The sequence below is a fragment of the Oncorhynchus mykiss genome, chromosome 28 (assembly GCF_013265735.2).
Source record: "Oncorhynchus mykiss isolate Arlee chromosome 28, USDA_OmykA_1.1, whole genome shotgun sequence".
NCBI lineage: Eukaryota > Metazoa > Chordata > Actinopteri > Salmoniformes > Salmonidae > Oncorhynchus > Oncorhynchus mykiss.
Window position 1 is genome coordinate 21,838,383 of NC_048592.1, and position 72,089 is coordinate 21,910,471.

The window sequence follows — 72,089 nt, forward strand, 5'->3', positions numbered from 1 at the left end:
GCGGCACTGGCGGCTCCTGGCAGACGGGCGGCGCTGGCGGCGCTGGGCAGACGGGCGGCGCTGGCGGCGCTGGGCAGACGGGCGGCGCTGGCGGCGCTGGGCAGACGGGCGGCACTGGCGGCGCTGGGCAGACGGGCGGCACTGGCGGCGCTGGGCAGACGGGCGGCACTGGCGGCGCTGGGCAGACGGGCGGCACTGTCGGCGCTGGGCAGACGGGCGGCACTGGCGGCGTTGGGCAGACGGGAAGCTCCGATGGCGCCGGGCAGACGGGAAGCTCCGGCAGAGGCGCCGGGCAGACGGGAAGCTCCGGCAGAGGCGCCGGACAGGCGGGAGGCTCCGGCAGAGGCGCCGGACAGGCGGGAGGCTCCGGCAGAGGCGCCGGACAGGCGGGAGGCTCCGGCAGAGGCGCCGGACAGGCGGGAGGCTCCGGCAGAGGCGCCGGACAGGCGGGAGGCTCCGGCAGAGGCGCCGGACAGGCGGGAGGCTCCGGCAGCGCTGGAGAGGAGGAAGGCTCTGGACGGATGGGCCGGAGAGACAGCCTGGTACGGGGAGCTGCCACCGGAGGGCTGGGGTGTGGAGGTGGTGACGGATAGACCGGGCCGTGCAGGCGCACTGGAGCTCTTGAGCACCGAGCCTGCCCAACCTTACCCGGTTGAATGGTCCCGGTCGCCCTGCCAGTGCGGCGAGGTGGAATAGCCCGCACTGGGCTATGCAGGCGAACCGGGGACACCGTGCGCAAGGCTGGTGCCATGTAAGCCGGCCCAAGGAGACGCACTGGAGACCAGATGCGTAGAGCCGGCTTCATGGCACTTGGCTCGATGCCCACTCTAGCCCGGCCGATACGCGGAGCTGGAATGTACCGCACCGGGCTGTGCACCCGCACTGGGGACACCGTGCGCTCCACAGCATAACACGGTGCCTGCCCGGTCTCTCTAGCCCCCCGGTAACCACAGGAAGTTGGCTCAGGTCTCCTACCTGGCGTAGCCATACTCCCTGTTAGCCCCCCCCCAAGAAATTTTTGGGGCTGACTCCCGGGCTTCCATCCACGACGCCGCGCTGCCTCCTCGTACCAGCGCCTCTCCGCTTTCGCCGCCTCCCGTTCTTCCTTGGGACGGCGATATTCTCCTGGCTGAGCCCAAGGTCCTTTACCGTCTAATTCGTCCTCCCATGACGCTCTCTCCCACTGCGGCTGCTGCTGCTCCTGCTGCCTCTGTTCCTTCTTCGGCTGCACCTTGGTGCGGCTATACTCCCCTGGTTTAGCCCAGGGTCCTCTCCCGTCGAGGATTTCCTCCCATGTCCAGAAATCCTTACAACGTAACTCCTCTTTTTGCTGCTGCTGCTGCCTGTTGACACGCCGCTTGGTCCGTTGGTGGTGGGTGATTCTGTAACGGTCTTCTAGGTGTGAAGGAGAGTCGGACCAAAATGCGGCGTGTAGATTGCGATCCATGTTTATTGTGACTATAACAACATGAATCCAAATACAAACAGTGCAAAATAATAAACGTAATGAAAACCGAAACAGCCTAAACTGGTGCAAACTAACACTAAGGACAATCACCCACAAACACACAGTGAAACCCAGGCTACCTAAATATGGTTCCCAATCAGAGGCAGGTGTTAGTCATTGTCTCTGATTGGGAACCATATTTAGGTAGCCTGGGTTTCACTGTGTGTTTGTGGGTGATTGTCCTTAGTGTTAGTTTGCACCAGTTTAGGCTGTTTCGGTTTTCATTACGTTTATTATTTTGCACTGTTTGTATTTGGATTCATGTTGTTATAGTCACAATAAACATGGATCGCAATCTACACGCCGCATTTTGGTCCGACTCTCCTTCACACCTAGAAGACCGTTACAAACAATGGCTTTTTATGACTTTGCAAATGCTATGCAGGCCTAAATAGCATCATTGATGATATATGAGGGATAAAGTATGGTCACATTTAATTTAATCTGTTAAACCTACCCTTTGAAATTACTTCGATAACCAACAGTGAATGTGTTTAGCTAGGCAGGGATTGGTTTAAACCCTGAATGGGAGACTAAAGGGTAGCTCAAATCAAATCAAATCAAAGTTTATTTGTCTTGTGCTCTCGATGTTGCAGCTGTAGAACCTTTTGAGGGTCTCAGGACCCATGCCAAATCATTTTAGTTTCCTGAGGGGGAATAGGCTTTGTCGTACCCTCTTCACTACTGTCTTGGTGTGTTTGGACCATTCTAGTTTGTTGTTGATGTGGACACCAAGGAACTTGAAGCTCTCAAACTGCTCCAATACAGCCCCCTCGATGAGAATGGGGGTGTGCTCTGTCCTCCTTTTCCTGTAGTCCACAATCATCTCCTTAGTCTTGGTTACGTTGAGGGATAGGTTGTTATTCTGGCACCACCCGTCCAGGTCTCTGACTTCCTCCCTATAGGTTGTCTCTTCGTTGTCGGTGATGAGGCCTACCACTGTTGTGTCATCTACAAACTTAATGATGGTGTTGGAGTTGTTCCTGGCCATGCAGTCGTGGGTGAACAGGGAGTACAGGAGGGGACTGAGCACGCACCCCTGGGGATCTCCAGTGTTGAGGATCAGTGTGGCAGATGTGTTGCTACCTACCCTCACCACCTGGTGGCAGCCTGTCAGGATCCAGTTGCAGAGGGAGGTGTTTAGTCCCAGGATCCTTAGCTTAGTGATGAGCTTTGAGGGTACTATGGTGTAAAAAGACACTGAGCTGTGGTCAATGGATAGCATTCTCACATAAGTATTCCTTTTGTCCAGGTGGGAAAGGGCAGTGTGGAGTGCAATAGAGATTGTGTCATCTGTGGATCTGTTTGGGCGGTATGCAAATTGGAGTGGGTCTAGGGTTTCTGGGATAATGGTGTTGATGTGAGCCATTACCAACCTTTTAAAGCACTTCATGGCTACGGACGTGAGTGCTACAGGTCTGTAGTCATTTAGGCAGGTTTCCTTTGTGTTCTTGGGCACAGGGACTACGGTGGTCTGCTTGAAAACAGACTTAATCAGGGACATGTTGAAAATGTCAGTGAAGACACCTGCCAGTTGGTCAGCACATGCCCAGAGCACTTTTTTATAGACAGTCACAGGTGCTTCCTGCTTAAATTATTGCTTGTAAGCAGGAATCAGGAGGATAGAGTTGCGGTCGGATTTACCAAATGGAGGGCGAGGGAGAGCTTTGTACGCGTCTCTGTGTGTGGAGTACAGGTGATCTAGATTTTTTTCCCTCTGGTTGCACATTTAACATGTTGATGGAAATTTGGTAGAACTGATTTAAGTTTCCCTGCATTAAAGTCTCCGGCCACTAGGAGCGCCGTCTCCGGGTGAGTGGTTTCCTGTTTGCTTATTTCCTTATACAGCTGACTGAGTGCGGTCTTAGTGCCAGCATCTGTCTGTGGTGGTAAATAAACAGCCACGAAAAGTATAGCTGAAAACTCTCTAGGCAAGTAGTGTGGCCTGCAATTTATCACAATATACTCCACTTCAGGCGAGCAAAATCTAGAGACTTCCTTAGATTTCGTTACCCCCCCTTGTCTTACCGGAGTGTGCTGTTCTATCTGTAGATAGATCAATTCTCCAGTAGGAGGTGCTGCCCAGCCTATATATTTTTTCTGGTTGTGGATATAATGTTGAAGATCTGATGTTGTTTTAAAGGTACAAATTCAACATATTTTATACAAAGTTTGTCTATGTTGAAATTTGATTACCATGATGACATAATTCTGGGGTTGAAATTTCACCCTCAAAAGGACTTTTTTCAAATCCAATGTATTTTCCTTGTTGATTCCATATCACAAAATACGTTAAAAAAATACGTTGAAACAGCATTAATTCAAACAGTTTGTGCCCAGGAGGATATTTGTTTATCAGGGAGAACACCACTTTGAATTATTTTCTCCCTGATGAGAGAGACAATAAGACTTTCTGAAACAGTGTGTCCACACCCTTGAATAATGTGGAGACACCTTGTCTGACATACTGATCTAATCCCCTAATGTCTTTGGCAAATGCTGCTGCTGACACATCAAAATACACAGACAAAAAATAGAGGGGTAGAGTTTAAACCGTGCCTTGAATGCTCTACACACCATGAAGACGAGAATGGATAATGCAGATAGTCAGTCAAAGCAAGGGATTATTTGTATTTGTATTTATTATGGATCCCCATTAGCTGCTGCCAAGGCAGCAGCTACTCTTCCTGGGGTCCAGCAAAATTAAGGCAGTTAATACAATTTTAAAAACATTACAATACATTCACAGATTCACAACACACTGTGTGCCCTCAGGCCCCTACTCCACCCCTACCACATATCTAAAGTACTAAATCCATGTGTATGTATTATGTGCGTGTGTGTGTGTGTGTGTGTGTGTGTGTGTGTGTGTGTGTGTGTGTGTGTGTGTGTGTGTGTGTGTGTGTGTGTGTGTGTGTGTGTGTGTGTGTGTGTGTGTGTGTGTGTGTGTGTGTGTGTTGCTTCACAGTCCCCGCTGTTCCACAAGGTGTTTTTTCATCTGTTTTTTAAATCTAATTTTACTGCTTGCGTCAGTTACTTGATGTGGAATAGAGTTCCATGTAGTCCCGGCTCTATGTACAGAAGTACTGTGTGCCTCCCATAGTCTGTTCTGGACTTGGGGACTGTGAAGAGACCTCTTGTGGCATGTCTTGTGGGGCATGCATGAGTGTCCGAGCTGTGTGCCAGTAGTTTAGACAGACAGCTCGGTGCATTCAACATGTCAATACCTCTCATAAATAAAAGTAGTGATGAAGTCAATCTCTCCTCCACTTTCAGCCAGGAGAGATTGACATGCATATTATTAACATTAGCTCTCTGTGTACATCCAAGGACCAGCCGTGCTGCCCTGTTTTGAGCCAATTCAATTTTCGTGGCACCTGACCACACGACTGAACAGTCGTCAAGGTGCGACAAAACTAGGGCCTCTAGGACCTGCCTTGTTGATAGTGTTGTTAAGAAGGCAGAACATCGCTTTATTATAGACAGACTTCTCCCCATCTAAGCTACTACTGCGTTAATATGTTTTGACCATGACAGTATACAATCTAGGATTACTCCAAGCAGTTTAGTCATCTCAACTTGCTCAATTTCCACATTATTTATTACAATTTTTAGTTGAGGTTTAGGGTTTAGTGAGTGTTTTGTTCCAAATACAATGCTTTTAGTTTTAGAAATATTTAGGACTCCTTGCCTCCCACTCTAAAACTAACTGCAGCGCTTTGTTGAGTGTTGCACTCATTTCATTCGCTGTAGTAGCTGATGTGTATAATGTTGAGTCATTCACATACAGTGCCTTGCGAAAGTATTCGGCCCCCTTGAACTTTGCGACCTTTTGCCACATTTCAGGCTTCAAACATAAAGATATAAAACTGTATTTTTTTGTGAAGAATCAACAACAAGTGGGACACAATCATGAAGTGGAACGACATTTATTGGATATTTCAAACTTTTTTAACAAATCAAAAACTGAAAAATTGGGCATGCAAAATTATTCAGCCCCCTTAAGTTAATACTTTGTAGCGCCACCTTTTGCTGCGATTACAGCTGTAAGTCGCTTGGGGTATGTCTCTATCAGTTTTGCACATCGAGAGACTGAAATTTTTTCCCATTCCTCCTTGCAAAACAGCTCGAGCTCAGTGAGGTTGGATGGAGAGCATTTGTGAACAGCAGTTTTCAGTTCTTTCCACAGATTCTCAATTGGATTCAGGTCTGGACTTTGACTTGGCCATTCTAACACCTGGATATGTTTATTTTTTAACCATTCCATTGTAGATTTTGCTTTATGTTTTGGATCATTGTCTTGTTGGAAGACAAATCTCCGTCCCAGTCTCAGGTCTTTTGCAGACTCCATCAGGTTTTCTTCCAGAATGGTCCTGTATTTGGCTCCATCCATCTTCCCATCAATTTTAACCATCTTCCCTGTCCCTGCTGAAGAAAAGCAGGCCCAAACCATGATGCTGCCACCACCATGTTTGACAGTGGGGATGGTGTGTTCAGCTGTGTTGCTTTTACGCCAAACATAACGTTTTGCATTGTTGCCAAAAAGTTCAATTTTGGTTTCATCTGACCAGAGCACCTTCTTCCACATGTTTGGTGTGTCTCCCAGGTGGCTTGTGGCAAACTTTAAACAACACTTTTTATGGATATGGCTTTCTTCTTGCCACTCTTCCATAAAGGCCAGATTTGTGCAATATACGACTGATTGTTGTCCTATGGACAGAGTCTTCCACCTCAGCTGTAGATCTCTGCAGTTCATCCAGAGTGATCATGGGCCTCTTGGCTGCATCTCTGATCAGTCTTCTCCTTGTATGAGCTGAAAGTTTAGAGGGACGGCCAGGTCTTGGTAGATTTGCAGTGGTCTGATACTCCTTCCATTTCAATATTATCGCTTGCACAGTGCTCCTTGGGATGTTTAAAGTTTGGGAAATCTTTTTGTATCCAAATCCGGCTTTAAACTTCTTCACAATAGTATCTCGGACCTGCCTGGTGTGTTCCTTGTTCTTCATGATCTCAGTGCAGGTACATTTATACGGAGACTTGATTACACACAGGTGGATTGTATTTATCATCATTAGTCATTTAGGTCAACATTGGATCATTCAGAGATCCTCACTGAACTTCTGGAGAGAGTTTGCTGCACTGAAAGTAAAGGGGCTGAATAATTTTGCACGCCCAATTTTTCAGTTTTTGATTTGTTAAAAAAGTTTGAAATATCCAATAAATGTCGTTCCACTTCATGATTGTGTCCCACTTGTTGTTGATTCTTCACAAAAAAATACAGTTTTATATCTTTATGTTTGAAGCCTGAAATGTGGCAAAAGGTCGCAAAGTTCAAGGGGGCCGAATACTTTCGCAAGGCACTGTACATAGATAGACACTCTGGCTTTACTCAAAGTCAGTGGCATGTCGTTAGTAAAAATTGAAAAAAGCAAGGGGCCTAACATGTGACAATAACGTGAATGTGGTCAATTTCACCCCGACCATCTTGAGTGAGGTCTTTGAGAGTAGACAGCTCACTAGACCAGAAATGGGTTGCGTGCCAAATGGCACCCTATTCCCAACATAGGTCCTGGTCAAAAGTAGTGCACGATATAGGGAATATGGTGCCATTTGGGACACACACACAGACTAGAGTTTCTCTGCTGACTCGTATGATAAATGAATGAGGTCATGCATTACCATTTCCCACCCTTACATGATGAACTCCATGCCTCCAGAAGAAATACACTATGTCGTTAAAAAAACATGGCCTCTATTAGTCTGCTGTGAGGAGAAAATGGCATTCCAAATCTTCCACTCTGACCTTCATCACAATGGTGCTTATCAGCCTGCCCAACAGCAGCAGCACCTCTGTTCAGAGGAAGCTAGAGTCAGTCAGTCCCCCACCGCCCATCCACCCACTCAGTCAGTCAGTTCACTCAGACCACCTCCCAGCCACCCACACAAGCCCTGCCTTCATAAGGAAATCACCCACCGCCAACACCTCAATAGACCCTGATCTGGCTGCCTCTCCCAGAGCTGCCATGTGGCCGGGAAAACACAAGTTAATAATTAGGAACATTCTCCGACCCACAGACCTGAATTTCTGAATGTCTTTTTCCAGATGTTTCACTTCCTGGTGAGGTGGTTTTCATAGTCAGTGGTGTAAAAAGTACCTAAATGTCATTCTTGAGTAAAAGTAAAGATACCGTCATGGAAAATGTTTCAAGTAAAAGTGACAGTCACCCAGTAAAATGCTATTTGAGTAAAAGTCTAAAAGTATATGGTTTTAAATATACATAAGTATCAAAAGTTAAAGTAAATGCTATAAATAATATTAAAACACAAGTTTCTTGTTTTTTTTAGATTTACGGATAGCCATGGGCACAGGCCAACACTCAGATATTACTTAAAAATTAAGCATTTGTGTTTAGTTGAGTCCGCCATATCATAGGCAGTAGGTATGACCACATGTTGGACCCCTGGACCATTTTACTCTCCTGCTAAGCATTCAAAATGTAACAATGACTTTTGGCTGTCAGGGAAAATATATGGTGGTAAAAGTATGTTATTATTACAATTACAGTAGAATTACAGTAGAAGTGAAAGTTGTCAAAAAAGAAATAGTAAATTACAGATACACGCACAAAATCATTTATGTAGTACTTTAAAGTATTTTTACTTAGTTACTTTAGACCATTGTTCATAGCCTTCCATTCTGTGGCTGCTGTCATACTAGGAAGCCATGCTAATCACTAGACAGGACTGAATAGTGATATGAACAGAAGTAGAATAGTCCAATCAGAGGAGAAATAGAACATTCTAAAGAGTCACAGGTACAGGATCAGAGGAGACACTATCATCAGAGAGTAAAATTGTCGGTAACTTTTAATACTTTACATAAACACAAACCTCACTACTCTCTGTAACTTCTTGTAAGTCACTCTGGATGGTAGCGTTTGGTAAATGACTAAAAAGTAGAAATGTAAATGGGAGTGGGGTGCTAGGATTTACTCTGTTTTTCTGATGAGTAACAGAGGGAAGGATGTAAGGAAGGAAAGGCAGAGCACATCCTGCTGTGGGCTTCCAGAGTGACGTTACTCTCCCTGTGTGATTCAGTCCTCGTGGGCCACTAGAGTCGTTAATGGTACATCTATGACATCAGTCAGTCAATCCCAGGTCGATTTAGAACAAATTGATTGCAGGCACTTGAGCTGAGCAGGGTTCACATAAAGGGAAACATGGAAATTACTAGGATGTGAGACAGTGAAGTGAAGTGAAAACAGTTCTATTAACAACAAAATAGCAATTTAATCCCTGCTCAAGAGCATTTCATTATAATGGTAAATTAGCACTAAATCAAACACCACTGATATAAATACAAGGGAGGGCACAAATGTCATGTGAAAAATGATGTGTTTTCACATATAAATCAGCTGGCATACTGACCAAAATTTCAACCAACATTTCCCTAAACAAAATCAAATGTATAGGCTCAGTCTCTGAAACAAATAAAAATGCTAAATCAAGTCTCTGTTTTAATAGGGAAACAGTGTATTTTCCCTCCAATGAAAGTAAATGTTTAATCCAGTTAGAAATCACTAAAAATGTGCAAAAATCATAACAAATTAAATAAGGATTAATATTACCAGTTCAGTTGCCCTGTTCAGTATTTGAGAGCGTCTCACTTGTAGCACATGAGGAAAACTAGGCCTTTAAATAATCAACTGGGTGTGTTCAGTTTGCTTCAACGCTTGCTACATTATGTGGCGGTTTGTACCTAAACGATTTGCACCGTACTTCAACAGAGGTATGTTTGCTCCCGTTTGGTAGGTGTGGCTAGATCAATATGGGTGTGACCATCTGAAATCGCAAAACTCGTGCAGGACACCATATGGTAACTAGCTTCTAGGCTAATATAATCACACCGTTTTTGAACTGGTCGTTCAGTACAGTTACTCTCAGTTACTCTTTCTGTCTCTTAAAATGTTGCTTAACCCAGAACTAAAATCTCATGTAATTTGGTCAGATGATTGATACCATTTATGGTTGCATAGTCTTCCCACGAGAGAATAGTTTCTAATAAACGTTCAGAGTCCAACGGTTCTTCTATTTAACCTTTATCTGACCAGGTTGGTCAGTTCTGAACTATGTCGTTGTCAGTTGACTACATCTCTTCTACAAAGTTAGACATTTTGGGACACATGCAAATACATCCATGGAAATCACATTTAGAATAATGCATTTAGCATTCAAATGATCCTCCCTGAACATGCAATAAGTAGCATGCCATGATTATACAAAAGCATATTGGCACATACTGGTACTGTATGAAAGGAATGATGAGAAGTTGGAACATCAAGCTTTGAAACAGCTTTGAAAAAGATGCTGTGTTCTCCTTAGGGAAATATTTGAGTGTTTATTTATTTATTTTTTTTACCAGAAAGAGACTCTCCGCCAAAACTGAGTGGCACTCCAAAGAAATCCGTCAGCTTACTGCAGAAAGGTCAAAACCGAGACAAGGATTTACAATCACTGATAACAAAGTGTGCCCCTAGCTCTCTGTTTTGTCTCTCCATGGCTTACTGTGCATGAATCACCAACATGATGTGATTATGTTTTAAACACAGAGAGCATTGGATAAAGGGATGTATGTCTTTTCAGTTACAAAATACAGGATGCAAACATCCAATCACTGTGGGTTGTCAACACATTTTAATGGTGCCTATTGTATACTTTAGAGGTCACACAGAAGCCATGATTAAATTAGATGAAATATGCATCATCTTGACTCAATATTAATAATTCAAGGCAACAGAATCCTTGAGTTTGATAATGGATAAAAACAGTAAATAGACAACATTACAGTTGTTCTTCAACCTCAGTTCTGAAGAGTCGCAAGGGTCTAATGATCACCTATTGTTACTAAAACTGTGGACTGGCTGGTATTTCTATGCCATGTCAGGTTTTAGCATCCTTTGGCCAATAGGCCATAGAAATGATAGAAATGAATAGAAGGCATTCCTGAAGTGGTTGGAGTCAATACATTTTCCCTCCCACTCCCATCACATAGATCAAATAAAAAATATATATTTTTAATCTAGACAAAAGCAAATAAAACCCGACCTTGCAAGGTCTTCAAAGTCTGACAGAAAAGTTCCCTTAGCTATAGTATATAAACATATTTTCCATTCAAAGGAGAAGTCAAGTCATCAACCTCTCTCCTCTCCTCTTTGTTGTTCAACATCAAAGTTATTGATCCCTATCAGCTTCAACAGAACAGACATGAAAGTGAGCAGAAACCCTCCGTTTCCATCTGAAGATGATACTGCAAGACCTTGGAAATCCCTGAGTCATCCCTTCAGAAGCCCTCAGAACTATTCTGCAGCCCTGAAAATAGGGAGGTACATTATATGCCTGGTACAGTACAGTACATGCGACCGTGAGGAGATAACATTGTTAATTAGCCAAGTTAATTATATGGTCCTCTGCTCATCAGTGCTTCTGCCCTTCTTCTCTTCCTCTGATGTCACAATGTTAAATGCCTAGAAACTGAACAGACGGAATTCAGTCAGAATTATTCTCATGGATGCTTTGGGGGTATTTTTGGTTAGAGTAAAACAATACCCTCCTTAAAAACTAAGAGGGATTCTCATTTGTACTAATGCATTACTCTGAATGCCCTGAAATTAAAAGCAAAAGTGACATTGCAATTAAGCATTTGGAATAGCACATTTAGCTTGAGTAAGGCAGGCGTAAACCCACTCTCTCTCCCAATGGGTGGCAGATGCCTTTTGATGACCACCCGCTGGTGCCCCAGTTCCGCTGCTGGATGTTGCGAGTGTGCCGAGTGGCACAGAGGTCTAAGGCTCTCAGTGCAAGAAGTGTCACTACAGTCCTGGATTCGATTCCAGGGTGTATCCCATCCGGCGTAATTGGGAGTCCCATAGGACGGTGCACAATTGGCCCAGCGTCGTCTGGGTTTGGCCATTCTGTTTTTAATGCAATCAAGTGAGAGATACTCTGGAGTTAGCTAGATCCCCAGTCCACATCATACACACTCTCTTCCATGGGTTTCTGTGGCTGCGTTTACACAGGCATCCCAATTCAGATTTTTTTTCCCCCACTAATTAGTTTTTTGACCAATCACATCAGATCTTTTCACAACAGTTCTTTTTCAGAGCTAATCTGATTGGTCAAAATACTAATTAGTGGAAAAAAAAGTGTAAATGCAGCCTGTTACTCAGATGTATAACCTGGCCATTCTTGCCTACCCAAATGATCTTAGGCTACATTTACACAGGCAGCACAATTCTGATCTTTATTTCACATTTAAAAAATTCAGAGGTGGTGATGCAGTTCAGAGGTATAGTGGTTCCTGGGAGCATGGGGGTAATGGAGTCTTATGAGTGAAGATGTGGGAAAGAAAATGGTATGTTTTAAATTGTGAATGTGAATGTGATTTGTGAATGTGTTCCTAGGCCAGAGTGAAAGGCCACCCTGAAAAGGTGACCCTGCGAAACCATTCTTTAGTTTATTAAATCTTTGATAAATGCCTTTGTTGTCTGCCTCTACTTCACCCTGGTTGTTTAACCCATATCCTAAAGAACCTGTCAATTTTTCACCTCATGACACATTTCGGCTGTGTTTACACATTGCAGACCAATCCTGATCTTTTGCCAGATTTTTGGCAAAAGAGCTGATCTGATTGGTCAAGACCAATTAGTGGGAAAATATCCAAATTGGACTGCCTGTGTGAACCCAGATTTTTGTGCTTTATAAATACAAAGCCATCGTACGATAGGGAAGGTCATCTGTTAATCATGCATGAATCTCAAAACTAAATAGTCCAATGTAATGCTATATCTCCAACACCAATGCTATAGAAACTCAGCAATGAAATACCCTCATGATGGATCCTGTTCACTATTCCAGTTATTGACAATGTCATATTCATCCATTCGTATAGGTAATTCTTAATCGAATGATTCCAAAGGCAGCAAACACAGACAACACCATTGATTCAGAGGGTCACTCCTTTTAGGTTAAATAAAATGATTTGCCATGACAGCAGCAGAGGACGTGGAAGTAAGTCACCCACTGGGCAAAAACCAGTTGCTTACGTGTCATGGGTTAAGCAACCAGGGTGAACAATGTATCTATGTGATGACTTTGAATCAACGCGGAAACCTGATTGGATTTGCAGAAGACATCAAGGTAAGGGGATTTCGTATTTTTTTCACCAGATTTCTACCGAAATTCAATGACAAGGTGAAATGTTTTGTTGCTTTTACGAGTTTATCATAGTCTCTCGGGTGGATTTAAAAGGTAAAGTCACATTAATATTACTGTCGTTATTGGTTGTAGCGGGCTAGTGACAGTAAGTCCATTTGTTGTTTTTAGGGTGGGTGTGGTATATATGCCACCAGCTACATGGTTGACTCATTTGAAGAGAAGTGGAGGGTAGTAGCTACTGCACAGAATGATTGTATATAGTGACACACATGCAACATAACTTGTTTTTCCAAGTGAACATATTTCCCTGTCATGTTTTGTTTAAAAAGCGAATTCTCACCTGCTACTGTATGCATGTTCTTACATACTGTACGTAGCTTTAAAGAGGCTATTTAAAGCTACTGTTGAATAGGAGAAATTGGACTGAATGATGGCATTTTACACATCATGCTGATAGGAATTCATGGCGGTTTTAGCCAATGGGATGAAACTAGCAGAGTTAAAGTAATCCAAACTACTTTGGTGTGGATTATGGAAATTGAGAAAGAACTCGTGACAAGGTTTATGTCCGATTTACATTTTATCTAAAGACCATTTTCAAGCTCCACGTGGGAGACTTTAATACCATAGACAAGTGAAATCAATAGTTCAAGACAGATTGATTCCTCTGGCACAGAATAGTGATGAATTGAATGCACCAGCATCTTTGTACAGTACAGCTCCCTTGACTTTCAGGTCTGGCTTGATATAACTCAGCAGCCCCCGGCCCAGTTTAACCAGCAAGCCACAGAACCACGGGGGTCCGGGAGCGCCACCCACAACACCCCCGGCTCTATTCCTGAGGGGCTTCCCCGGGGCCTGTCCCCCTATACTTATGCTCTTTTGCACACCAATGTTCCTACTTGCACATCTATCGCTCATGTTAATTTGCGCAACTAATTACGTCGCTACTATGGCCTATTTATTGCCCTCACACTGTATATACATTTTGTTGACTGTACGCTTGTTTATTCCATGTGTAACTGTCACACTGCTTTGCGTCATCTTGGCCAGGTCGCAGTTGTAAATTAACTTGTTCAACTGACCTACCAGGTGAAAAATTAAAAAATAATCCTCATCCAGGAGCCAGCAACCGCAACTACCCTTTCATGCAGGGACTCGATCATCCTGACAAACACTTTGGCGGTTGGCTTCAGGGCAGTCTGGCCAGCTTCTTGGTAGCCTGTCCAGGAGATCCAGCTAGAGAACACCTAGAAGACCAGGGAAGGGCCATCTTTTTAAAGCCAGTAAGGTCCAGAAGCTTGTGCAAGCCATGCTGGATAGTTAACTGGACAGACTCCGGCAGCCATCTTGTCAGACAGTGAAAAGTCAACGATAGCATGTACCGTGCAAGACTGGTGCATCAGGTCGTGGGGCAGAACAGGAGACCGGACCCATGGGTGGCCAGTTGCCATCTGTGGGACTCGCAGCCTGATGACTTTGCAGTTGCCATGTTCCAAAAACCCTCATTTGTTCCTTGGTCCAATAGGTTTCTTGTGTGAGTAGTAGGCACTGAGTGACAACCATTCTAGTTCACCTGGAAAAATGCTGGTAATTTCCTAGTTCCTAGGGCCAGAAAATCAATTCTAATGTTTGGCCAACACTTGTTTGTGGATGAATTTGTTTTTGCGATTTGCATTTCACCAACACCATTGTCAAATGTTGAGCTCTTGAATAGACATTTTGCTCATGGGGAAAAAAAGCAACCATTCAGTTGTAGTTCCAGATTAAAGTCAAGCAAATTGTCAAATAATTCAAAAAGGCCAATGTGATTTCCATAAACTTTATTTTACGCCAATATAGCACAAAAGTGATCATATTGAACATTTCCCATGTGTCAAGACCATACAATTACACAATAAATAAATGTTTAAATTAAATAAATACAGGACATTGTGCACAAAAATAAAGATTCTGAAGCAGATGCTTTCAAAACATTGGATTTGACAAGACATTACCTGGAAGTTGTATAATACTTGCACTCATGAATCACAGTTTAAGGATCCAACTCTGGGTAGAGACGGCAATGTAAACCAAAGGATGGTACAGTATGATAAACACAATACTTATATATATATTATTTTTTACATACTGATATTACAGGGTTATATACCATTTTATCAAAAGCTTATACCAGGTAGTGACACTAGTGCTATTCAGACATTTGAAGTTAACCAATTCCAAGTAAAAAGTCCTTGCCTCCGTAGACCATCTCATGCCACCACATCCACATTCAAAAAGGGCTGTTATTGCACAATACAGGCAGACATCCCTCAAAGGCACTTTATCCCCTTCGCCAAACAATGCAATGTAGCGCAGCCTTTTTCAACTGAACACTAAAAATCTATATTACCCAGTTATGGTTAAAAAAAATAACCTTCTGGTATCTATAGCTAAAAACTAGTGGTAAAATTACTGCGAATCCAAAGAAAGTGAAAGTTGTCACACCCATTGCCCTCCATATGCTGTTGTGTACCAATTAGTGAAGTGTAATTATCATAAAAAAGGCAAGCGATGTCAAAGCATAAAAAAAGCGAAGACGAACTTCACAGTTTTGACATGGGGGGGGGGGTCACTTGGCAGCTTGTGATCCCACTGCCATTTCAGAATCAGGTCTGAGCATGAGCTGAGAGAACAGGGTCAGGTTTGTGTACATGAAGTGAATCAAGCCAGTAGTGTGATACTGTAGTCAGAATATAGGTTCATTCAAAAACAAACAAGGGCACCATAGTCCAAAGAGGCCAGACACTAGCCTAAGATTGGGGAGGATTCCCTGAATGAACAGAGCCTCCTGGTCATTTGCTCCCAGTGGGAGCAGAAAGCAGCAGGTTGGTTGAGACTTGGATGGCGCCCAGAGTCATGGCCCTGGGGGGTGAAGTTTTCCCTAGGTACAGAGCCATGATCAGCATCCCCTCCCCCAATCCTAACCATTAGTGGGGAGAAAAATTTGGCGTCTCGGGGCAACATCACCTTCCTTGAGCTGTGGAACCATTATGAATCTCCGTGATGTTGGAGCAGCTGGACCACGTAGCGCATGCGGTGCCTCAGCTCAGCAGAACAGCCCATTTCTGACAGCATGCTCAGGAGGTATGTGTAGGAGACGCGTTCGCGGCTGATGTAGGTCAGTAGGTAAGAGTCGGAGGACTTGCACAGGATGATCTTGGTGTGGTCGGTGTAGAAATTCACCTGGGGAGGAGGAAGTTAAATAAAGTCACGGGGCATAATTACAGTGCTAAGCTACCACAAGAGGGTTTTGGAACTGACAGTGTGGCTGTAAGGCCTTACCTGCAGGGTACCGTTGTTGAAGAGCATCACCAGAGCATGGTCGGTCTTCACCCACTGTAGAAGGAGTGGCGGCTGGGAGGGAGGCTGGTCTTCACAGTGGAGGTCGCCACCCTGGAAGAGACAAGAAACTTGTTACATTACAACCCCATTTAGATCATAAAACTACAGTGGCTTGGGAAAGAACTCACCCCATGGCATGCATCCTATTTTGCTGCTTTACAACCTGGATTTAAAGTAGATTTTTGGGAGTTTGTAACATTTGATTTACACATGCCTACCAGTTTGAAGGTGCAAAACATTTACATTGTTCAAGAAAAAACTGCTCCAGCTCCTTCAAGTTGGATGGGTTCTGCTGGTGTACAGCTCTTTAAGTCATACCACAGATTCTCAATTGGATTGAGGTTTGGACTTTGACAAGGCCATTCCAAGACATATTTCCCCTTAAATAACTTATTGCTTTAACAGTATGCTTAGGGTCATTGTCCTGATGGAAGGTGACCCTCCATCCCAGTCTCACATGTCTGGAAGACTGAAACAGGTATCCCTCAAGAATTTCCCTGTATTTAGCGCCATCCATCATTCCTTCAATTATGACCAGTTTCCTAGTCCCTGCCAATGAAAAACGTCCCCACAGCATGATGCTGCCACCACCATTCTTCACAGTTGTGATGGTGTTCTTGAGGTGTTGGGTTTGCACCAGACATGCCAAAAGCTACATTTTAGTCTTGTCTGACAAGAGTACCTTCTTCCATATGTTTGGGGAGTGTCCCACATACCTTTTGGCGAACAAAACGTGTTCCTTTTGTCTTTCAATGCATTTTTTTCTAGGCACTCTTCTGTAAAGCCCAGCTCTGTGGAGTGTACGGCTCAGTGGTCCTATGGACAGATACTCCAATCTCTGCTGTGGAGCTTTGCAGCTCCTTCGGGGTTATCTTTGGTCTCATGATTAATGCCCTCCTTGCCTGGTCCATGAGTTTGTGGGCAGTCCTCTTGGCAGGTTTGTTGTGGTGCCATATTCATTCAATTTTTTTTATACTGATTTAGTCGTGCTCTGTGGTATTTTCAAAGTTGGGTTATAAAAAAATAACCCAACCCTTATCTGAACTTGTCCACAACTTTGTCCCTGACCTGTTGAGAGCTCCTTGGTCTTCATGGTGTCGCTTGCTTTGTGGTGCCCCTTGCAGAATCTGGGGCCTTTCAGAACAGGTGTATATATACACTGAGATCATGTGACAGAGCATGTGACCCTTAAATCAAGTCCACCTGTGTGCAAACTAATTATGCAATTTCTGAAGGTAATTGTTTGCACCAGATCTTATTAGGGGGTGAATACATATGCACACCACTTCTGTTTTTATTTTAAACAAGTTCATTTTCTAATTTCACTTGACCGATTTGGACTATTTTGTATATGTCCGTTAAATGAAATCCAAATAAAAATCTATTTTATAGACTGGTTGTAATGCAACAAAATAGGAAAAGCAGAGGGGGTGAATACTTTGTCAAGGCACTGTACACCCTGATCAGTCATGCCCTGATAAGGTGGTTAATAGAGAACCTTCAATGCCTCACCTCCATGAGGTTCTGTTCCATGTAGTTGGCCATCAGCTCCACGATCTGCTTCTGACTACAGAGCTGCTCTGGTAAAGCACTGGCCTGGAAGGTGAAGTGTTTGTTGTTGGTCAGGCAGTAGTGCACAGTCCTGTGGGGAAGACAATGGCGATGCATTAAACGAGACGAGGGTTTGAGACATTGAAAAGGCTACAATAAACCAGCAGAATACAGGTTGGCAAATCAATAAACTAAGGCTAATAACTGCTTGAATATAATTTATCAAGTTGAAAAGGACTTACTTGCGTTGATCACACAGACTCAAGTGTGTCCCCTCATTGAAAAGCACACCAATGTTTTGATTGGAGAGCTGGTAGCCAAAGCCATATTTGTTGGAATAATCAACCCACTTTGTGACCCAGATAAAGGATTTGGGCCTGGAAAGACATGGTGGGTTTCTTGTAGCTAGAGAGGAAGACACTCATTTAGAAATGTCTCAGTAATAGAATATTTCTGTATAATCAACTTGTTTAAATGCCATTTGAAGTATTGTACTAGAATAGTTTGTGGAGAGGCTTAAAGCTCACCTGCAGGCATGGCAGACAAACAGCTGTTGAGGACCTTCATGGCCGACTCCGCTATAGACGCAGGGGTAAGGCCATCTTCACACGCTTGAGAGAGGGGAGGGTGAAGTTTAGTTGAAATCCCCACCAACAGTGTGACAGTCTGGCAAACTGATTCAACTACTTATGCCACTTAAATATAATCCATGTAGATTAAAAGCTGTCTCGGCTATACATATGGAAGAGATCTGTTAGTGGTCCATTATTGGCACATCACCACATTTAAAGCATCACGTTCAGCAATTGAGGTTCATCAAACTGAAGCCGAGTAGTGACTTACGTTCTGTACTGCTGGCCACCGTGCCTTTAAAGGAGCGTGATGCTGCAGACTTCCTGGACTCCTCCTCAGCTGGTGTATCCAGCAGACCAGAGCTGACTTGCTGGCCTACCGTGGGAGGGGGAGCCTGAAAGAGGAAACAGCGGTCATGAGCAGTTGTCCTTCCTTACAAAGAATGGCACATGAGCCAAATGCAGTTTGTTGTATTGAATGACCGCTACAGATGCCAGGAGGCTGGGAGAACTATGATTTACAGAGTGCATATGCAATTGCATTTCGTTCCACAGGCCTGATTCACAAACCTTTTAAAAGATGGATCAAGCCATCACCCAGAATCTCCCCATAGATTGTCTGGCTGAAATGGGATTCTGCTAAGTACAGTACAACACTATTCTAAGACATCCACTACTATGGCTGCCCTCTGACAGTCCCTTGATGGTCTAGGTCTCTTGCTTCATCTCAGCTAACAAGCAACACTGCTGAATTGTTTGAAAGTAATTAACCTTAAGTCTAGCCTGCACTATAGAAAAGTTTAGCTTATGCTAAAAATAATCCATCCTTCAAAATACATACCTCATCGGTGCAAACTGTTTTGTAACTCATCTGGCGACTGATGGAGCATTTGACGATGCCTGACACAAGCTTGGAGATGCTCTCTCGCTCTTCACAATGGTTCTTCTCCACTATAAAACCAAACGTGTTAAATTATACCCTGATTCAATAGTTAATCCTTGGGTTAAACTGCAGCCTTTTGAAGGTCAGTCATGACTTGCCACAAAGCTTACCTTTGGATTTTCTCTTGCCAAAGAGACTCTTGGCCATCTTTGTGAAAAACCTCTTGGCAGGGCTGGGCGGGTTGAGCTCTGGCACTGTCACACAGCTGCTGGGAGGCAGTTTATCCGGGGTGAAAGCCTGAAAAAAAAAAAAGTTTAGATCGGGGAAACTGCAAGGTCAGCAATTCAAGCAACCACTTAGCGCAATTAATACTGCCATTCTCTCAAGTCACTCTAGTCAATGGGCACGTGCTGTTATTCCTAGTGTGGCTCTAGAAAGTACACTTCATATCCAAGGCTCAGCCCTCCAATTGTACACAAATTGCATCTAAAGATGAAGCATAATGCAATTGGAATGTCATTCAAAATACAAGTACAAATCAAGGCATTGGAGGGGGCTAAAAATATAATCCAATAAGTAGAAAGCTTTGGGAATTGGTGCTGTAAAGTCACGCCTAATTCCAGGGCATGGGCCACATACCTTGGTGAAGAATTGGTGGTTCAGGATTTGGTCTAGTGTAAGGCGGTCACTGGGGTCCTTCTGCAAAATGCCAGAGATGAGCTTCTGAGCCGCAGGAGACAGGGTCGAGGGCAGGTTGTATTTCACCTCCTTGATACACTTGTATGTCTCCTTCAGGTCAAGGGTTTCAAAGGGAGGGTTCCCGCACATCAGTGTGTACCTGGTTGAAGCAAATCAAAATATTAAGTCGCCGCACAGCCAGTTGATTTAAACTGTTGACACATTCCTCTATTTGAGGAATGTTATAAAACCTAAACACGCTTACCCATGGTCTACCTCATCACCCTTAAACTAGAGGTCGACCGATTAAGATTTTTCAATGCGAATACAGATTATTGGCAGACCAAAAAAAGCCGATAATGATTCATCGGCCAATTTTTTAATAATGACAATTACAATACTGAATGAACACTTATTTTAACTTATTAATAAAATCAATTAAGCCTCAAATAAATGAAACATGTTCAATTTGGTTTAAATAACGCAGAAACAAAGTTGAAGTGAAAGTGCAATATGTGCCATGTAAGAAAGCTAACTTTTAAGTTTCTTGCTCAGAACATGAGAACATATGAAAGCTGGTGGTTCCTTTTAACATGAGTCTTCAATACTCCCAAGTAAGAAGTTTTAGGTTGTAGTTATTATAGGACTCTATACCATTTGTATTTCATATACCTTTGACTATTGGATGTTCTTATAGACACTATAGTATTGCCAGTGTAACAGTATAGCTTCTGTCCCTCTCCTCGCTCCTATCTGGGCTCAAACCAGGAACACAACGACAACAGCCACCCTCGAAGCAGCGTTACCCATGCAGAGCAAAGGGAACAACTACTCCAAGTCTCAGAGTGACGTTTGAAACGCTATTAGCGCGCACCCCGCTAACTGGCTAGGCATTTCACATCAGTTACACCAGCCTAATCTCAGGAGTTGATAGGCTTGAAGTCATAAACAGAGCAATGCTTGACGCAAAACGAAGAGCTGTTGGCAAACCGCACGAAAGTGCTGTTTGAATGAATGCTTACGAGCCTGCTGCTGCCTACCATCGCTCAGACTGCTCTAACAAATCATAGACTTAGTTATAACACAGAAATATGAGCCCTTTTGGTCATTAATATGGTCGAATCCGGAAACTCTCGAAAACAAGAAGTTAATTATTTCAGTGAAATACGGAACCGTTACGTATTTTATCTAAGGGGTGGCATCCATTCGTCTAAATATTCCTGTTACACTGCACAAGCTTCAATGTTGTCATAATTACGTAAAATTCTGGCAAATTAGGCGGCCCAAACTGTTGCATATACACTGACTGCGTGCAATGAATGCAAGAGAAGTGACACAATTTCACCTGGTTAATGTTGCCTGCTAACCTGGATTTCTTTTAGCTAAATATGCAGGTTTAAAAATATATACTTCTGTGTATTAATTTTAAGAAAGGCATTGGTGTTCATGATTAGGTACACATTGGAGCAACGATACGCACCGCATCAATTATATGCAACGCAGGACACACTAGAAAAACTAGTAATATCAACCACGTGTAGTTAACTAGAGATTATGATTGATTGTTTTTTAAAAGATAACTTTAATTCTAGCTAGCAACTTACCTTGGCTTACTGCATTCGCGTAAAAGGCAGGCTCCTCGTGGAGTGCAATGAGAGGCATGTGGTTAGAGCGTTGGACTAGTTAACTGTAAGGTTGCAAGATTGAATCCCAAGCTGACAAGGTGAAAATCTGTCGTTCTGCCCCTGAACGAGGCAGTTAACCCACCGCTCCTAGGCCATCATTGACAATAAGAATGTGTTCTTAACTGATTTGCCTAGTTAAATAAAGATTAAATAAGTGTTAAGGGGGAGGCCAAATCCGTGTCCAAAAATACAGATTTCCTATTGTTTTGAAAACTTGAAATCGGCCCTAATTAAAATCGGCTATTCCAATTATTCGGTCGACCTCTAACTTAAACCATTTGAATAAACTCAATTGTGTATATAATTTACATTCAAGGCCTAAGTAGGAGCTGTAGCACCATAGAGCGAAATGTGACAAGTACGCACTTAGTCAAATACGATGGACACCAAAGGACAACCATTCCAAGTATACTTACATTACACAACCTAGTGACCAGACGTCAGACTCGGTTCCATGGCCCTGCCTGTTCAACACCTCGGGGGCAAGGTAGTTTGGCGTTCCACAGATTGTTCTGAGGAGAAACCATTTGCATTAGAGTCGTTGTTCACCTCGGATTGGCTTTGAAGGAAACCTGAATATTCAAAGGAATGGGACACATGCCACCAGATGACTTACTTCTTCCTCTGCTCGACTGTTTCTAACTTCGCAGCAAGCCCAAAGTCTCCCAAACGCAACTCCATGTTCTCATTCACAAAGAAATTGCCTGCAAGGGCAACATTTGTCAAGTCAGTTTTCCCAGGCCTCACACGAGGAATAGTTTGAAGTGCTTTGATATAAAAGTACAACCAAATAATGACAAATTCAAAACATGCCATTGAGATTTTCAAACTGAACTGAATGAGAGTTCAGAGAGCACCACCATTGTGGTAAAATAATCCAACGATACATCCTATTCCACAAATCACCCGTACACACCTAATTTGAGATCCCTGTGAAGGATGCCTCTGTTGTGAAGGTACTTCAGCCCAGATATGATCTGCCGGAGGTAGTAGCGCACTTCTGGGTCTGTCAGTGTGTGTCTTGCTTTCCAAATGTGTGCCAGGGACTACAAAGACAAGGTCAGAGTGCTGTCAGTACCCAGTGAACACCCTTCAGAATGTCTGCACAAGCTGTACCACCACAGACCAAAGCAAGCGCACAGCTCACCTTTCTACTGCAGAGCTCAAGGAAAATATAGATGTTGTCTTGGTCTTCGAAGTGATGGGAGAACTTCACCACATGTTTGTGATGTAGGGTTTTGTGAAGTTCGATTTCATTTGTTATCTGTCAGAAGAGTAATAAAACAGGCACCCAAAATATCAGTAGGAATAAAGACTAAGCATTTTTGGAAAGGAGTTAAGTCTGCAGATGATTGACAATGAAATGTGTCCTTACCTTATCCCTCTGATGAGGTTTTGACACCCTGCTCTGTGGTATCACCTTCACAGCATACATTTTGTTGCTGGAAAGGTCTGTCATTTCATAGCATCGTGCAAAGCCACCCTTTGAAGTAAAAACACACTACAAATCAGTATCGGCCATAATCTGAACCATAAAAATAGCTGTTTACAGCGACATGTCTTTCCATGCATTTCATTTGTTTATAATGAAATGCAATTCGAATTAGGATAATGCGACTGCAGCATTTTAACAAAAAAATTTTCCTCCTCATGCGGCAGCAGACAGGCGAAGATTTTTTTGACACCGCGCTGTGTTGATACATTGTATCATGATACAAGATGCATTTAGAATATGGACATTTTATCAACTAATTAATTATCAGTGACAAGTCCGGCGTTACATCGCATCATTACAACTGGCAAAAGAACCTGAACTATCCTCATGGACGGCTTATTTAAAAAAATAATAATAATTAAGGCGGCTGGGAGATAGCCTACCAATGACCTCAAAATAAAGTCAGAAGAGAATCTCGATAGCCTAGATTATACCTCGCTACTAACCCAGCTAGAGAATTAATGAAGCTGGAAGAGAGTTTGTCATACCCAGCACGTGGTCATCATTCCGCATTGAAACAATCACATTTGAGGTTAACGTGTAGCCAGCCCTGTCTTACAGAACATGCGAACCAACCGGGAATAAATCATGCCAATGAATGAAAGTTGCCACGTTGTAACACTGACGCAGCAATAGCCAATCTCTTCATACTACCATCAAGACACATTGTCAACAGAACGGTGTCTAAATAATTGATTTGTGTGCGATACATAGCAGCACATAGAACAAATTGATATAATAATATACCTTTCCCAGAAGCTTTCCTTTGCTGTAAGATTTTCCTGTCTTGGAATCAGTCACCACCTGGGCGAGATCTGGTTTGATTTGTTCCGATTTTGTCTTGTTCGGTTTAGTAGGAAGAATAACTTGGCCATGTTCTGGACAAGGTTTGAATAGATCCGGATTCATCGTGAGACATGAAGTACGCTGAGAGGTGGTAAAACACGCAGTATTCATTCATCCAAAAAAATAGATATTCTACAACAATCCTCAGATCTAACAATTAATCCTTTTAGCGGTGTTGTATCCTGAACTCCAACTCGTATACATCTGACATGCCCGGGCTGAAAATTCCGCAGCTATATAAACTGTCCCTGACGTCACAGAAGTGGGCGGGTGAATAGGTGGCTCATTCCTCAAATGAACCAACCATATTTGCTCGAAATACTTCTCAATCAAAGCTGATTGAAACAATAAATGTGATTTTTATGTGTGTGTGAAATACTGAACGTCCTCATGAACAATGTATCCAGTCACGTGACTGTATTGATTATACTGCTGTTGAATGATATGATTTTTTTTTGAGAGACAGACGGTTTAAACCTGTCATATAAAATAGACAATACATTTTTTTTCACATTATCAGAGCAACAACACTATCATACAGCGGTGTAAAGTACTTAGGTAAAAATAGTTTAAAGTACTACTTAAGTCGTTTTTTGGGGTATCTGTACATTATTTTACTATTTATATTTTTGACAACTTTTACTTCACTGCATTCCTAAAGAAAATGATGTACGTTTTACTCCATACATTTTTCCTGACAGCCAGAGGTACTCGTCACATTTTGAATGCTTAGCAGGAGAGAAAAATTGTTCAATTCACATACTTATCAAGAGAACATCCCTGGTCATCCTTGTGATAAAGTGCTGTTCGTTGATTGCTGTTTTTATTTTATTACATGTAATTTAATTCCTAAAATACTGGTTACATTGTAATTTTTAAGACAAAATCATACTAACAAGGTACGTGAGCAAATATATATTTAATCGTGAATATCCATGTCATGTTGATATAGAATAATACGTGTGACGTGCTCTGATAGAATAGCAGTGGTGGGAAATGTACCCAGTTGTCATACTGGAGTAAAGGTAAAGAAAGATACGTTAATAGGAAATGACTCAAGTAAAAGTAAAAGTCACCCAGTAAAATACTACTTGAGTGAAAGTCTAAAATTATTTGGTTTTAAATACACTTAAGTATCAAAGTAAATGTAATTGCTAAAATATACTTAAGTATCAAAAGTAAAAGTACAGGTACAAAACGTTTTACAGGTATATATCGTTTTAAATTCCTAATACTAAGCAAAGCAGACGGCCACATTTTCTAGTTTTTTTCATTTACAACTAGCCAGTTGCACACTCCAACACTCAGACATAATTTACAAACGAAGTGAGTCCTTCAGAAAAGAGGCAGTAATATCACATTGACCTTATCCCTTGGCTGAACATATTGAGGCTGTCTACTCATTTCACTTCTGACAGTGAATGGAAAGTGATTCCAGATGCCACCTAGTGGAGTAAACATTGAATGATTTCAGCATGAACTATACCACATTCGGCAGTGGGGGTACGGGGGTCCGGCTTTAAATGTACTCATGAAAGTTGTAATAGTAGAATGCACAAAGTGCAATTTCGAACTTGGGTAGTGCATCATCGTTTCCTCTTGTCATGTTAGTCATTGCATACCTTAGCGAGCTATTTATAACTTGTCAGAAATGTCCAGATCAACTAGCCCATGTCAGCGAACGTTTTATTTAGTTTTTTTAGCCTATAAATATTGCTGTGATTTTTTTGTCACTCAAATATCACATGAATACACATTAGACATGGCAAAATGTATAGAATTGAAAGGAAAATAGCTTTAAACATGCAAAATTCTCTACACCAATAAGAGGGGTGTGAACAGCTTGTGTCATGAACAGGGCTTGTGACCATAGAAATAGTCTAGGGGTGCACAGCGGTGTTCCCTGATGCTGAAAGGGGGGACAGCAACGCAAAGTGTCTGGATACAGCTTTTAGCAGTGGTATATTGGTCATATACCACAACCCCTTAAGGTGCCTTATTTATATTATAAAAATAATTTTACTATGTTAACAAGTTTATGTCACACCTGCAGTAGATCACAGATTTCAGGTAATCAGGGCTCAAACCACCTGGTTTATAATGGCAAATAATCAGTGGCTTGGTTAATTCAGGATCTGGACATACAGTAGGTCAACCCTTTCTAAGCTTTACATGTTGAGACGCTGTGTTCAAAATGGTAAATTTTCAGCAATCGGAAAGCTGCTTCCTTGGTTTTAGGCATAAAATACATATTACAAATAAAGAATGTTTCTTTTTAATAAAGGTTCCTGCTAATAATTGCCCCCCCGTAATTCAAACAATGGCAAATTCCTTTTTATGTAAATGTATCTGGGGTCTGCATCTTGATCACTTCACTTGCATTTCAGAACCAAACCATGGAAGGCAACAAGAAACATTTAGAGTGAATAACTTTTACATTTTATTCTGAAATGCATGAATGAATACATACATACATGAATGCAATTTTACCTTCACAAATATACTTTGTGATCTGCCTAATAAAGTGGTATTTTAACACAGTTATCACCTTTTGAGTGATTTGAGGATGAACAGTACTGCAAACTTTCATTTTCAACCAGTCTTAAGGACTTAAGAAGGCATTGGAATGCAAAATGAATGTACAAAAAAAAAAAAAATGAATGAAGGACTGGAAGGTTGGTAGATTTAGAGCAGGGGTGTCAAACTCATTCCATGAAGGGCCTAGTGCAGGGTTTTCCAAACTCAGTCCCTGGGATCCCAAGGAGGACAAGTTTGGGTTTTTGCCCTAGCACTACAGAGCTGATTCAAATAATCACCAAGTTTAGATAATTTGAATGAGCTCAGGACAGAGTTTGGGAAACGCTGGCCTAGTGTCTGCAGGTTTTTGCTTACAATTAAGACCTAGACAACCAGGTGAGGGGAGCTCTTTACTAATTAGTGATCTTAATTCATGAATTAAGTACGAGGAGCGAAAACATGCAGACACTCGGCTCTAGGTGCAATGAGTTTGACACGTGATTTAGAGGGGGTGGGTGGATCAGGTTCAAAACATGCCCATGTTGTTAATGTCTCCATCTCCTTTGGCTTTCTTGTCCTGGGACTCAGACCAGGCCTTGTTGATGGTGCGCTTCATCTCATCGTCCCCATCAGAGTACATCTTTTTCAGCATGCTCATTAGTCCATCGCTAGGATCAGCATTCTCTTCTGGGTTTACACTGGGCTTACTGTGCAAAAACGACAATGTTATTTGTATTTCTCTAAAAAGGTTTGGCAGTAAACATCTTGAACAGTGTCAAAGTTACAGCTCAATATCCATTACAAGTCTAATCAATTAAGAGTGATTTAATCTTCAACCATTCAATTATTTGGTTTAGCACACTAAATTGTGTTTGACTTACTCTTTTTCTTTGATCTGTTTCTGCACCTGTGTTAAGCATTCCCACTTCTTGGTAGTCTTCTTCTTACACATTACCAGGACCATATCTGTTTTAATCTATAAAAAATAAGGATATGACAAGGGATGTCATTTACACTTTGCCCAGATAAAGTATTGCAGTTTACAATGTTGATGTAAATCTAAAAGAATCAAACACCTTTTTAGAGCTGTCCTGAACATTAACAGGATTAAGAAGATTGTTGATTGTCATTTGATGGTTCTTCCCATCCAAATCGTTCACAAGTAGAACGAAAGACCTGTATGCAGGAAACAATAGATCAGTTTAAATAAAAAAAATAAAAAAAACAGGCAAAGGTGTTGACTAAGAGAGAGCAAAAGGGATTGAAGCATTTATCAATGTGACATGACTAAAACATAGCCTACCTCTCTGTGAAAGTGACCTTCACATTTTCTGGTGCAATCTTGTGTACGCCATTGAGGGTGATGTAGATTTTGACAAAATTTTCTGATTGGTCCCACCCTGCGTCAAAGAACATGCATTCATTGTAAAAGCAGCAGTTGCCTACATTTTTTACATTAGTGTTTGCTAGCCGAGCTGCTAGGAAAGCAATTCATACTCTTAGATATTACAAAAGTAGTACCATAGTTGTTTATTTTGACTGTGTATGCTTTTGAGGCAGAGGTTGGATCTGCCTCCCTTTTTGCCAGCTGCTCTTTCTGATGTCGCTTCACTGATATCTCCTTCTCAATCTTCTTCTGTTCCAGTTTGAGGACATCCTGAACACGTGTTCTCTCAGACTTCTCCAGAAGACTGGCGATCTCCTGTAGGTCTGTCTCCAACTGGTTGATCTAAGTATATAAAAAAACATTTATGCCTCTACATCGAGAATAAAGCTAACGTTAGCTAGCAAACATTGATTTGCAACAGCTAGCTAGTAAGCAACTCACTCGTTAGCTAGCTAACAAGTAAGTTAGCCGTCACACCAAGACGCCAACACTAAGCTAGCACACATCGCTAACTAAAGTGAACTAGCTACTTGACATGCCACGGTTGACTTCATATTTAGTTAACGTTACTGAGTACAATTTAGATAATATTAAAATGACTAGAATGAAGTATTCTAGCTCATTCCTAATTATATGGCGCAACATCAGCTAGCTTGCTAACGATAACATCCCAGATAAGCATTGGTAGCTAACTGGCAAGTAACCAGGCTGAGAAGACTTTCACCGGGCTATTTTCATGCAATCCTCAGCAGTCCCATAACATGATGGCTAATTACCTGTTCGCTGAGGTCCATTTCGTCGTTTATTCTGTAAGGTTTATATGGGTGTGTTTTGGATAGATTAACAGCGAAGTTTCCAATGCTCCTTTGTAACAATGAAAATGCTCCGTCTAGAGCGATTGGTGTTTCACTTGAGTTCCGCCAATATTTTCACCTTTCGCTATCGGTCAAAATGTGCACTGTACAATGTCCAATGATACCTGAAAATCAATTTGCCTACTAATAATTTTTTTCCACTTTTCTTTCACATTACTCGAGTTGAAGGAAACAAGTACAACTACTATTTGGCTCAGAATAAAAATCGACAGTGTATTTAGATGAAATCACTATATTTGCTCTGAGACGCAGTAGTAGTACGTTTTATTGGTTTCTCGCAGTCACACTGAATTGTACACATTTACAATCATAACATCAATCATATATAATTATCGAATAGTACAATCCTAAACTAGCAAAACACTTGTGCAATATGCCGAAATCGCTCTGCAATTTCCTGGTTGCTAAAATTCTAATAGTTAGCCTAATTTCAGTTTGTGACAAAACAAGCAATTCATTAGTGTTGAGAATCAACGTACCATCTAACCCGCTGTACAATATAATGTCAATAACCAAAAACATTGTATTTTCAGCTGGTTGAAGCTGGTGTACAAAACTGAAAGTAAAGACACAAAAACTAAACATAAGAACGGAAAGTATACAAATAGTGCACATAGAACTGATCTACCGCTTCTTATATACTGACAAAGAATATAAAGGCAACAATTTCAACGATTTTAATGAGTTATAGTTTATATAAGGAAATCAGTAAAATAAAATAAATTAATCAGGCCCTAATCTATGGATCTCACATGACTGGGCAGGGGTGCAGCCATGGGTGGGCCTGGGAGGGCATAGACCCACCCACTTGGCAGCCAGGCCTACCCACAGGCCACTGAGGAGCCCAGCCAATCAGAATGAGTTTTTCCCCACAAAGGGGCTTTATTAAAGTGGTCCTGGGCTGGTGTGGTTACACGTGGTCTGCGGTTGTGAGGCCAGTTGGACTTAATACCAAGTTCTCTAAAACGACGTTGGGGTGGCTTATGGTAGATGCAGTATCTGGGATCTACATCTGTTTATATTAGTTACTGTGCTGTTACTAAGCAGTAATGCATTACGGCAGTGTTACGTTACTACACCTAATAGGAAATGCACATGCGCACTGGGGTGCCGGGAACTGTAGAGGACGAGGGGTTTTGACTAAACGAAAACTAACTGTACTCCCGTCTCCTGCCTGGTCATTTCTCCACAACACAAATATTACAGTAGAGAAATTAACATTAAATGATCTGGCAACAGCTCTGGTGGACATTCCTGCAGTCAGCATGCCAATTGCACACTCCCTCAAAATCTGTGACAATGTGTTGTGTGACAAAACTGCACATTTTAGAGTGGCCTTTTATTGTCCCCAGCACAAGGTACACCTGTGTAATGATCATACTGTTTAATCAGCATCTTGATATGCCACACCTGTCATGTAGGTTCACAATATTAACATTCAATGTGTCAAAATATATGATCATTCACAAGGAATGTGAATGTGATCAACATTTACAGTAATATACATACACAATATATTTTATTTCAGCTCATGAAAACATGGGACCAACACAAATCAAATCAAATTGTATTTGTCACATGCACATGCGCTTACAAGCCCTTAACCAACATTGCAGTTCAAGAAATAGAGTAAAGAAAATATTAACAAAATAAACTAAAGTGAAGAAAAAAAATCTCAAAATCAAAAAGTAACACAAGAAAATTACATAACAATAATGACGGGGTACGGGTACCGAGTCAATGTGCAGGGGTACAGGTTAGTTGAGGTAATTTGTAAAGTGACTATGCATCGATAATAAACAGCGAGTAGCAGCAGTGTAAAAACAAAGGGGTGGTCAATGTAAATAGTCCAGGTGGCCATTTGATTCATTGTTCAGAAGTCTTATGGCTTGGGGGTAGAAGCTGTTTAGGAGCCTTTTGGTCCGCTTGCAGTGCGGTAGCAGAGAGAAAAGTCTATGACTTGGGGGACTGGAGTCTTTGACAATTTTTTTGTGCCTTCCTCTGACACCGTCTAGTATATAGGTCCTGGATGTCAGGAAGCTTGGCCCCAGTGATGTACTGGGCCGTACGCACTACCCTCTGTAGCGCCTTACAGTCAGATGCCGAGCAGTTGCCATACCAGGCGGTGATGCAACCGGTCAGGATGCTATCGATGGTGCAGCTGTATAACTTTTTGAGGATCTGGGGACCCATGCCAACTTGACATGTTGCGTTGATATTTTTGTTCAGTACTTTCTTTCAATGAGAATGACAGATCTATAGCTCACATTTCTATGTGAATTTGGTCAGGTCGCCCAAAACGTTACATATTGCAGTTTTAATATAATACATTTTTAAAATATGCCTTCCTAATACTGAGTTGCATCCCCTTTTGCCCTCAGGACAGCCTCAAATCGTCGGGGCATGGACTACAAAGTGTCGAAAGCATTCCACAGGGATGCTGGCCCATGTTGACTCCACAGTTGTGTCAAGTTGGCTGGATGTTGGGTGGTGGACCATTCTTGATACACAAGGGAAACGGTTAAGTGTGGAAAAACCCAGCAGCGTTGCAGTTCTCGAGACACTTAAATCAGTGCGCCTGGCACCTACTACCATAGCCTGTTCAAAGGCACTTAAATATTTTGTCTTGCCCATTCACCCTCAGAACGGCATACATACATAAGCCATGTCTCAAGGCTTGAAAATCCTTATTCAACCTGTCTCTCCTTCTCTTTATCAAAACCGATTGAAGTGGATTTAAAATGTGACATCAATAAGGGATCATAGCTTTACCTGGTCAGTTTGTCATGGAAAGAGCAGATGTTCCTAATGTTTTGTACACTGTGTATACAAAACAACAATACTATGACAACAAGGTTAGGGGTGGCAGCTTTAGAAAATACATCTTTAGAGTTCTTAGGCAGGCATTTTTAAGGCCCTGGGCTATTTGGTGTGTGCATTGGTCTGTTTAGTGAATGGGAGAGTTCTGATAATGGCCTGTGCGTGTCATGGGAGTGTTCAGTTTGTGGATGTTTGCCCGTCCAGTAATTTGCCATCTAGTTGGGGTGAGCCAGTCTGAAAACTGGGAGTTCTGCAAGGATTTAGCAAATAGGAGTCTACAGCAATGACCATGTTTACATGCACACAGTATTCTGGATAGTAGCTCAATCCCGCTTAAGGTCTTATTCGGGATAAGCTGTTTACACACACCTTTGATATTCCGCTCATGAGTATCCCTGTACCCATAAATAAACAGAATATTCATAATTTAAGTATATGGGTTAAATGGAATAGTAACTAAAATCTGAACACTGACTGTAGGCCTATAAACTCTCACATGTAGCATAATATAATCATAATTATATTAACTTTGCAGAATTATGCATTTCTTGCAGTGAAAATATTCAACAAATGTTAATTTTGTCTCGGGAACAGGAGTGGAGAAATATTTATTTCAGCATCTCTTGAGATAATGCAAATGTGTGTAATACAGTGCCTTGCGAAAGTATTCGGCCCCTTTGAACTTTGCGACCTTTTGCCACATTTCAGGCTTCAAACATAAAGATATAAAACTGTATTTTTGTTGTGAAGAATCAACAACAAGTGGGACACAATCATGAAGTGGAACGACATTTATTGGATATTTCAAACTTTTTTAACAAATCAAAAACAGAAAAATTGGGCGTGCAAAATTATTCAGCCCCCATAAGTTAATACTTTGTAGCGCCACCTTTTGCTGCGATTACAGCTGTAAGTCGCTTGGGGTATGTCTCTATCAGTTTTGCACATCGAGAGACTGACATTTTTTCCCATTCCTCCTTGAAAAACAGCTCGAGCTCAGTGAGGTTGGATGGAGAGCATTTGTGAACAGCAGTTTTCAGTTCTTTCCACAGATTCTCGATTGGATTCAGGTCTGGACTTTGACTTGGCCATTCTAACACCTGGATATGTTTATTTTTGAACCATTCCATTGTAGATTTTGCTTTATGTTTTGGATCATTGTCTTGTTGGAGGACAAATCTCCATCCCAGTCTCAGGTCTTTTGCAGACTCCATCAGGTTTTCTTCCAGAATGGTCCTGTATTTGGCTCCATCCATCTTCTCATCAATTTTAACCATCTTCCCTGTCCCTGCTGAAGAAAAGCAGGCCCAAACCATGATGCTGCCACCACCATGTTTGACAGTGGGGATGGTGTGTTCAGTGTGATGAGCTGTGTTGCTTTTACGCCAAACATAACGTTTTGCATTGTTGCCAAAAAGTTCAATTTTGGTTTCATCTGACCAGAGCACCTTCTTCCACATGTTTGGTGTGTCTCCCAGGTGGCTTGTGGCAAACTTTAAACGACACTTTTTATGGATATCTTTAAGAAATGGCTTTCTTCTTGCCACTCTTCCATAAAGGCCAGATTTGTGCAATATACGACTGATTGTTGTCCTATGGACAGAGTCTCCCACCTCAGTTGTAGATCTCTGCAGTTCATCCAGAGTGATCATGGGCCTCTTGGCTGCATCTCTGATCAGTCTTCTCCTTGTATGAGCTGAAAGTTTAGAGGGACGGCCAGGTCTTGGTAGATTTGCAGTGGTCTGATACTCCTTCCATTTCAATATTATCATTTGCACAGTGCTCCTTGGGATGTTTAAAGCTTGGGAAATATTTTTGTATCCAAATCCGGCTTTAAACTTCTTCACAACAGTATCTCGGACCTGCCTGATGTGTTCCTTGTTCTTCATGATGCTCTCTGCGCTTTTAACGGACCTCTGAGACTATCACAGTGCAGGTGCATTTATACGGAGACTTGATTACACACAGGTGGATTGTATTTATCATCATTAGTCATTTAGGTCAACATTGGATCATTCAGAGATCCTCACTGAACTTCTGGAGAGAGTTTGCTGCACTGAAAGTAAAGGGGCTGAATAATTTTGCACGCCCAATTTTTCCGTTTTTGATTTGTTAAAAAAGTTTGAAATATCCAATAAATGTCGTTCCACTTCATGATTGTGTCCCACTTGTTGTTGATTCTTCACAAAAAAATACAGTTTTATATCTTTATGTTTGAAGCCTGAAATGTGGCAAAAGGTTGCAAAGTTCAAGGGGGCCGAATACTTTCGCAAGGCACTGTATGTTATCTTGACACTGTTATGCAAGCAGTCAGCATTCCAACCACATAACATATGCACCCAAGACCAACTGAAGTCTTTTCAGAAACATGTTTTGAAGTTCTCAGCTTTTCATTTCTTTAAAACCGGTCAAACTGATGACATTTGGCTTTTTGCACAGATCCAATCTTTCCACTGTTTTGGACTTATTGTGTTTTCTCCCCGGTCCTTAAATGAAACCGACTACTTTACCGGTGTTAAATAGATTACTAATGCATTCATTCTGTTGATGGAAGTCATTCTAGTGAGCACTACTTTTAGTCTTCTGGGGCAACAACTTATAACAGAAGAGAAGCTGCATGTTCAAACTATAGCTGACAAACAAATGGCCTACCAAATGTCAGAAATTATAAGTAGAAACATGTCTAAATTAGGGGTGAAAGTAGTCAGTCAATTATTTATTGTAGGCTAAATTATGGTGGATCAAACTGCTCAGGTAGCCTACTTTTTGAAGTGATATGTTTGACAGTCAGATGAAAACATCACAACACCCATGATATGTGCAACTGAGCCTGTGCAGACCGCAAAAACATCAGTAAACAGGATGAGATGTTTACATGCCACAGTATCCCGTTTTAGATCAGCATATCCCAGGCATCTTATCCAGGTTTCTCATAACTGGGATACAAGCCTTTTCAGGTTATTGTAAACGGGATGATGTTTATATTTGTCAACTCAAAAACAGAATACTTGAGTATCCCGAATAATAACGGGACACTTGTGTGCATGTAAACGTAGTTAATGTCTCAGGGATAAATGTGAGCCACACTGGTTGTGAAAAAGATCTGGCTGTGAAAAAGATCTGTGAAAAGACCTGATGTCATTGTTCAAAAGACCAGTTAGTGAAAAAAATGTTTAACGAATTGGGCTCCCATTGAATATTTACATTCAATAATGGAAAAGACACTTTGCTAGTGGAAGCACTTTGTCAGAATGATAACAAGTGAATGGACAACCTCATTTGAGCACTGTGACCTCTCAGACATACCAAATGGTTAATTGAACATAGAAAATGATAAGTTATCTCAGGAGCATCCTTGACATAAGGCTTTTTACAACGCCAACAGCAAAGCACCGATTCTCATTAAAAGGCAATCAGGGGATTCAAACATACATCCTTTTATTTGTTTTAATACAGTTGACACCTTTAAGCTGTCAGTTGCAACCTTCAATTAACATAATTCAAAGTGGTGTGGAAAAGAAAAACAGAGTTCACAGCATAGTGTACTGTGTTGGTCCGGTCGCCCGACAATGACTAACCCTAATCACCAGTAGTGTAGTAGAGGATAAATGCACGTAAATGCTTTTATATTTTGCACGAGTGTTTACCCGTCTTCTGCAGGTTTAGGGACCATTACTTTACTCACTGCAAACGATGACCACCTATTATCATTATTTTTTACCACTACATCATTGAGATAAATAAAATCACCACATGGCCCGCTGTATTCCAGACATCTGGTTGTGGTCCGCCAGGTGACGGAAGACTATGCGACTGAGACGCCACCTGCGCTTGACGCCCCGCGGCCGTGAGGTCATCACACATCTATTCCGGATTCGTACTGGACAGCTGTCACGTGGTAGCGCGGCGATTTCTTTATCGGCAACATCCTGCAAGGATAGTTATTTGGCTTAATATTCATCAAATATAAGCTACTCAAACAAGTTGTAGTTACCATTAATGAAATTATAATTGATGTTATCATAGGACATCCCGCCCCAGTAGTTTCAAGTTTCAATGTCACGCTCACAAGTACAGTGAAATGCCTTTCTTGCAAGCTCTAAACCCCACAACGCAGTAATCAATATCAGTGTGGCACTAAAAGCAACATAAGGGGGGGAGGAATAAGAACATGATCTGTGCTTTCGAGATGTTGACGATGAGTATGACGTGTCTTTTCTCAATAACGACAGCTCTGCTAGCGTTAATGTCAAAATACATTCTTTACTCACCGAATATGGAGTATTACTGGGCAATGATCTTCATTTACTCCCTTTATGGCCAGTATGTACGTCCAAAAATGTACAAGCAACTAAAAAAAAAATGCCACTTTGGCACCTCCAATGTTGGCACCTCCAGCTGTTGTAGACTTACGACCTGTGCATGGCAGTAATGAGTGATTGGAGGTGCCAAATAGGATTTTTTTCAGTTGCTTGTAATTAGAAAATATAATTTTTGTTGCTGTCTAATGGGAGTTTGAATCAAAACTTCCTAGGCGTTAGAGAAGCCACGTCATACTCATCGTCGGCATCTCTAAAGCACAGATACTGGGGCAAGAACATCCCAACAAACTATTTAACAAAACACAAAATACTGAACATTACAACCACAGAAAAGATAGTTGAAGCACAATATGCATAATTGTGGGCTACCTGAAGCTCCTTGGGGAGAACAGTGTTCTTCCTTAGTGCATTGATCCGTAGTCTTTCATCTGCATAGTCAAAGGCCATCTGCCTTCTCTTCACGTCGCGTAGCATTCTCCAGTCAACATAGTACCCTCTGACTTGCTCCACCACACTCCAGCAGCTTCTCAGAGTCTGGAACACAGACATGAAGTTGAGAAACCATACACAGATGATAGCATACAGGAGATCTACCTCTGGTCCACGTTCATGCGTAGGATGCGCATACAGCTAGTAGTGTTGATCCAACGCATGCGTGTGCATCAGAAGCAGAGCCAGTCTGGTGGCACACCCCGCCTTATCTCAGCTCACTGGTCACCATAGCAGCACCCACTTGTAGCACGCGCTCCTGCAGCTATATCTCACTTGTCACCCCCAAAGCCAATTCTTCCTTTGGTTGTCTTTCCTTACAGTTCTCTGCTGCCCATGACTGGAACGAACTGCAAAAATCTCTGAAGCTGGAGACTCATATCTCCCTCACTAGCTTTAAGCGCCAGGTGCAGTGCATAACCCATCTGTAAACGGCCCATCTATCTACCTACCTCATCCTCATACTGTATTTATTTATTTATCTTGCTCCTTTGCACCCCAGTATCTCTACTTGCACATTCATCTTCTGCACATCTATCATTCCAGTGTTTAATTGCTATATTGTAATTACTTCGCCACCATGGCCTATTTATTGCCTTAACTCCCTTATCTTATCTCATTTGCACTCACTGTATATAGACTTTTTGTTTTCTTTTGTTCTACTGTATTATTGAATATGTTTTGTTTATTCCATGTGTAACTTTGTGTTGTTGTATGTGTCGAATTGCTATGCTTTATCTTGGCCAGGTCGCAGTTGCATATGAGAACTTGTTCTCCACTAGCCTACCTGTTTAAATAAAAGTGAAATATATATATTTATTTTTTTAAACACAAAGTGCTGCTCAAACGTTTTCCTTCGAAGTTAGAAGACTTAGCCCAAAGGCTGGCAGATGGCGATAGTCATTTAATCTTACCATACAAAGGAAACACTTTTGCAGCCTAAATAGAGAATGTACGAACCGGTCCACAGTGGATACGAGTGTATAACCGGCTGCATGCAGTCTCTTTGGACGGTAAGCTGAAATGACTCAATATCGCCATCTGCCGGCCTTTGGGCTACAGAAGAATGGCCATGCTTGCAGAGAAAAGCTATCCAGCACTCTAGCAACATCTTTACTTTGGTGAGTTACAAAAATAGATTGAAGCCAGTAGTCACTTAACAAAGTTGGGGAAACAAACATTTTCTATGAAAGGATAAATGGAAAGCATCAGAGCATAGAGGCCATGGTGATCCTGTTAAATTACTAGAGTGGCAATGTCATAAACCCTCAAAGTTCCAAAATGGGGTGAATATGGCAGCCATATTGGTCAGGGAGAAATCTAAACCAGTCTAATTGGAATTAATGGCAGTAGAGGCATGACCCTGATTTTACTTGTGCAGGAAAATAAAATGTGATATTAGAAATCGTGTAATAGTCAATCTAAAACATTGTCAAAAAATGATCAATAGTTTATAGAGGTTTTATACACATTTTCTGTATAAATAGCCTCATATGTAAACAGACCATGAATGTCACACATTTTTTTTTTTTGAAAGCTGTGAGTACTGATATGATACAATATCAGTTCCTGTATCAAATTGTCTAAGTCCTATCATCAACTGACTTCAGCCAGTGTATGGCTATAGATTGACTGCATGGTCTGAATGTAATACTGGCTAAATGTATGGAATCACTCCTCAAACTGTCTTGCCTAGTGCAGATAAAATCATTATTTTTACATGATCGTATCACAGCACTGGCATACTATGGTTGACCAACTCCCTGACCTTGATCCCATCATAAGAAGATTCAAATAATTTGTTGTTGTAGCGCGATGGACCAGAGCTAGGCTTTCGTTAGCATACTAGCTAGCAATCCCGTCTTCTCCTCCTCTTTCAGGCTATAAAGTCCACAACTGAAATGTACCCTTGATGAAATCCTTAACAATTATTCAAACGACGTCATACCTGTTTAGGTGTACAAAAGGAGGAGTGAAAAACATTTAACCCCGCAAGTGCAGTCCTACAGGCCGCCGCCATCTTGACAATTGCGTCTTCTTCTGTGATGCTCAAAATGTTGATGTGCAGAATACTACCACCTTGCGACAAGGCGGGAGTTGGCCTGCATGTCATTTTTACTGGGTTGTCACCATTACAGCCACAAAGTAAAATTGTCTATATCGCAACAATTTATGAAAACACATTTTTTTTGCCTGAATTTAAGGCATCAGGTTAGCAGTGTGGTTACGTCAGGGTTAAGGTTATTGTTAGATTTAAAATCAGGTTTTGAGAGAAATTGTAGAAATAGGCAGAGTTTAGCCATAATGATATTGTAACTAGTGACGACCTTTTACACTGTGTGAACTCATTCAGGTCAGGTGCAATGCAAATGCAATAAACACAAAATATCTTGAATAACAATAATAAATACAATTAAATTATGCTTTAATGACTCGATCGAGATAGGAAAAAGAGAGAGATTCCCTGCAGAACCCCATTTTCACCTAAGGATGGCAGTATTTGTTCAGTGATGAAGTGATTTGATATCTGAGTCTGAATAATGTTTGGATTTAATCAGTTTCACATCAAATTGGTTGAGGGCAGTCCTTAATAATTTATAAAACAATACAAGTGAATTCTTTCACAATTTCCCACCAGACCATCATCGTATGTAGCTGCTTGAAGATGTGTTCCTGGATAAATACTAACTGCTAATGTGTTCACAATAAAGATACACAATATGGAGCTAAGTTGGAATTTTGAATACAGTTCAAATCATCAAATTCACATTATATAATATGTTATAATGTGAGATACCCTCCCTCGGCCGGCTCTAGGCATAAGTGACATAAGAGGTCGCTTAGGACCCCATGCCGATAGGGGACCCACAACAACAAAAACATGAAAATGATTGATATACAGTGCCTTGCGAAAGTATTTGGCCCCCTTGAACTTTGCAACCTTTTGCCACATTTCAGGCTTCAAACATAAAGATATAAAACTGTATTTTTTTGTGAAGAATCAACAACAAGTGGGACACAATCATGAAGTGGAACGACATTTATTGGATATTTCAAACTTTTTTAACAAATCAAAAACAGAAAAATTGGGCGTGCAAAATTATTCAGCCCCCATAAGTTAATACTTTGTAGCGCCACCTTTTGCTGCGATTACAGCTGTAAGTCGCTTGGGGTATGTCTCTATCAGTTTTGCACATCGAGAGACTGACATTTTTTCCCATTCCTCCTTGCAAAACAGCTCGAGCTCAGTGAGGTTGGATGGAGAGCATTTGTGAACAGCAGTTTTCAGTTCTTTCCACAGATTCTCGATTGGATTCAGGTCTGGACTTTGACTTGGCCATTCTAACACCTGGATATGTTTATTTTTGAACCATTCCATTGTAGATTTTGCTTTATGTTTTGGATCATTGTCTTGTTGGAGGACAAATCTCCATCCCAGTCTCAGGTCTTTTGCAGACTCCATCAGGTTTTCTTCCAGAATGGTGCTGTATTTGGCTCCATCCATCTTCCCATCAATTTTAACCATCTTCCCTGTCCCTGCTGAAGAAAAGCAGGCCCAAACCATGATGCTGCCACCACCATGTTTGACAGTGGGGATGGTGTGTTCAGTGTGATGAGCTGTGTTGCTTTTACGCCAAACATAACGTTTTGCATTGTTGCCAAAAAGTTCAATTTTGGTTTCATCTGACCAGAGCACCTTCTTCCACATGTTTGGTGTGTCTCCCAGGTGGCTTGTGGCAAACTTTAAACGACACTTTTTATGGATATCTTTAAGAAATGGCTTTCTTCTTGCCACTCTTCCATAAAGGCCAGATTTGTGCAATATACGACTGATTGTTGTCCTATGGACAGAGTCTCCCACCTCAGCTGTAGATCTCTGTAGTTCATCCAGAGTGATCATGGGCCTCTTGGCTGCATCTCTGATCAGTCTTCTCCTTGTATGAGCTGAAAGTTTAGAGGGACGGCCAGGTCTTGGTAGATTTGCAGTGGTCTGATACTCCTTCCATTTCAATATTATCGCTTGCACAGTGCTCCTTGGGATGTTTAAAGCTTGGGAAATATTTTTGTATCCAAATCCGGCTTTAAACTTCTTCACAACAGTATCTCGGACCTGCCTGGTGTGTTCCTTGTTCTTCATGATGCTCTCTGCACTTTTAACGGACCTCTGAGACTATCACAGTGCAGGTGCATTGATACGGAGACTTGATTACACACAGGTGGATTGTATTTATCATCATTAGTCATTTAGGTCAACATTGGATCATTCAGAGATCCTCACTGAACTTCTGGAGAGAGTTTGCTGCCCTGAAATTAAAGGGGCTGAATAATTTTGCACGCCCAATTTTTCAGTTTTTGATTTGTTAAAAAAGTTTGAAATATCCAATAAATGTCGTTCCACTTCATGATTGTGTCCCACTTGTTGTTGATTCTTCACAAAAAAATACAGTTTTATATCTTTATGTTTGAAGCCTGAAATGTGGCAAAAGGTCGCAAAGTTCAAGGGGGCCGAATACTTTCGCAAGGCACTGTATATATATATATATATATATATATATATATATATATACAGTACCAGTCAAACGTTTGGACACACCTACTCTGTTGTTAATTTGTTTACAGAGAAATAGCATTGTATTTGGTCAAACACAATATTTTCCAACAGTTTGCTGAGAGCTGGCAGCAAGCTTATAGGGCTGCTGTTAGAACCAGTAAAGGTTGCTTTACCACTCTTGGTTAGCGGAATTACTTTGGCTCCCCTCCATGCCTGAGGACAAAGACTTTCCTCTAGGCTCAAATTAAAAATATGACACATAGGAGTGGCTATAGAGTCAGCTACCATCCTCAGTAGCTTTCCATCTAAGTTGTCAATGCCAGGAGGTTTGTCATTATTGATCGATAACTATTTTTCCACCTCTCCCACACTAACTTTACAATATTCAAACATACAATGCTTTTCTTTCCTTATTTGTTTTTTTTATGCATGAATACAATTGCTCACTGTTCGTTGTTGGCATTTTCTTCCAAAGTTTGCCCACTTTGCCAATGAAATAATAATTAAAATAATTGGCAACATCAAATGGTTTTGTGATGAATAAGCCATCTGATTCGATGAAATAATTTGTTGAATTTGTCTTTCTGCCCATAATTACATTTAAAGTACTCCAAAGTTTTTTCTATATCATTGATCTTGGCTTCATAATAAAGTGTCTTCTTCTTTTCGTTGAGTTTAGTCACATCATTTCTCAATTTGCAGTAAGTAAGCCAGTCAGATGTGCATCCAGACTAATTAGCCACTCCTTTTTTCCCGTTTCTTTCAACCGTACCATTTTTCAATTGCTCATCAATCAATGGAGCCTTAACAGTTCTAACAGTCAGTTTCAGGTGCATGTTTATCAATAATTGGAAGAAGCAACTTCATAAATTCATCAAGTGCAGCGTCTGGATGCTCCTCATTAATCACATCAGACCAACAAATACACTATTTTAGGCCCAGCTTTTGGAACTTTGGCTTTCCTGGATATACCCACTATATTGTGATCACTGCATCCAATGGATACAGCTTTAGAAAAAAGTTATAGTAAAAATGTGATCGATACATGTGGATGATCTTGTTCCTGTAGTGTTTGTAAACACCCTGGTAGGTTGATTAATAACTTGAACCAGATTACAGGCACTGGTTACAGTAAGAAACTTCCTCTTGAGTGGACAGATTGATGAAACCAGTCAATATTCAGGTCCCCAAGAAAGTAGGCCTATCTGTTTACATCACATACACTATCAAGCATTTCATACTTATTATTTAGATACTGACTGTTAGCACTTGGTGGCCAATATCAACACCCCAAAAGAAAAGTCTTTAGAAGTGCCAAGTGAACCTGCAACCACGACACTTCAATAACACTTGACATAAGATTTTCTCTAAGCATTACAGGGATATGGCTCTGAAAATATACAGACAAACTTCCCCCATGAGCATTTCTGTCTCTTCTATAGATGTTATATCCTTGTACTGCTACTGATGTATCATCAAATGAATTATCTATGTGAGTCTCAGAAATGGCTAATATATGAATATTATCTGGTGTTAGCAAGTTACTGATTTCATGAACCTTATTTCTAAGGCTACAAATATTAATGGACTATTTTCAGGCCTTTCCTGGGTAGTTTATCAGAAATACACATAATACTGAAAAGAGCAAACAAAGCAAGAGAAAAAATATATACATTCAGCAGTCCATTAATCAACTGGTGTGTGTGTGTGCTGCGGGGTTGAAGCTACGAACCCATAGGCTTGGGTCTCTCATCCCCTCCAGGCTTCTGGGAGGCAGGGTGGACAATGAGCCTGTCATAGCTGATGTAAGCAATGTCCCGATGCGTTCTGTCAGCTTTCATGGCTGGGATCAGTTCTTTCCCCTTCTGGTGCACAGCTTCAGGATAGTCCTTGTAGAGGAAGATACATGTTCCTCTCAAGTTCTTGGCTCTTTCCAGAACAGCTGGGCCGGTGGTGGGTTTTCCAGTCCTGTGGGCGCGCTCCACCTATATCTTCCTGTGGCCCATCTTCAATCTTTCGGAGATCATTTCTCTCACTTTGTCCTCAGACTCCATCCAGGTCTCATGTGGAGATTCTGCAATTCCGTCCACAACCATGTTGTTCCTCCTTGATTGTCCCTCAAGATTTATCTATCAGTAAATGACGAGTGACAAACCAACAAGGGTAACATCTCAATTGTCCAAATGTCTTTCTCTCCCTGTGTTTTCTACATCTGCACTAATGAAAAATATCTGGACGATGTAAAACCTATCATCTCTCCCTTCAGTTTGAATAATTCTCCCACCTGTCTCCTGATTCTGCCTCTTCCTGTCCTCATCCTGTTAGTGGTTCTCTCCTCTTCCTTCAGATGAAATCCTGTGTCTAGTGATGTCCGATTGCCCACCAACCTGCGCACTCGACCCGACCCCAACCCCTCCTCCCTCCTAGGTCTGACCACTGGCTGCTTTCTCTCCAACTTCGACTGCCAGTCGTACCCCTCCTCAAGAAACAAACACTTCTCAAACAGGTATAATTTCTTTCTTTTCTATCTGTAAACTGTGTCGGAACAGCACTGAACAAATCAGATTCAGTTGTTAACTAAACATACAATTAATTTGTGCTATATCTTGAACTTAGCCCGCCTTCAAGACCCGAGATTTTGTATTTCGATCTAGCAGTATAACACTAACCCGTCATGTGAGTTAATTACATGTTGCCAAATCTTGTTGCCGCAGACAGGAAGCAGAATGGCGCATGTGAGGGGTGGTAGCATCTAACAGTTTTATTTCATTATTTCCTGGACACTGCTTGGTGATGCAAACAACGCATATCTTTTCAGAACCATCCACTGACCACGGATATACCCTCCGACATGGTAAAAATATAGCAAAACCGGCACAGACACAGGTCGGTAAATAAGTCGCACGGATGGTTTGCTCCTGTTCTTCAGGATCTAGGGGTTCTGCCATGCTCTGAGACACCTACTGTATCCCCTCCCCAGACCTGGACCCACCTGATGTCCTCTAGGGGTTCTGCCATGCTCTGAGACACCTACTGTATCCCTTCCCCAGACCTGGACCCACCTGATATCCTCTAGGGGTTCTGTCATGCTCTGAGACACCTACTGTATCCCTTCCCCAGACCTGGACCCACCTGATGTCCTCTAGGGGTTCTGTCATGCTCTGACACACCTACTGTATCCCTTCCCCAGACCTGGACCCACCTGATGTCCTCTAGGGGTTCTGTCATGCTCTGAGAATCCTACCGTATTCCTTCCCCAGGCCTGGACCCACCTGATTTCCTCTAGGGGCTCTGTCATGCTCTGAGACACCTACTGTATCCCTTCCCCAGACCTGGATCTACCTGATTTCCTCTAGGGGTTCTGTCGTGCTCTGAGACACCTACTGTATCCCTTCCCCAGACCTGGATCTACCTGATGTCCTCTAGGGGTTCTCTCATGCTCTGAGACACCTACTGTATCCCTTCCCCAGACCTGGATCTACCTGATGTCCTCTAGGGGTTCTGTCATGCTCTGAGACACCTTCCGCAGACCTGGATCTACCTGATGTCCTCTAGGGGTTCTGTCATGCTCTGAGACACCTACTGTATCCCTTCCCCAGACCTGGATCTACCTGATGTCCTCTAGGGGTTCTGTCATGCTCTGAGAATCCTACTGCATCCCAGACCTGGATCTACCTGATGTCCTCTAGGGGTTCTGTCATGCTCTGAGACACCTACTGTATTCCTTCCCCAGACCTGGATCTACCTGATGTCCTCTAGGGGTTCTGTCATGCTCTGAGACACCTACAGTATTCCTTCCCCAGACCTGGATCTACCTGATGTCCTCTAGGGGTTCTGTCATGCTCTGAGACACCTACTGTATTCCTTCCCCAGACCTGGATCTACCTGATGTCCTCTAGGGGTTCTGTCATGCTCTGAGACACCTACTGTATTCCTTCCCCAGACCTGGATCTACCTGAAGTCCTCTAGGGGTTCTGTCATGCTCTGAGACACCTACTGTATTCCTTCCCCAGACCTGGATCTACCTGATGTCCTCTAGGGGTTCTGTCATGCTCTGAGAAGCCTACCGCATCCCGGAACTGGATCTACTTGATGTCCTCCATGATCAACCACCCTCCAAGATTCCACTTTTCATTACATGTGGTTTGATCTAATCTGCTATGGACATGACTTTGACATATCATCCTGGGCACAGTGAGATACACTGATGCACTACATACGCTAGCACTGCAAACAGCTGTGCCTGGACTTTACAGTCTCCCTCTTCAAGTCCACCCTCTGAGACTGGCTGCCCGTCGAGTGAAAGTGACTGTCAGAACCACTTGTAGCACCCACCTCTTTTCTCTATCCCACACGCCAGAACTGAGATTTTAAAATATCAGACCCTACTTCTCCCAAGACTGTCCCCATCTCATATTATGTACTTTACTTGTCATTCATACTCCTGTTTTCTCAACTAAATTGTATTTTATTGTTTGTGTTGATGTTTGCCTATACTCATGTATTTCAGTCTGTAACTGCCATGTGGGTATATACAATAAAATCAACAAGTTCATGACACACCTCTTCCACAAAACATTGCCAGGTTGTTTTTTTACACAGGTTGTTCATTTAATGAATTGTTGTAAATCCCTGTTGGTATTCGTGAGTTTGACATTATTCAACTGTCTGTTGTGTCCTGCATTATATTCAACTACAAGTGTACTGCTGTATTACTGAGCTATGCCTATGTCATGTGGTGGAGTCTGGGAAACATAATCATAAAAGGACTAATAGCAAGACAAGACAAGGGAAGGGAAGCTCAAAATATGCCAGCCAGAGAAGCCAGTGTATGAATTGAACTGATTTGCACATGAATTAAGTGTTAATGGGAGCTCACTTTGTGATCTGCAAGGTAAGTTAATGCACAGTTGTCTTTGCTAATTTGAAAACTAAGTACAGTTTTTAATGTTGTTTAAATATTTAGGTACCCAAAAGTAATTCAAAGCAATGTTTTCATCTTAACCAGCAAAATTGTCGCAGAAATTAGCTTTGTTTACATAGCTGGGCTGACAATATTGTCATTTTGGCTGTAATGATCTCAACGCATTAGCTCATCACACCATTGATATAGCGAAGTGCGATAATAGCTTCTCGAATCCCATAGTGACTGGACACTTTTTGGCAGGGGGACACAATTTGACATGACAGACCCCCATTTAATTTCTTTGGCACTCTCACTAAGGTATCATATTAACATGGCATAAGTGGAACCGGACGGTGGATCGTCGCCGGGGGCTCTGGACTGTAGTTCATTGCCAGAGGAACCGGACCGTAGATCGTCGCCGAAGGAACCAGACTGTAGATCGTCGCCGGGGACTCCGGACCGTGGATCGTCGCCGGCGGCTCCGGACCGTGGATCGTCGCCGGCGGCTCCGGACCGTGGATCGTCGCAGGAGGCTCCGGACCGTGGATCGTCGCCGGAGGCTCTGGACTGCCGACCGTCGCCTGAGGCTCCGGACTTCCGACCGTCGCCTGAGGGTCCGGACCAGGGATCGTCACTGCAGGCTTTGTGCCATGGATCATCACGGAGGCTTCGGGCCATGGATCATCACTGGAGGCTTCGTGCCATGGATCATCACTGCAGGCTTCATGCCATGGATCATCACTGCAGGGCTTCGTAGAGCTGGCACAGGACGCACTGGGCTGGAGAGACGCACTGGAGGCCTGGTGCGTGGAGCCGGGCACAGGATATACTGGGCAATGGAGACGCACCGGAGGTCTGGAGCGCAGAGCTGGCACAACCCGTCCTGGCTGGATGCTCACTTTAGCCCGGCAAGTGCGGGGCGCTGGCACAGGACGCACTGGGCTGTGAAGGCGCACCGGAGACACCAAAAAACAACAAAATACAAACGAACGTAAAGTTCTGCAGGCTCCACAGCAACTATGCAAAAACAAGATCCCACAAACTAGGGTGGAAAACAGGCTGCCTAAGTATGATTCCCAATCAGAGAAAACGATAGACAGCTGCCTCTGATTGGGAACATTACCCGGCCAACATAGAAATAGAAAACTAGAATGCCCACCCAAATCACACCCTGACCTAACCAAATAGAGAAATAAAAAGGCTCTCTAAGGTCAGGGCGTAACAATAAGCCATGGCAAAATGTGTAGAATAGCAGGAATTTAGCTGTAAAACTGAGATATTTTCTCCGCCCCATGGCAAAATGTGTAGAATTGCAGGAAACAAACTCTAAAATGTATTTTGTCCCCTCGGCCATCAAATGGGAGGGCAATAAAAAGTTTTACCTGCAAGGTGGGATGGGCGTCCCCCAATTTTTTTTCACTTAGGCCCCCTAAAAGTTCCCTGCCTCACCCACACACTTTCAGACTATATGTGTTTCCCTTGTTTCAGATGGTTGTAGTATTTTTAAAAGACCTGATGTAAAATGCAGCACAATTCACTCCCATCTACTACGTCACTCCACATTGACTTAATCAGTGTCCGAGCCAGCTCTCTAGTTCAACACAAATACCTTCCTCAAGAAGAGTTTAGACATTCTTTCCACTGATATCGAACAAAGCAGACTAATTTAGGTGTAAACAAAATGCAAACTTTCAGGATCGAAGGGTAAAACGTGGTGTTTAAACCACACTGTTTAGGTTTCTATGTCCTCCTGACAATAGGGCAGTGTAACAGCTGGTGGGGAAGTCAGAAGCCTACACACCTTTGCATTAATAAGGATTCAGTAGAATATAGAATATATTAAAGTCGTCTATCAAACCAGTAATCAAATAGGACCTATCATCCTGTGATTGAAAATGTATCATTAGGACAAACAATGAAATGTCCATCTACCTGGGTGGGCGTTGTAAGATTTGAGTCAACACATAAAGTGTATTCGGCTGCAGAGGACAGACCACACAGAGTCACCCTGCAGGTAGAATGTTGCTAGCACACAGTTTGGAACTGTACCCTCTTTGGTGCTGCTATGCAGTGACATCACTGAGCAAAATGCAGCTGTGTGATAAGCAGTCAACAAAGGGTTAATAATAAATACACCAGTGTTCCTTAGGCATATTTCCCCCCCACAGAAAAGTGTATGGAGTACTAGAAACTGAACACTATACATCATGTTGCATTATCTACAGTGTGATGGGGATGTCAGTTTGGGCTAACCAAACAATAAGGGCATACTATTCCATCCTGTAGTACTAATTAAAATACGCTTTCGTAAGCATAAGCATTTCGTTAAATGGAAAACAACTGAATAGTCTAATAATGCCTAATGCATTCATACTGTGCCCATAGTGGTGGTAATAATTCATTTAGCTGGAGTGTATTATAATCAGCTCATTCATATGGCTTGTTATAATCCCATAATTATCACCATTGCAGAGAGTCTGTAACAGGCGTACCTGAACATGAAAGAATGTAGCAATGACACATATCTTTATTTCTACCCCACAGTTAAACAAATTACCCTCAGATTCTGCAGGATGTCGTCAAGGTTGTACCAGGGATGGAGGCAGACTTCAGACCTGGCTACTGTACTTTACAAATTCAAGAGGCCCATTATTTACATCCAAATGTCCCTGAAAGACTGCCAAATGAAAGGAACAGTGCAGGCCTATTTTTAGGTTTGAATCAATCATTGACAAAGCAATCATACATAAACTGTGAAAGTAATCTAACAACGTGTCCACCTACTTTAACATCCACGGACAGACCAACATGACATAAATTCAAACCAACCATTTAATGGCAGAGCCAATGTAGGTGTTTCAAATGAGGGTGTTCAATAGCCATTTATACCGCATGTGCATTTTTCCTAAGGTTATGCACTGTCTGCCTTGGGGGCAATTGACTTCAGAACCTTTGGAATGTGCAGCATTGCCCTGGAGAGGCTGTGTCAATCAGCAGTCCTGAGACCTCCCTCTGTCATTACTCAGGGGTTCCAAAGAGGAGTCTCTCGCCCTCTCCATTTCCTCAACTTAATAGTCATTATGGACCATGTGCTATATCTCTTATAGATAACTATCCGATCAAACATAATGTAGTGCAGTTGTTGTCAACTATGATCGAGAGGAGACATCATGTGATCTGGAACTTTTGTTGGGCGAAGTAAAAGGGTGTAGTTCTGTTCAGATTAATCTGAATTTCTAAGAGGGGTTACATTATAGTCATGCTTTGTGTAGGAGCCTAGGTTATATGCTTTCATTGTTAAATTGACACATTTTCAATTTGTTTGATAATGTTGAATGATTTGTTTGACACTTCATGTATAGCCATTAGACGAAGGATGTTTTGTCCTCCTCATATTATGACTGTTTTTGGCATTAACAAGGATATAAAGACAGCAGTGAGCTGCAAGCTCACAGCCAAGCATCACAATAAAACCCAGGCTACTCCATTTCCCACTGTAACTGTTCATCCCATCAAAACACAGAGAACAAAGCCACTTTCATTTGATTCGATCCAAAATGCCAAACAAAATGATAAGGGGAACATTACGTTTCTGAATAGTTTCAGAGCAGCGTCTGTTAACTCACTTAGGGTGGGACCACCAGAACCAACGTGAGATCCTTAAAGCTCAAGCAAGAAACTTTCGACCAGTACCAGTCAAAAAATGTGGACACACCTGCTCATTCAAGGGTTTTTCTTTATTTTCACTATTTTCTACATCAATCTATGAAATAACACATATGGGATCATGTAGTAACCAAAAAAAGTGTTAAACAAATCAAAATATATTTTATATTTGAGATTCTTCAAAGTAGACACCCTTTGTCTTGATGACAGCTTTACACACTCTGATGATAATGACAAGAAAATTAATCTAAGGAGGACCAGTCTAACCTAAAAATGTGTAAGGGAGGATTTCCCCATTGAGTGTCAGTCAAGGTTACATCCTTTTGGAATTACTGTGCCTGGATTTCTTGTTAAACTTCTCAGAAAATGCTTGAAACATCATGAGATGATCATATATCAACATTGAGTGTGCAGTTTGTATCATTGAAACTCTACTAGAGACACACAACTGTAATTCATGACATTTATGAGGTTTACAAGGGAGTACATCTGTGTTGTTACTGGATAATTTGCATGAGAAATTGCAAAGACTGACAGTACGCCTTTGTATTTTTCTGAGCAGTCCTTGCCGCTTTTCACATGTGGTTGTCCTAACAAGAAATATATTGCCATCAAGAGATTTGCTATTTATGTTTCTGGGGAGAAAATAACATGATGAAATACAAGTGCGAGGGAGAGCATACAAAAGTGTTCCATAAATTATGCCCAGTATTTACACAGCAGCCAACCCTATCTGCTGATTCCAACCACCTGAACAGCAGCTAGCGGAAGGGTGACAGTAATAACAACGATAAAATGAATTTCACATGGCTTAAATTAAATACAGTACTTGCGAGAGGAAAATGTGTAAATTGAGGTAAAAAAGCGCAAAGGATTAGAAACAAGATTCTGCCACTGATATGAACATTCCTTTGAGGCTGTGAATAACAAAAAAGGAATTTGGGAATATCCTCGTGAAATTCAAACCGTGACTGACTGGGACTAATCAATGTAGAAAACTGTTGAACAAAATTAAAACACAGCAGCCTTTTGTAGTGTACTCTACTTCTTCCCCGGGTACATTGTAACCATATTTACACGTTGACACTTAATGTTCCTCTCTGTGGAATACATGCCTTTCCATCACGTTACTCTTCAGGGTTACGGAGGTTTTGCTTAGTGGGCCTGTTATTGGCTCTCGTCACCCACTGAAGGAGTTTAATAATGTCAGAACTGGGTTACTTCCAATAGGAGAATCCATGGGGAGAATCCTGCCATCTGCGACTCATTAACACTGTTCAAATGAACTGCTATAAAGTACTACCTAAATCCAAGACATTACTTTAAACATCTGAAAGGTGGGCTGCCATTTTTAAGTGTGTAGTTGATCTTACAGGAGAGTTAAATAGTCAAACTCAAACAGCAAAGCTAGCTGCAGCTCTGGCTATTATGTTACCTGAATTAATTAATACATCTCCCTGCGCTTATGAGCTCATGATTAGGGACAGAAGTTTTATGCGATTGGATTCTCATCATATGAAAGGCTTTTTCAAAACAATCTTAAGAACATAGTAACTAAAAAAGTAGTACCAATTTGATTTTTTGTATTTTACCCCCTTTTTCTCCCCAATTTCAATCTTGTCTCATCGCTGCAACTCCCTAATGGGCTCGTGAGGCAAAGTTTGAGTCATGTGTCTTCCGAAACATGACCCGCCAAACCCCGCTTCTTAACACCCACCCGCTTAACCCGGACGCTAGCCGCACCTTTGTGTCGGAGGAAACACTGTTCACCTAAAGTCAGCCTGCAGGCGCCCAGCCCGCCACAGGGAGTCTCTAGAGCACGATGAGCCAAGTAAAGCCCCGCCGGCCAAGCCCTCCCCTAACCCGGACAATGCTGGGCCAATTATGCACCGCCCTATGGGGCTCATGATCACGGCCGGTGGTGATACAGCCCGGGATCGAACCCGGCTGTGTAGTGATGCCTCTAGCACTCTTAGACCGCTGTGCCACTCGGGAGGGGCGGTAGTATGTACTTTTATCAGATGATATCCCCCTACTCCAAACAGAAATGGAGCCAATGTTTGTGAGTCTTTCAGCTATTTCCTGGCTCTCTGTTCCTAGACCTCCCACATCACTTTCCTTATCAAAACATTGTAATTTCACTGTGCATGCTGAGTCCCTTGCTAAGATTCAGACTCATTAGCAAGAATGAAGTAAGTCTTAATTTCATTTTACGTCATGTTAACATCCTTAGTGCATTCCTGAATACAAGCTAAATTCCCTTCCCTTCTACCTCCAACTGTTGGCTTTAAGAGTAGCAACTGGTATAGGTCGTCAGACATTAAGGGCCGAATGCACCAACTCAAATGTTTCAGCAATGTTTTACAGAGGAGATGATTCAATGCTAGACCATGCGATATAATGCCAAGGGCCATGACAACTTGATAAGATTGAACATTCAGTTGAATGTTCCGAGGTTATTTCTCAACTCAGAGGAAGAGTTAATTGCCTCTACTGGCTTTTATCATGTGCCATCCGGTTGTTCTAGAATCTTTACACAGAATGGTTCCAAAAGGGACATTTCTAACTATTATCTGATTTGAGTCATTTCTGCAGACCAGTGAGTCTCTAGCTCGGTGAGCTCTGGGGTAAAGTGTTCCTTAGGTACAGATCTGGGATCAGTGTCTAGGGGCAACTTAACCCTTCACCACCCTGTGATTTCAATCAGTAGTAAGTATTTGTTCTTTAAAGACCATCACACCTGGCCTCAGCTCCAGCTCCAGTTTCACTGAACTATTTCACAGACAGCCGCTATGTCACAGTAATGTGATACCATATTATATATTTAGAGACAAACAGATGCCAGTGAAAAATATTACCAACCTTGACACCTGGAGCCTTTGGTGATGCTGCATGTCCATTAGACAAGGGTTGGTCGATGTGTGGGCGTGAATTCACGTTATTGCATTGGTTTCTATTGTATTTGTGTAAATATTCTTATGTAATTCATCTAAATACTTAGGGAATCAATTCATGATAATCCAAACACTTTGGTACAATAGATGTAACTTTATCCATCATTTGCTATTGTCTCTTGAAGTGTTGCACAATGTGGTCTGAAGGCTATTTCTGATGGTGGTGTTTGTGGTTTTGTACTAGCTTAGGAGAAGTGTTAGCCTGCTGTTTTCCCACAAAGATATCTGTCTTTCCTTGTTCTTCAAAAGGTAGGAACATTTCACAATGGTGCCGTATGCATAAGCCAAACCATGTACAGTATGTATAAACGATTACATGTGTTTTCTTTTGTTTTATTTCAGACCCATCCATCCTTGTAAGGATGACCACATGTAGCGTTTTAGTGGTTAATGTGATGATGCATAAAATCACATTGTAACTAAAGTCTATAATCTCTTAATCCAAATTCACACTTCAAATAGACTAATAAAGGATGGCTAATCTGATGGGACATTTAATTCACTTCACAGATATGACTAGATCTATTTTTTATTTTAATGAATTCCGGATTTTTCTTGGCAGGAGCTCAACACTAAATCCAAACGGTCTCTGGTTGCCTTGCAGCACATATTACTCCTGCTCAAAGTGATTCATTTTCTTCCACCACTGCTACTGTAACAGACAACATGTAAAAAAGTTCAAACCAAAAAAATGGTAGTGAAGGGGTGAGAGGCAACATGAGTGAGGGTCATGTTGATGTAGGTGATTAGCCCCAGACGGAGGAAGAGGGAATGACTCTCATTATCGCTCTCCATTCCATGATTGAGGAGCAAGAGAAGAGACACTCCCAAACTACTTCCCATTGGCCATAGGCCTTTCGGAGATGGAATTTAACGACTTGAAGGAAAGACTGTTGCTGCAGGAGCCACGGAGGCATTGGTTATAAGGGCCCTTTCAAACTCCTGCTCTGAGCTTGTCAACAGGTGTCAGAGAGAGAAGCAATAGAGCGACAGATTCTCAGGCTTTCAGAGGACGGAGTCACAGGGAATTGCGACGGTAAGTTAAACACTGCTTTCTGTTATCGTTGTTGTATTATTCTGCATTCATTTTGAGAGGCTTTGTAATATGTGAATACAAATGTGTTGTGATTGTGAGTTGTGTTGGTTAGTGATTGCATTTGATTTGACACATTTTTTTTGTTCATAGTTTGTTCACCTGTTTAATATTTCACAATTATATTGTTTAATTTTCTTCTAACAAATGCAGGTATAGGTGAGATTCACACTTCCTGCTGAAATAAGTAATTACAACGAAAAAGTCATACTCACAACAGAATAAATCATTTGCAAAGTTACTCCTGTTTCAGGAGTCATCATAAGATACAGCATATGATCAGGAAACATGGTTATCATCAGAGCAAATGAGATGTTAACATACAGTAGTCCTTTAAACAAAGATATGAAATGATTATAACAACTTCCAAAGCTAAGTTCTTTCAGTAGAAGGTACACAGTAAAATAAATGGATGAAAGAAACAAAAAGCAATCTGTTGATAGATTTATTTTCATATTTTGCATCAACCCCCCCAAAAACGACATGAGTTGTGACTAAGGCATCAAACCCAATACGGTTAAAGGTCCATTTCCTTGTTTATTTTACAAAGTTCTTGAATAGTTTCAGTTTTTAAGGAAAATAACCTGTGTTTATTATACATTTTCCTATTCATGACCTTCTATTAACCTGCCTTCTCATCACAGACTAAACTCCAGCCTCTCTGGTACCAGACTGAACTGCCGGGCAGTCAAGCATGAGACTAACCACTAACACGTGATACCTCAGCTAGCCAGACATATCTAGTAGGGACATAACTGACATTTTAGAATGCTATTAGATGTCTTTACTATGGGCTTAACACAGGTTTTATTTTAATGTAAAACTTTTCATTGAAGGTGCTATTTTAGTTTCCAGGAAAATAAACAGTTGCAGGCTTCATAGACATTATGTATGGTCCTTGCAGGTCACTCAACTTGATGAAATGCTACTGTACTGGCTTAAAGTTGACATGGAAGCAGTGATAAAACAAACAACAGATGTAGAGCGTTGCCTGCATCTAGCCATGAATGGGGTGGTTTCTAATATGTGACCATTACATAAGGCCAATGGAGTGACTTCTGGGCTCTTGTAACCTTATCAAGGTTTTTGTGGTTTGGATGGCAGGACCGACAGACAGAGCAGAGGGATATGAGTTTTAGCTCAGACTTACTCTAATTGCTTTCAGGTTTTTCTGCCTACAAGCAAAGGGAAATTCAACAAACGTTGCAAGTTTGCAACCACATAAAGACCATGAGCTCTGAGCTCATCCCAGGCTTGTTGGTCCAATTCAATTCCACTTGAAACGTAAAAGAGCAGACTGCCTTTTGTCTGTCTATTGGTTAATGTGTCTCAGGAGAGGATGGGGCATTGCACACCATCTGTCCTTGCTTGCTTCCCTTTCTTTCTCTCTTCCCTGCACAATTATTTTGGAGGGAAATTAGGTCACTGTGAGGACCTGAGATTGAATGCATTCACAGTCTGAAGCATTTCTGGTTAGTGAGTGAGGGGACACTTTCTACCTCCTCTTATGCCAGGAGTACACTGAGTGTACAAAACATTAAGGACACTTTCCTAAACCCAGCAGCATTGCAGTTCTTGACACAAACTGGTGCGCCTGGCACCTACTACCATACCCTGTTCAAAGGCACTTAAATATTTTGTCTTGCCCATTCACCCTCTGAATGGTACACATATACAATCCATGTCTCAATGGTCTCAAGGCTTAAGGTTGAACAAAGAGTAGAGGAAGCTCAATTTGACCAACCAGTGGAACACTGTTGAGCATCTACACTGAGTGTACAAAACATTAAGGACACCTGCTCTATCCATGACATAGACTGACCAGGTGAATCCAGGTGAAAGCTATGATCCCTTCTTGATCTCTCACTTGTTAAATCCACTTCAATCAGTGTAGCTGAATGGAGACATGTTAATTAAATAAGGATTGTTAACCGTTAGAGAGTCTATTTGAATAGCTGTTTGAAGTTTACTCTGAGCACTACTTGCTAGTCTGCAACGCATGCTGGAATTGTTCAGGTACTGTACTTTCCTGCCAATCCCGGTTGGAAGTCTATCAAACTTCACAGCTAGTCGACAAGTCTGCAAAGAAAATGGAGGCTGAAAAGAGGACAGACATTGTGTCTGACTATTGGAATCCCTTGTTATGTGAAGGTAATTCCCCTGTGTGTCCATGCCAACTTTGAGCGCGGAACTGAGGAGACTTTTGAGCCTGCCACGGCTCTGCCATGTCTGACACGCATCACATGGATTGCATCCCAAATGGCACCCTATTTCCTATAGGGTGGAATAGGGTGCCATTTGGGACACATCCATGGATTGACATTGAGGAGAATCCTCAGGCTTACTAGTGTATCGTTCCTGCCTTTCCTGCCCTGCAGAGATTTAGATGTCCGTTGCAGCCATTTTGCTGAGCTGGAAGATGGCCACATTGGAATCTTCTCCAAGACAAATAAAAGTCTGAAAATGGCCAGCATCAAATAAAACCTTGACAGTGAGCTATAAAGGAGCTTGTTAAGGATCTGTGTGCGCCAGCGCCTTGTGCCATACCACAGGGCTGTAAAATGCTCCTGTGATGTGGGTTATTGTAAGGCTGTCATTGACTCGCTGGTCTTTCCCCCTGGTCTGATCTACTGTACTTCCTGGTTGCTGACACAGTGCCAACTACTGTAATTACTGCCAGAAAGTCAATGGGGCTGAATGGCCATAGATGTGAAGTCATAGTCTGTCTGAATCTCTATGGTCTGGCTACTCTGACCTCAAGTTTTTCACCCACTGAGTTTAATAGCAGACACAGGACTCACAGCAAACATGGTGGAACTATGGAGTGGCACTAATAGAGCTTGCCAGCTTGTAGTCCTAAAACCTGGGAATAAGTTACCTCTGGTTCGTTCAGCCATCCCTATGTGGAAAATGAATGGGGAAAGAATAGGGTTTGTAATAAACACATAAAACAAGGTCTGAGGTTAACACAGGCTTAGGAGACCTTAAATGTCTTGTTCTATGAGATAATAGCAGTCAATTAACATTTCCTTTATGAATTATGAAGCCTTTATGCAATGTATGTGTGTTTTATCATTACATAAATTCTGATGATTATCTCATGGCACAAAACATATAAGTTCTCCTAAGCCTGTGTTTACCATAGACCTTATTTTCAGCATTTATCCCAAAACCCTACAAAAACAACATGAATTTTCCTCAAAGGCTTTGTCCAACGAGCCATGGCAGAGTTATTTCTCTCTATACAGTTACTGTAAGTCGTTAGCAACGTAGTCAACATAATTTTTTCCAATACATAGCCTACTGATACTCAATTTGTGAGCCACTGAGAACTCTACTATTGGATGGAAGCTTTCCTATAAGGTTCAAAGCAGTGTCTAAGGAAGTTTCAGTTGCAATGTTCAGTTTGTATTTGTATTTATTAAGGATGGCAGCAGCTACTCTTCCTGAGGTCCAGCAACATTGAGGCAGCCTGTAGTATCAAAAACATCAACTCTTCACCCTGTGTCTGACAACCAGCAGCATCTAAGCCATTATGTCAATCTCTGAACATCTTGACAAAGTCACTGATGTTGTGGACTGCTTATGATGCCATAACACCTATGCCATTGCGCTTATCACTTTCAGGTTAGGCTCAGAAGAAGCTGGTGGGAGGAGCTATAGGAGGACGGGCTCATTGTAATGGCTGGAATGGAATTAATGGAACGGAGTCAAACATGGTTTCCATATGTTTGATGTGTATGATACTGTTCCATTGATTCCATTCCAGCCATTATAACCAGCATGTCCTCTTATTGCTCCTCCCACCAGCCTTCTTTGGTTAGGCTACTTATTTTCAAGATCCCTCAGACGACTACATGGGCAAGCCTCAGTTAGCAGCACATGTCACAGCAGACACATATGCAATTACTTCAGCCTGTGGATGAGGTTGTTAGTGTTGTATGATTGATATATTCATTGATGTAGATTTCTTTATACTGGTATACAATGTTAAAGGAACCATCTATTAGCATAATTTGTTCTCTCATATACACTTCCCTACGCTACGTATTTATTTGGACAATGAAGCTAAAACTCTTAATTTGTATCTATACTCCATGATTTTGGATTGAAATCAATTGTTTCATATGAGGCGACAGTACCGAATAGGGATGAATATTTTACAAAAATCTACCAAGTTTCAATACTGGGAATAATTCATGTTATCCCGAGAGTCCTAGGAAATACTGCATAAATGTGACATTTAAAAGCGTTGAAAACCAAGATATTGTCACTCTGCCAGGTTTTTCCCAAAATAAGAGGGGTGCTGTGCCACCTTGTTGGCTTGGTTAGGATACTATGTAAAGATTTCAGAGCAAATGAAACTGTTATTTTGTAATGATAGTTGCTCTATCTTTGATAGCCAATGACATTGTTGTGAGTTGCAAAACAGGCCATTCATAAATTCTGAACACTATTATGTTCCTCAATTCATTCACTGCATTTCAACAGTAAGGCTATCTCCACACAGAGAGCTTAGGACTCACGTCGAATCATACAAAATTTGTTTAATGCCAGTCAAACAAAAGTCAAATGACCAAAGTTGCTAAGCTTGCTAGATAACCTCCTTCAACAAATGACAGAATACAATGCCTTTGGAAAGTATTCAGACCCCTTGACTTTTTCCATATTTTGTTAAGTTATAGCCGTATTCTAAAATTTATCACATTTAGTTTCTATTCATCAATCTACACACAATACCCCATAATGACCAAGCAAAACAAAAAAAAAGATAGTTTTTTGCTAATTTATTAGAAATAAAAAACTGAAATATCATAAGTATTCAGACCCTTTATTCAGTACTTTGTTGAAGCACCTTTGGCAGAGATTACAGCATCGAGTCATCTTGGTTATGACGCTACAAGCTTGGCACACTTGTACTTGGGGAGTTTCTCCCATTCTTCTCTGCAGATTCTCTCAAGCTCTGTCAAGTTAGATGGGGAGCGTTTCTGCACAGCTATTTACAGGTCTCTCCAGATATGGTTGATTTGGTTCAAGTCCGAGTTCTGGCTGGGCCACTCAAGGACATTCAGAGACTTGTCCCGAAGCCACTCCTGCGTTGTCTTGGCTGTGTGCTTAGGGTCATTGTCCTGTTGGAAGGTGAAGGTCCTGAGCCCTCTGGAGCAGGTTTTCATCAAGGATCTCTCTGTACTTTGCTCCCTTAATCTTTGCCTCGATCCTGACCAGTTTCCACGTCCCTGCCACTGAAAAAAATCCCAAACAGCACGATGATGCCACCATCATGCTTCACCATGGAGATGGTACCAGGTTTCCTCCAGATGTGATGCTTGGCATTCAGGCGAGGGGTTAAATTCGGAAGACCCATTTCAGTCGAAGGCATTCGGTTGTACAACTGACTAGGTATCCTCCTTTCCCTTTACAAATAGTTCAATCTTGGTTTCATTAGACCAGAGAATCTTGTTTCTTGTGGTCTGAGTCTTTAGGTGCCTTTTGGCAAACTCCAAGTGGGCTGTCATGTGTGTTTTACTGAGGAGTGTCTGTCGTCTGGCCACTTTACCATAAAGGCCTGATTGGTGGAGTGCTGCAGAGATGGACTGTCAACTGTGGGACCTTATATAGACAGGTGTGTGCCTTTCCAAATCATGTCAAATCAATTGAATTTACCCTCAGGTGGACTCCAATCCGAAGGCACTGAAGGCACTGTATCTCCTATATTTGTCAAAACTGAATTGATTTATACAGATAGAAGGTCAGCTCATGAATAATGGAAATATGAAGATGGAAATAGTTTAAATATTAATGGGGACCAACTCTGTTGAACAAATATTCATATCTACTCTCATACTGTTTGTTGATCACAAAGAAATTACTACCATTCCCAGTCTCTCCTACGAGACAGCACAGAGAAGTGGGGGAAATGTTATAGTGGTCTTTTGGCATGGATAGACAGGAAACGTGCTTTGATAATGTAATTTATGGATTACAGAAAAAACGTTAGGAATTTTTATGCATGATTTGGGATTTGGGGTTTAATTGGGATTGGGACTGGATAGGAAAATAGACCACGCTCTAGGACAGGATAGAATTTTCCCTCATGCCTCTGAATTGTTAACAGAGTTCATGTCACTGACAGAGATGCCTATGTAGTGAATTGTGCATGGGCCTATCAGATGTCTGAAGAGTCACAATGAAAGCTCAGAGGCACATGGTCTTTTATAGGCTGTAGGGGTTTCCTGTAGGGTTTATAAACTGCATTCGGGTCGCGTATGCAGTCCGGCAGTGTCAATTATACGTGTGCTTTGAATTTATGGCAACTTTGTGTGAAGAAAATACGCTAGGCTATTTGGATAATGTGCTATTTTTTTGTGTTAATCTGATGCTGTGTATTTTGTGAAATTGTTTTAGTGGCGACATTGGAGGAAAATATAATTTCCCTAGTTTTGTCTTTTTTTCTGGAGGTGGGTAAAGATTGTTCCTGGGACAGTTACCCATGTTCATTTCTAGTAGGGGAAACCGGGGATTGTTGTAACACTTTTTTTTATTTTTTGTAAATTTCTCAGAAATTGTTTGAGCTACTACATTCAAAATGTGATAGGAACAACTTCCATCTGTCTGCTACAAATTTGTACAAGTATTATGTCTTTAAATCAAACAGACAAGGAGTGAAATGTTACAATTTACCACATCTCCCGGGTCAGTTGTAACAGGCCTTGGGGTGAAATATAACAGTTTGAAAAAATGCTTAAATCACAACATGCAACAAGATATTGAAAGGATTTATTGAGAACACGAGAACAACATTGCAATGTTTAGCATTTTGTTTTGCAGAAATAATAGTCATAATATAAATCATAAAAATGTGAATTATTTTTACACTCCATTAACTAGCCCTTCTCAACTAAACAACATCTGACAACATAGCAGCATCAGAACTTAACAACTGAAGGTTTGTGGTGTGTGTGTGAGTGAATTTGAGAGATAGGCGTGGTGTGTGTGTGAATGTTGGACATGTTCAATCAGAGTCACAGTTATGGCAATGGTATGGTAGTGCTGGGGTACAGGCTTGGTGGGCCCATCATTTGTATTCCCAGTGATGCACCCAGATGTTAAAACTATCCCTTACCCAATTTTAGCTACATGTTAAAACTTTAGCATTGTTAATTTACATCAAATTAAACCTGAAATAAGTTTGGTGAATTTGAATTACAAAGCAGGTGATGCCATCACAAAACAAATTTGGCCCCAAAAATTACTTTCTTAACTCAAAATCTGACTTTTAGCAATAAAATGTGCAGAGTTTATCACAGGGTCTTGCTTCTTCACATGGGGGTTGAGGACTAAACTGAGAATGTGCAGTGTGAGTCACATGATTTTAGATTGTTCCTGATTGGTGATATTAAGAGTGTTGCAACTGACACCTTCAAATGTGGGGACTAGATACATGAAGTGCCTTCATTTCTAAACAATAAGACAGATAAAGTGGGGCAAAAAAGTATTTAGTCAGCCACCAATTGTGCAAGTTCTCCCACTTAAAAAGATGAGAGAGGCCTGTAATTTTCATCATACTTCAACTATGACAGACAAAAAGAGAAAAAAAATCCAGAAAATCACATTGTAGGATTTTTAATGAATTTATTTGCAAATTATGGTGGAAAATAAGTATTTGGTCACCTACAAAAAAGCACGATTTCTGGCTCTCACAGACCTGTAACTTCTTCTTTAAGAAGATCCTTTGTCCTCCACTCGTTACCTGTATTAATGGCACCTGTTTGAACTTGTTATCAGTATAAAAGACACCTGTCCACAACCTCAAACAGTCACACTCCAAACTCCACTATGGCCAAGACCAAAGAGCTGTCAAAGGACACCAGAAACAAAATTGTAGACCTCCACATTTGGATGATCCAGAAGAAGATTGGGAGAATGTCATATGGTCAGATCAAACCAAAATATAACTTTTTGGTAAAAACTCAACTCGTCGTGTTTGGAGGACAAAGAATGCTGAGTTGCATCCAAAGAACACCATACCTACTGTGAAGCATGGGGGTGGAAACATCATTTCTGCAAAGGGACCAGGACGACTGATCCGTGTAAAGGAAGGAAGGAATGGGGCCATGTATCGTGAGATTTTGAGTGAAAACCTCCTTCCATCAGCAAGGGCATTGAAGATGAAACGTGGCTGGGTCTTTCAGCATGACAATGATCCCAAACACACCGCCCGGACAACGAAGGAGTGGCTTCGTAAGAAGCATTTCAAGGTCCTGGAGTGGCCTAGCCAGTCTCCAGATCTCAACCCCATAGAAAATCTTTGGAGGCAATTGCTCTAGAGGAGATCTGCATGGAGGAATGGGCCAAAATACCAGCAACAGTGTGTGAAAACCTTGTGAAGAATTACAGAAAACATTTGACCTCATTGCCAACAAAGGGTATATAACAAAGTATTGTGACAAACTTTTGTTATTGACCAAATACTTATTTTCCACCATAATTTGCAAATAAATTCATTAAAAATCCTACAATGTGATTTTCTGGATTTTCTTTTCTAATTTTGTCTGTCATAGTTGAAGTGTACCTATGATGAAAATTACAGGCCTCTCTCATCTTTTTAAGTGGGAGAACTTGCACAATTGGTGGCTGACTAAATACTTTTTTGCCCCACTGTGTGTATGAAAATAGCCTCAAATAAAGTAAAAATAGCCTCAAATTCTGTACTGTCTTCTCATATAAAACATTTGATCTTGTAATGCGTACGATGGGAGACAGAGTGCTGGTTTCAAGCGCAGCAGGTGTTTATTAGGACCACAGGAGGAAGCAGGTAGCTGTGTCCAGGGTCAGGCAGAAGGTCATACACAGGGATTCCAAAAAAGTAACAGTACAGACAGGGAAAAGGCTAATATCGTAGTCCGGGAGATCAGGCAAGAGGTTGATGACAGGAAATCTGATACAGGTAGGGAATAGGCAAAAAGGCAAAAAAAAAAAAAAAAATAGGCAAAAAGGCATCGTTAGTGAGGATTGCCAAAAACTACGATACACGTGAGGACTAACACAGAAATAAACAGAGCTTCGAATAGTATATGTACAAAACAAACATACCTCACAATGATGGGGTGCAAAGAACTGAACTAAATACTGTATGTAAATGGAATACAGGCGTGTGAACAGGTGATCAGAATTCAGGTGATTGGGATCTGGAGAGTGAGCTGCGTTCAGGGGATCTATGTGTTGGAGAGTGTGAGCTGGAAAGTGGGCTGGAAAGTGAGCTGCGTTCATGGGATCTATGTATTTGAAAGTGTGAGTTGGAAGCAGACGTTACAGATCTCAAATCCAAAATGCTGAATTCTAGAGACAGATATAAAGTTTTAGCTTTACTGGTCAAATAAATATGTAGGGGAGTGCACATACTATATACAGTATCTATGCTCAGGTTAAATTAGCCTAGTATTTGTTCATGGTTGAGTCATTTCTCTTCTTCGATAGTCTTACATTGTTTGCTCCAAATGAACTATCCCTTTAGTGTTTTTGCACTTCATGCATATTCCATTGTCCAATCACCATTTCTTTAAAAGTAACCCAAGCTTTTTATTAAGCTTGTATGCTATTACTGTGCAGATTTTCCAGTTGTCAAGCACCATGGCCTCTCTTTCTGTGTAGAGCAGAGCAGACAGTCACTTCATTTTGGTTTTCAGTTTCCACAGACCACACAAGTTCAGACCTCAACTATAAGTTCTACACTACCAATTTTCAAATGACTGTGTGCCAAAGAGGCAGTGGTTAAATCTAACATGCTTGAGAAAGAGGTCACTTATATTCACTCTAAAGGTTTGAACCAAGTCGTTTCAAAAATATATTTGGCCCGTTATTTTGATATCATAGCCTATAATTTCTCTTTCCGAGAAAGTCAAAAAGCTGGATGACATCACTGTCAACATGACATAATTTGGAAGACAGGGTTCCATGCTCCTTGAAGCCCTTATGGCTGGATGAGCACAATTCATGGTTAGGAACATGGGATAAAAACGTGCTTAGTTGGAGTGATGACTGCTGGCTTTCTGCTGAAAATTACGACATTGTTCATGTCCCTTTTGTAAAACATAGGCTGCCGGCACTATAATGAATGTGACTTCTTTAACATCAGCCTTTATCAACCTTGTAAAATAAAGTGATGTTCTCTCTGGAAAAAACCTTAATAGATCAAAAAGGTGCCAAGGGCTCTGTGTGTATGTCAAGAGTGTAATATCAATTTCCCCAATTATTCTACTTATTTTTCCATCTAGCCATGACTACTAGACTTCACTGGCTCTCAAGAGCCCTCTGCCTGATAGGCATACTGTGCACTGTCACCACCACATATGTGACAGAAGATTCTCCAGCCCCCGCTGAGAAAGGAGTCACCTTCAGCCACATCTATAAGATAGACCTGACCAAGAGCCCTGGCTGTAAATTGGCCTTGCAGACCATGCCTCACCAGCAGGACCAGGGGTTAGGTCTGCAAGAGCTGGAGGGGGGCCCTACTCTGGAGGGGGACAAGGACATAGTATTCAGGCACCAAATCAACCTCAAGACCTCAAAGTGTGACTGTGATGAGTCGGAGCGCTTCAAGTCTTTGCTGTACAGAGTCATCGGGCTGGAGGAGGAGGTGGAACACCTGAAGAGTCAGTGCTCCCAGGGCTTCTGTGGTGGCAAAGGTGGTGGAGCAGGAGGTACAGTACAGTTTATCACCATAAGATCTGACAGCGCATCTATATTCAATAGCTACAATATATCTGGAACTATTGAGGAACATAACCTAAGAAATCATTCAAAATTGGGAAACTGTTGTTTGAAAAATGATTGGTCTACAGACACTGACATTACAATTACAGTAAAGACTATTCAAATATCACATCATGTGATTTTTTTCTTCTAAATTTCCACAGGTGTGGACACTAGCTGTAGTGGCCATGGGACCTACCAGCACGACACCTGCAGCTGCCAATGTAACCCTGGCTGGGAAGGCCCAGACTGCTCCGTCTCCACCTGTCCTGATGAGTGCAACGACCATGGGCGCTGTGTGGATGGCAAGTGTGTGTGCCTTGCTGGCTACATGGGGAGTGACTGCAGCCAGCTGATGTGCCCAGGTGACTGCAACGATAAGGGATACTGCGTGGACGGGAAGTGTGTGTGCTTCAGCCACTTCACCGGCGAAGACTGCAGCGAACAGAAATGCAGTCCTGACTGCGTCCACGGTACCTGCGTGAATGGAATGTGTATCTGTGACGAGGGCTTCTTCGGGGATGACTGCTCTGCAGGTAAGGGCCCATATTCACAAAGTGTCTCAGAGTAGAAGTGCTGATCAAGGATAAGGTCATAATCAGGTCATAATGTCTTATTCATTATAATCTAAAAGGGAAACTGATCCAAGATCAGCACTCCTACTCTGAAATGGCCTAGGTCTACATTACAAACTCTACCTGTCGTTGATTCTGAGAACTGGAATGCAGAAAATATACAGAGAATGCATAACATCTACAGAGAATGTAGAACATATACAGAGAATGCATAACATCTACAGAGAATGTAGAACATCTACAGAGAATGTAGAACATCTACAGAGAATGTAGAACATCTACAGCTGTAGAGGCCTAAGGGTTCTGTAAAACACTTTAAACCTGACGTTAGGTATTGCAGTTATTTGACTATAAGTTATTAAAAAGCAGTTATTTGACTTAGGTGCAGAGAAGCAGAACATTTGCGGTCAAAACATTCTGACAGATGAATTTACTGCTTCCACACTTATGAAAGTGGAAGTAATTGCTGCAGCCTCAGGCCATGTCTGCCAATCAACTGTGTAATGATTTCACTTTGTTAAAACCAAGTTTGCCTTGTGCACAGACCTAGGGTTGCAGGTCAGCTATTCAAATCTAATTAAATCAAATTAATTTATATAGCCCTTCTTACATCAGCTGATATCTCAAAGTGCTGTACAGAAACCCAGCCTAAAACCCCAAACTGCAAGCAATGCAGGTGTAGAAGCACGGTGGCTAGGAAAAACTCCCTAGAAAGGCCAAAACCTAGGAAGAAACCTAGAGAGAAACCAGGCTATGAGGGGTGGCCAGTCCTCTTCTGGCTGTGCCGGGTGGAGATTATAACAGAACATGGCCAAGATGTTCAAATGTTCATAAATGACCAGCATGGTCAAATAATAATAATCACAGTAGTTGTCGAGGGTGCAACAAGTCATCATCTCAGGAGTAAATGTCAGTTGGCTTTTCATAGCCGATCATTAAGAGTATCTCTACTGCTCCTGCTGTCTCTAGAGAGTAGAAAACAGCAGGTCTGGGACAGGTAGCACGTCCGGTGAACAGGTCAGGGTTTCATAGACGCAGGCAGAACAGTTGAAACTGGAGCAGCAGCACGGCCAGGTGGACTGGGGACAGCAAGTAGTCATCATGCCAGGTACTCCTGAGGCATGGTCCTAGGGCTCAGGTCCTCCGAGAGAGAGTGAGAAAGAGAGAAAGAGAGAATTAGAGAGAGCATACTTAAATTCACACAGGACACCGGATAAGACAGGAGAAGTACTCCAGATATAACAGACTGACCCTAGCCCCCCGATATATAAACTACTGCTGCATAAATACTGGAGGCTGAGACAGGAGGGGTCAGAGACACTGTGGCCCCATCCGATGATACCCCCCGGACAGGGCCAAACAGGCAGGATGTAACCCCACCCACTTTGCCAAAGCAAAGCCCCCACACCACTAGAGGGGTATCTTCAAACACCAACTTACCATCCTGAGACAAGGCCGAATATAGCCCACAAAGATCTCCGCCACGGCACAACCCAAGGGGGGGGGGGGGCAACACATACAGGAAGATCACATCAGTGACTCAACCCACTCAAGTGACGCACCCCTCCTAGGGACGGCATGGAAGAGCACCAGTAAGCCAGTGACTCAGCCCCGGTAATAGGGTTAGAGGCAGAGAATCCCAGTGGAGAGAGGGGAACCGGCCAGGCAGAGACAGCAAGGGAGGTTCGTTGCTCCAGAGCCTTTCCGTTCACCTTCACACTCCTGGGCCAGACTACACTCAATCATATGACCTACTGAAGAGATGAGTCTTCAGTAAAGACTTAAAGATTGAGACCGAGTCTGCGTCTCTCACATGGGTAGGCAGACCATTCCATAAAAATGGAGCTCTGTAGGAGAAAGCCCTGCCTCCAGCTGTTTGCTTAGAAATTCTAGGGACAATTAGGAGGCCTGCGTCTTTTGACCGTAGCGTACATGTAGGTATGTACGGCAGGACCAAATCGGAAAGATAGGTAGGAGCAAGCCCATGTAATGCTTTGTAGGTTAGCAGTAAAACCTTGAAATCAGCCCTTGCCTTAACAGGAAGCCAGTGTAGGGAGGCTAGCACTTTTATGATAATTTTTTTTGGTTCTAGTCAGGATTCTAGCAACCGTATTTAGCACTAACTGAAGTTTATTTAGTGCTTTATCCAGGTAGCCGGAAAGTAGAGCATTGTAGAGCTATTGCAATCACTGAGATTCAGATTTTCAAGCAGTGCCGCAAGAGATATTTGGAGTTATAGCAAGTTTCATATAGGAACTGTTGATTTAACTCCAACAACAATGGGGACATGTGAAGGGGAAAGAGGGAGGCTATGTGAATTTATGAGTTGGATTTGGAGGACAAATATTATGAGTATGGGACAAAAGCTATAGTATACTGAGTCATTTTCTGTTTTGTGTGGAGGAGTGCATTTGAAGCTACGCTATATGGTAAATAGGGATCTTTTCCACAAACATTGGCATTTTAGAGTCCAGAAAATGATCAGACCTTGAGGTGCACTATCATGAATTCTATTTCTATTTCTAACCTCTATAACTCACTACTATGATTGTGTCTGGGATCAGAATGTGGGCCTTTGGAGATTTGGGGTGTTTATTTAATGATAAAGAACTCAGACACACATTTCAAATAAATCACCAAGAGAAAACCTAAAGGGTTTTATTGAGGGTATATTTTATTCTCCCCACAAAAGACCTTGGTGGATTTCTGTGGATTTCTAAATGCAAGATCACAGCCATACAGATGCTGCATGTGGATTTGGTCTGTTTTCCATGTACACTTCCTGAGTTGGCCCATAATGCTCTTTCCACCATGGCAGACTCAGTAAAAACAGGACCTTATATGAATCACTGAAAAGTGGGATCACTCACAGACAAATGGCAGTTACAAGCAGACTTGTTCATTCACATTTTTGCTTCACATTTCAGAATCACATTACATTCTCAAACGGGTGATCTTGAATATTATTTGCATTGTAATGATGTATGGTCACAGCACAACATGGAAACAGCTTCCCCACTTGTGTCTCGTATTAATTATGACACAGAGAACACTGGGCAGCACACGTTCAGCCCACTTGATGAAAAGCTTATTTACAGTTTTCTCCAAATGTTTTTAACACCAAACAGATTTTTCCTTGGTTCAGAACCTGCCACTGTAGATTTATGCTTCCCTTCTTTATGAAGTCCAAACATAATTTCTGTTAGGATATTAATTTTCTTCTTCAAAATATGCTTCCCCCATTAACAATTCCGTCAGGACACACATTTCCCTTCCTTTAGCTTTTTACAAATCTCTAGATGTTAATTTATTCGTCCCTCTGGCCTTTCTGAAATATTATTTAAGTGCAAAATTGTTACTGGCGGTGGCTGTAGAAAATGTCAGGAACAGGCATAATAACTGCCACTGTTTGAAAAGGCCCCTGCTGAAGAGAAAGCTTCCTGCCTTCATCATGTGGAACAATGTCCAAACCTGCTGTTCATTTTTTCCTGGTAAATGTGGTCTCCTGAGCACCCATTTCATATTTCCCCCAATGTACAGTTACGCTTTTTCTGTGCATGAATTTCTCAAATTCACCACCTAAGGTCGCCTGTGCATTTCCCTGTACCCGCAGGAATATCTTGGCGTGGAAAGTTTGCTCCGTACACAGTTGACTGGCCGTCTCCCTAGGCTCACTTTCATGTTATTGAAACGTTCCCCTATAGTCTCTGATTCGCCAGACCATATTTTCCACCATCTTAATTGAAGGATCCTGGCTAGATATAACACTGTAACCACAGAAAAGCAATATCTTTTCACCAATTTCCATCTCAGGTTTTTGAAAAACCACTAAAAGTTAAAAATGTTATTTTCCTTAAATCAGATATGTTATTTCTGTCAGAGTAACATCGAGTGAAGTGTGAAAAGAGTGAAAAAGAGAGAAAGCAATAACATAGCGACCTTAATACAATAGCTTCTGATCTCTTCAAGAGGGTTTGATCTCCTGGCATAACAGCTGACGTTTTGAACTGACAGGCCACCAGGTTTATCCTGGTTGGGGTTACCCCTCGAATTCATGAAAATAACATAGTGAGTAACAGAGTTTTGAGCTGTCCCTTAACCAACCATACCCATGTTCCCCCTTAGTGTTTGGCCCTAACGGCCTGCGTCTGGTCAGGGTGACTGATGTCTCGCTACTGGTAGAGTGGCAGGCGGTGAGAGCAGCAGAGTACTACGTCTTGACCTGGCACCCTGAGGGCAACGAGGCAGAGCTGGAGCAGGTCACCGTTCCCAACACAGAGACCTCCTACCTGATCACCGGTCTTAGGCCGGGGGTCACCTACGTAGTGCAGGTGCACGCTGTCATCAAGGAGATCCAGAGCGAGGGGGACAGGATAGAGGCGACCACAGGTAAAGATGTGAAGTGAACCACAGTATGTTTCTCACAGCATTGATTTGTACTTTGTCCTTTTCTCTCACAAGTGCAGCTGCTTTCGTTTGTAGTAAGTGGTTCTGGATGCCAATTTTAATTTTCTGTCATCACATATAATTCACTGTGTACCGTATGTACAGTTGACCCAAATAACCCTGAAGTCTGTTTGTACTAAACTATTCACTTAGTGATAGTTTGTTTACCATTAGGTTAAAGGTAATTACACTAGGCAGCCTAATTACAAGGAAATTAAGTCGTGGACACATTTTATGGAAATGAGGCTAGTTCACAGATGTGGCGAAGACAGGAACTGAGCACAGAGCCTTGGGCTGTGGGAAACATCTCAGTGCATGACATTCCTCTCTGGGCATGAGAAAAAGCCTGATCATCTGGCTATGACAAAGACTCTAGCCACACAAGACGCTTTAACTTCAAAACATTATCCCTTCCAAATGGTTTAAATCTTTTTCCCCCCTGAGAAAGAACATTTAAAGGACATTAGTCAGCCCCTTTCTGGTATTTAATTAGTTTTTCCTGTCCTTTAATGGGCTCGTATGCAAGATCACGTACAGGAAGAGCCTCACAGGAAACATGCTGTGGTTCTATACTTCAGTCATGACACTCTTTGGTAACCTACTGGGCCTGTCTTATAACTTGTCCCCAATCAAACCATACAACTAATAGATCATTATTGTGACATGAATGATTGTCAGCTTCGGTGTTGTATAAATACAATGGTTAAGTGTCACTATTTTGACATATTCTAATGAGACCATGTTGACCCTACACAGTGGTGTCTGGTATTGATGGTATCCGGGTATTGGGCCAGACTGAGGACTCTATCCAGGTGGACTGGCAGAACCCTGCAGCACCTCTGGACCACTTCAGACTAACCCATGCTAACCCTGACGGGCAGGAGGAGGAGCAGATCGTACCTATGAGTGCAGAGGCCAGGACCACCAACACCATCGTAGGTACGTCATTTAAACAAGGAGAACACTGTCTGGAATATTTTAAAATAGAATAGTACGTCATATTTTAAAACTGTTTCCTGTGTAACCATCTGTTTTAATGTTCTCCACCTCCCCTCACTTGAGCAGAACACTCATAACCCTTTGAGCATTCACAGATCATCCATTTTGTTTTCTATGTACATAAATGGCTATAATCATTGAATAGTGTTTAAATGTATTGTGGTAGATTAAGAACCTTGAACCACTGTGAGGTTTTGCAGCTTACTTTCTCTGTATGTGTTATACAGGACTGCAACCTGGCACTGAGTACCTCATCACAGTGCAAGGCATCAAAGGCACCATCGAGGGGAAAGCCTCCTTCGTCACCGGGGTCACAGGTGAATGCTGCTGATTCTAGACAACATGGGATATCTGGGGGTTTCAGGGAGTGGGGAGAACCTATGGCTGTGTACCAAATGGCACCCTGTTTCATGTATAGAATAGCCCTATGGGACCTGGTCAGAAACAAGTGCACATCATAGGGAATAGGGTGCCATTTGGGACACGGTTACCATATCCAACATCAGCCAGCTGTAACCACCCTCTGTAGCCCATTGGACCATAGTCTAACTCTAAATCCTTCCCAACTCTACTGTGGGAACAGCAGACAGGCACAGAATGTGCTATAAAGCATAGAATGATAACTGTACCCTGATATTTGGTCTTACTATAACAGACAATGATAATAGAATAATGACCGAAATGACAGTCTAATAATTATGGCTAGTGATTATGGGTCAGAAATGACAGTCTAATAATTATGGCTAGTGATTATGGATCAGAAATGACAGTCTAATAATTATGGCTAGTGATTATGGGTCAGAAATTACAGTTGAATAATTTGCACAGGTTCTAATAATTGAGGTAAGAGTGGTTAGCGCAAGAATGGAAGAGGCAAGTGGAAGGGGGAAAAAGTAAGGAACTTGTCTTTTGTCCCTGCATTAAAGACCAAAATTGGTTAAAGAAAATTGTGATGAATAAAAAAGTATACCAGTTTAACTTAAGGGCCCAAAAATTGACAGCTGTGCCGTATAGATTGTAAAATAGTTAGGAAGAGATTTTCAATGTACCGATTCCATGGCACATGGTTTATGAACTGACACACAAAACAACGGCAGATTAAAAACGTATCATTTAAAAAATACATGTATTATACACAATTCTTGCGACCACTAGAATATTATAAATATGGGGGATACAACCATCCCAGCTCTGCAGATTTTGCTGCGAAGAGACCGAATCATTAGATAATTTGTTTTGATACTGTTCATATGTAGCTTTTTGGTTGCAGGTTCAGGAATGACTGAAGAATTGCAACATTTACCTGGAGCTAACTCTGCAGATAACACTACTGGGGGATTTTAAAAGTCATCATCAATTGATCAATAACATAATAATATCTTTAGCAAAAATGTTTATCTTTAATTTACAATCTGTTGAAACTATGAGAATAGAAAGGTTCAGAACTTTTGTGAAACATCACAGCACAGTTGACACATTTTTGGCAAATTGAAATAAAAAATGGATGGTGTTAAGAGAGAGATGGGAGGGGTTGAGCGGAGCTGAAGGGTGGGATTCAAAACAACAAGATAACTCATGTCAAATATACTGTGTTCGTAAAATGTATAAACAGCACAGATACAAATATATGGCACTGGATGTTCTTCAGAGATAGATGGGAGGGGTTGATGGTAGCTGAAGGATGTTCTTCAGAGATAGATGGGAGGGGTTGATGGTAGCTGAAGGATGGGATTCAGAGATAGATGGGAGGGGTTGATGGTAGCTGAAGGATGGGATTCAGAGATAGATGGGAGGGGTTGATGGTAGCTGAAGGATGTTCTTCAGAGATAGATGGGAGGGGTTGATGGTAGCTGAAGGATGTTCTTCAGAGATAGATGGGAGGGGTTGATGGTAGCTGAAGGATGTTCTTCAGAGATAGATG

General features: G+C 41.8%; 4 protein-coding genes across 5 annotated transcripts in view; 1 reads left to right on the forward strand and 3 right to left on the reverse strand.

Annotated features, from left to right (window-relative positions):
* Positions 1–14,529: 14,529 nt before the first annotated feature.
* On the reverse strand, positions 14,530–24,049 carry plk3 (polo-like kinase 3 (Drosophila)). Its single transcript, XM_021589495.2, has 15 exons — positions 23,717–24,049; positions 22,850–22,957; positions 22,622–22,738; positions 22,391–22,520; positions 22,091–22,178; positions 21,891–21,986; positions 19,751–19,949; positions 19,282–19,408; positions 19,070–19,179; positions 18,500–18,623; positions 18,184–18,267; positions 17,899–18,061; positions 17,618–17,747; positions 16,046–16,156; positions 14,530–15,946 (listed from the first exon to the last, which is right to left on the reverse strand). Exons 1-15 carry the CDS (start codon positions 23,924–23,926, stop codon positions 15,752–15,754), a joined length of 1,992 nt encoding a protein of 663 aa, XP_021445170.1. The 5' UTR covers positions 23,927–24,049; the 3' UTR covers positions 14,530–15,751.
* A 2,182-nt stretch (positions 24,050–26,231) lies between these two features.
* Positions 26,232–28,653, reverse strand: LOC110508737 (calcyclin binding protein). The gene is made up of 6 exons (XM_021589497.2): positions 28,496–28,653; positions 27,854–28,061; positions 27,636–27,732; positions 27,409–27,508; positions 27,214–27,308; positions 26,232–27,039 (listed from the first exon to the last, which is right to left on the reverse strand). The coding sequence occupies exons 1-6, from the start codon at positions 28,511–28,513 to the stop codon at positions 26,859–26,861; spliced, it is 699 nt and encodes a 232-aa protein (XP_021445172.2). The 5' UTR covers positions 28,514–28,653; the 3' UTR covers positions 26,232–26,858.
* Positions 28,654–34,833: 6,180 nt separating this feature from the next.
* Positions 34,834–38,327, reverse strand: mrps14 (mitochondrial ribosomal protein S14). The gene is made up of 3 exons (XM_021589498.2): positions 38,174–38,327; positions 36,106–36,270; positions 34,834–35,343 (listed from the first exon to the last, which is right to left on the reverse strand). The coding sequence occupies exons 1-3, from the start codon at positions 38,243–38,245 to the stop codon at positions 35,161–35,163; spliced, it is 420 nt and encodes a 139-aa protein (XP_021445173.1). The 5' UTR covers positions 38,246–38,327; the 3' UTR covers positions 34,834–35,160.
* Positions 38,328–53,092: 14,765 nt separating this feature from the next.
* tnn (tenascin N) overlaps positions 53,093–72,089 on the forward strand; it is a 38,394-nt gene continuing 19,397 nt past the window's right edge. Inside the window, exons 1-6 of one of the 2 annotated variants that reach the window (XM_021589500.2) lie at positions 53,093–53,339; positions 63,671–64,096; positions 64,313–64,684; positions 68,849–69,112; positions 69,926–70,108; positions 70,396–70,485. In XM_021589500.2, the coding sequence (XP_021445175.2) occupies positions 63,673–64,096; positions 64,313–64,684; positions 68,849–69,112; positions 69,926–70,108; positions 70,396–70,485 (1,333 nt within the window). In that variant the 5' untranslated portion in view covers positions 53,093–53,339; positions 63,671–63,672. The remainder of the gene's footprint in view (positions 53,340–63,670; positions 64,097–64,312; positions 64,685–68,848; positions 69,113–69,925; positions 70,109–70,395; positions 70,486–72,089) is intronic. The other variant, XM_021589499.2, reaches the window with a different exon arrangement.

Coding starts and splice junctions, on each gene's coding strand:
- plk3 (XM_021589495.2), bottom strand. CDS start 23,926: ATGAATACTGCGTGTTTTACCACCTCTCAGCGTACTTCATGTCTCACG. Junction 19,180..19,281: donor TGGCAAGAGAAAATCCAAAG/GTAAGCTTTGTG, acceptor TTGGTTTTATAG/TGGAGAAGAACCATTGTGAA. Junction 15,947..16,045: donor TCAACAACGGTACCCTGCAG/GTAAGGCCTTAC, acceptor CCTCCTCCCCAG/GTGAATTTCTACACCGACCA.
- LOC110508737 (XM_021589497.2), bottom strand. Junction 27,309..27,408: donor TTCAGGACAGCTCTAAAAAG/GTGTTTGATTCT, acceptor TATTTTTTATAG/ATTAAAACAGATATGGTCCT. Junction 27,040..27,213: donor AAACAGATCAAAGAAAAAGA/GTAAGTCAAACA, acceptor GTTTTTGCACAG/TAAGCCCAGTGTAAACCCAG.
- mrps14 (XM_021589498.2), bottom strand. CDS start 38,245: ATGGCGGCGGCCTGTAGGACTGCACTTGCGGGGTTAAATGTTTTTCAC. Junction 36,271..38,173: donor CCTTTTGTACACCTAAACAG/GTATGACGTCGT, acceptor TCTGTGTTCCAG/ACTCTGAGAAGCTGCTGGAG. Junction 35,344..36,105: donor TTCTCCCCAAGGAGCTTCAG/GTAGCCCACAAT, acceptor CTATCCTTGCAG/GATGTTGCCGATAAAGAAAT.